Here is a 71896-nt window from a genome sequence, read left to right as displayed (position 1 = left end):
AGACTGCAGAGCTGGAGGGGACCCATACTTCCTCCTAGGATGCCCATCTTCCCCTGGGTGTGTGGGTTCCTGTTGGTCCTCTCTGCAGAAAACTGTGGGGAGAAGCTTATTTGAAGTGTGGACTTGATTATTAGTGGCAGACTTGACTTTAAATAGCTTTCAATGACATAGATCTGCTAGTCCTAGAATCCTTAGGAGTCTGAAGAGATGACCTAAAATGCACTACTCTACATTTTGATTTCTACAAAGGGGAAACCATAGGTTCTAAGGAATTTGCCTATTCAGGAGTTCCTGGAGGTCTCAGAAGGCCAAAGCTGAATCACATTTAATCCTGCAATTGTGATGTAATTATCACTATCCCCCAATAGGCGAGGATCACCAAGAAGGCCACTCAGCCTGCAAGTGGCTGAATCAAACTGAGTTCAGGTCACTGAAAAAGCCCAAATACCCTCCAGGGGAACAGATAGGAGGAAGGGCCACAGAGACGGCCCTGGAAAGCAGTAGGAGGCTCCCCAGGCCCAACCCCTTGGAAGAACTTTCTGGGAGGATGAGCCCAGAGTATCGCTAGCCTGGCTCCCTGGGGCCCTGCCCAGTGGAAATGCAGTCTTTCTGTTTCTTCCTCTCTGTCTGCCCCACCTTGCCTCGCACTCATGTGCTCACGGCTCTGGCATCTGCAGTGACAGAGTAGCGTGGGGGCCTGGTCAGGAGCACAGCCAGGTTGAGGCCTGAGGCATGATGGTTCATGACTCACCTGCTGCACGGGTATGCCTCACCTCCCCTGGCTGCAACCCGGCTTGCTTGCTCTGCCTGGGGCTCAGCAGAGCTCTGCAGAAGCCAGACAGCAGTTTATGGAGGGGAAAGAACACCTGACTGGCAGCCCGGAGCCCTGGAGCCCTGGAGACCTGGGCCCCCATCCTGGATCTGCTGCTTGCTTTTCAGCTGCTTGAACTTGGGGAGGTTGCTTCACTTGCTAGCTTCAGTTTCCCATCTCTAAAATCACAGGGTTGCTCAAGATCCTTGCTCTTCAAAATGTCCTGAGGCCTAGCAGCAGTGGTAATCACCTGCGAGCTTTTTAAAAGTGCAGAGCCTCAGTCAGGCCCTTCCCCAGACCTACTGAATCAGAGTCAGCATTTAACAAGATCCCCAAGTAATCTGCATACAGTTTGAGCTGTTCTCATAACCTTTCAGATTGAGTTCCGTGCTTGTGGCCTCTAATTCTCTGCGGTAAGGGGTCTCTGAGCATTGTTCTGGCAGCTGCTCAGTTGCACACTAAATTTTGCCCCAGAGGGCTTGCCCCCAATTTCCACATGTATTGCCTAGGTGTGCCTTCTCAGTTCTAGCCCTTAATCAGGGCTCCCAGATGGTTGATGATAAATTCCAGAAAGCCCTCCTCTGTGGACCTCCCTTTCCTTCCAGGAGACTAACGCAAGGGCCAGTAAGTAATCAGCTGGAATTGCATTCAATTCATCCCCTACTTCTATTAGCACAGATTTACTCTACACTCATTCCCCAAAGCACTGGACAGATGTCCATCCTGCAGAAGCATGCCCTGTAGTTTGGGAGACAATCCAGGAGTTGAACAAGTGCACTAGATGGAGAACCATCATACATGCATTTAAATTACAAGCTAAGAGCCAGGTGAAAGAGACAGAGAGGAAGATGTAAGTAACATGAGAAGTTCCCTGGAGTGAGCATGACGTGAGAAGTCAGAATCTGCCACTGCTGCTCTGCTAATCTCAGTTCCCCAGCCTCTCTCAGACAGAAACATATGTTTTGGGCTGAGTGCAATCCTAGTTTTTCAAGATTTGCATATTTTGAACAATGTGGCTGCTTTGAAATAAAAGCCAACTATTACATTTGGTTCTCAGCCAAAGAAACATAAACCTGTTCTATTTCTAGAATAAAAAACCCAACTGTGTTGGTCTCATGAAAAGACGTTATGTGGCCTTCAACACAGTATCTTCCTAAGGAATTGTTCCAAATGATATTGATTATATGTGACTTTTCCTTCAGTGCTAATGTTAGAACTTCTAGTAAGAGGAAATGTTTCCTTAATGTCAGGTCAGAAACACAAAGAAATGTTTAACGGGGAAAATCAATAGGATTACAAGTGAAGATGGTCAAAGAAGATTCTGAGTAGGAGGGGAATCTTTTTTCTTCTCTTTTATGATATCTCTTCAAGTTTCTGAGTCCAGCCTAACTATAAGAAGCCAGGCTGGTGGTTGAGCACAGAACTTCCAGAAGATTCCATGGTATCAGGATAACCATGTATTGTCTGTGTCACACCAGGCTCTATGCCTTCCTTCCAGGAGGTGCTGCAGCAAATGTAGAATTCCAAGATTTGCACAGAGGCAGGTTAAACTCTTGGAAAGAGGATGATAAAACTGGGAGTTTGAGAATTTTTATAAGACCATGCAGACTCAGAAACATGTTAGATCATGTTTTAACAAAAGGCCAAATTGACTTCTTTATTTAGGTAACTCTCATACCATAAAATATTGGAGGCAGCCTATAAGAAACATGTACATGTTTAGGGTGAAAAGTACAAAATTAGACCAGTGTAAATATAAATTAGTGAAGTAGGTCAAGCACAGGTGGTAAGCCTCAGCCAGTCTGATTAGCCTCTAAAGGTTGTCCCTCATTGTTTGCTGTAGTTGGGCTGCATTTGACTAGACGCAATTGAATTAAGATAAATAGAGTCCTGCTCTTAGGATCAAGAAATGAATGACACAAGGACAGCATAGCTGAGGCCACACTTGCTTGTCAGAAAAATGCCGGGAGGGTTTCAGTTGACTACAAGCTCAACGTGAGCCACCTGCACACCTGGTTGTGCAAATGGGTGGAGCTGTGTTATTATCAATAGTACTCAGTGGCCAGCACCAAAAGGAGCAGTCTCTCCCACACAGCACTGGCTGTGCATTTGCTTTTGCAACCAACACATTGAAATATGCTCCCATGTGCCAACTGGATGATACCAAGAGATGGATAAAGTGGAGCCCTCCAGGGGCTCACACAGTCTGTTCAAAGAGCCGAAGAGAGGTAGCAACAATACAGTGTGATACGTGCTCGTAGGGGATCCCGTGTAGCCTTTTATGCTTGGTTCCAATTGTTAGTTTTTAAAAGGACATTGACAAGAGGAGTAATAGGGGACAGGACTTCTCCTTTAGTGTCTAAGCCCACAGCAGGGTTGCTGCAGTAAAAACTCCAGTGAGACAACTTTAAGGCTTCGCAGGCCCTCAGAGACAGATGAGGCACCAGCAGTGGCATCAGTAGCCTGGTGCAGGGGTGCTGGACTCTTGATGGAGCCTGGAACCTTGCCGAAGTCTGGCATTTGTGGCCATTTGTGGGCATCCTAGTATCTGCTTTGAAAGCCTCTGCTTTGCAGCCTCTAGTTCTTCCTGGACACGTTAAACAGTAGGCTGCAGAGAGGGGCATCTTCTCGCTTTGATGCTTCTCGGGAAGAAGGGACCTGTGTTGAATAAATAAAGATGAAATGGATCAGCTTAAGACTTGAAAATGTCATTTCAACCCTGTGTGTAGTGAAATAAGCTTGGTTCTTGGAGTCAGCTAGACTTAGGTTTCAATTCTGGAGCTACTCCTCGACTGCACCATTTCCGTGGGCTATTTGAGACTCAGTTTCCCATCTGTAAAGTGGGGATTTGAATCCCTAACTCAAGAGGTGTGAGCATCAAATGAGAAAATATGTGATTGGCCAAATAAATACCGAGATGCTCATCAAATCTTAGTTCTCTCTCCCCACTCTTCCTTGCAGGCAAAGCTAGTATCTCTCTGTGGACTCTGGAGTCTGCCCCCCACCTCTACCTTGGACACGGCCAGACATCCCTCTGTGAGAGTTACTTCCGTGTCCGCTTTTCCTCTCTACTGGCTCCTCTCCTCCTCATAAGCATCCTGCTCAATTTTCTGTATCCCTTCCTCTGAAAACAATCATTCTTCAAAGAAGCTGTGTCATCATAGCCTTACCCCTGTCACTTCATTACCAACGATTCTGAAGATTCATCTGCACTCACTCTTTATACATCTTAGCAGCCACTAGTCTCATTTTTGTCCCCACCATTTACTGATAAAGTCTCATTGCTAAGTCCAATCACCTTTCCTCAGGGCACAACATTTTTGGTGGCTCTGAGGCTTTTGTTTTTATTTTCCATCAGTGTAATTTTTTTTATTAGTTTCAGGTGTACAAAACAATGTAATAGTTAGACATTTACACCCCTCCCAAAGTGATAACCCCTCTCCTCCAATCTGCTACCCCTCTGACATCGTATATAGCTGCTACAATTCCCTTGACTCTGAGGCTTTTAATGGTCAGTCCCTCCCACTATTGATATCATGTCCTCCTTCATCCCCTTTGCCACCTGCCTGTTTCATGCTCCCTGATTATTACTGGGAACTCTTTGGCTCTCCAGTCTGCCTTCCTTCAAACATGGTTCAGCGTTTTGACTTCGGCTTCTATAGAAAGTAACAATGTCTAGGTCAGGGGTCAGCAAACTATTTCTGTAAAAGGCCAGATAATAAGTATTTTAAGCATTGCAGGCCAAATGGGTTCCCTGGCAGTTACTCAACTCTGTCGTTATAGCACAAAGCAGCCACACATGAGTGAATGATCCTGCCTGTGTTCCAATAAAACTCCACTTACAGAAACAGGAGGAGGGCCAGCCAGCTTTGGCCCATGGGCTGTAACTTGCCAACCCCAAGTCTAATGGAAAAAGTCTGAAGAATAGGGGCAGATACACCTGGCTTCACAATCTGGCTCCATCACTCACTAGTTCCATTATGTTGGACAAGTTACCTAGTCTCTATGCTCCTTCACAGGCTTATCTGTAAAAGGGGAATGATAATGATAATAACATTTTCTTCACAGTGTTGTTAGTGGGATAACGTACAGGGCTTCTTTCAGTGAATCTCAGGGTTCCTCCTTCTACCTTCCTTCCTTCCATTCCCCACTCCCCCACACCGTGTTTGCTTCCCTTTTTTCTTGACATTCTCACCTTCTACAAACCCATCCACATTCATGTCTGCAACCCTACCTCCATCTCCATGCCTGACCTGCCTTCCGAGTTTAAAATCTGCACATTCAACGTCAATTGGTTAGTTCTGCTCATAAACACCATTTGCATCTCAAACCATTTGCATGTGTGAAGGAAAACACATCATTTTAACCAAACCTGTGCCTTCTCCCAACCTCCCTCATTCTGAGGATGGCAATGTTTTCTGAAACATTTGACACCACCATTCCCCTGTAGACCAGGACGGGATGTCTGCTGAGCCTGTCTGCCCTCCACTCACACTGTCCCCGTCCTTCTCCTCTCCTTTCTGTGGCCCTCATTTCAGTTCCATCTCTTATCACCTGCCGCCTGAGCTCTCCCTGTCTGAATGCTCTCCCTGTCTCTATGCCCATCCTCTCTCACCTGTTCTGCACACGACACCAAGTTACTCTTCCTCAAGCAAAGCCGAGTCATGTCACTGTCCAGTCCCTAAAGTTATCAAAGGCTCCTTCATGTTTTCCAAGTGTCAGAATCCTCATCTCACTTCTAACATCCTCCGGCAAACACCCATATCACCAGTCGTGTGCCTGCTCACTCTTTCTGAGACACTCTTTAATTCTTTCCATGCTGCAGCCCTTCCCTCTGGCTCTTTCCAAAGGCCATCTCTGCTGGTCATGTTCTTACCTGTGTCTCAGGACCCAGGCCAAATATCTGAAGCCACAGCTCTCTTCCCCACCCAGCTGGGAGAATCTCTTCCTCACCTCAGCTTTCAGAGCCCTGTGCGAGACGGTGCTTATCTCATGGTATGCATTTCCCATTTTCTGTGTATTTTTTGTGAGGTAGTACGTACTTGCTTCATAGCGCTCTCTAGATTACAAATTTCTCCAGGGATTAGAGAAATGTTTGGCTCTCCACACAGCCCTAGCATGCAGGCCTTTTTACCTGGCTCTCCTCTGAACTGACCTCACAGCTCCCCCGGCCCCCTCCGTGGGTAGAGAGGAGCGTCCGTGTGTAAGAAAAAGTCCATGCTGAGAAACAAGCTTCACTTTCTAGGGCTCGAGGCTGTGAGCCTTCCATGCCTTTCAGCTTTGATTGCTGGGGAGTGCTATGTTTGTGTAGGTGTGAGTTTGGTATGTGTGTGGCAGGTGGCAGGGTGTGTGTGTGTGTGTGTGTGTGTGTGTGTGTGTGTGAATAGGATGGATGTGGAGTGGGCACAATGTGAGTGCTATGTTGGTGTGGGCAAAATATGTGTGTGCAGTGGGGGACAGATGCATGTGCTGGTGTGTGGGAGGTTGATGTGCATGTCAGGTGCAGGTGAGGAGAATATGGGTGCATGGGGCGGGGGTTCTGTGCACAGAAAGTGTATGTGTTGGGTGTGATGGATATGTGTTGTGTATGGGCAATGGGAGAGGTAGGTGTGCATGTAGGTTGTGTGTGTGTGTGTGTTTATGGGAGTGTGCATGTGTTCATGAGGTATAAATGAGGGGAATATGGGTGTGTGTCCATGAGGGGAATGTATGAGGGAGGGAGTGTTGATATATGTGTATGGTGTGTGTGTGTGTGTGTGTGTGTGTGTGTGTGTGTATTTGTGGGGGAGTATAATCTTACATCCTCCTATAAAAGGACAAGAGTCCTCACCTGACTTTGCCAGGGGACCTTATCTACAAGAAATGCCCAGCAAGTGGAACACAGAGCAAACAAAGCTTCAGAAAATACAGCGACCAAGTGATAAAATCAGATGGCCTGATGTCTCACTTGATACACAGTTGGGCTATAAAAACAAGCCATTCATTCCTGAAGCTCCTGAAAGGGATCCCTTTGAGGTTTAGTGGCCAGGTGGTCTCCAGAGAAGCATGTAACCTGCAGGCCGAGGGCTGTGGGGGGCCAGGCCCTGCCCTGTCCTCACTTGAGTTCTGTACCAGACCTCCTGGCAGGGATGTGAACCCCTTATCGCTGAGGTGGGGTGTCCTAGCAAACGAGACTCTGAGACTCTGAAGGACGAGCTTGGAACAGTAACATCAGTCTCTGAATTCAAGGTGCCGTCTTTCCTTTTACTCCACTTAGAGAACCGGGGAACTGGCAGAGCCAGTTACAAACTGCCCATAAATCATGAATATGGTTGGAGATTACACCCATGCCAAAGGTCACAGAAATAGGGGACTGACACGAGTTGTTTTCAGAAATGTCTTTTAGCATCAGAACTTGTATTCACATCAAGCCTTATAAGAAAGTTCAGTAGATAAAACCCTGGAAACCCTGGCTGTTCTGGGTGCATGTGTATGTTGTGGAGTGGGTGGGGTGCTGGATTCCTGCCTCCTCGCTCTCCCCCCACTCCAGCCCCTCAGGGGCCTTCACAGAGCACAGTTTGAGACCTCTCCCGGGGACCAGATGTCTTACTCTAAAGGGAAGTAAAATGATTGCCTAGGGTCTCAGCCCACATTAATCTATCACTCTAGGTCAGTCCCAGACATTGCAGGGGATGGGCTGGTTTGGGGACTGAAAAGGTAAAGGTGACATTTGCACGATTGTATTCACCGGACACCACCGTGGGTCTCACAACTTTTGAAGTCCCTTTGAGCCTAGACAAAAGTCTGGTGTTCTGGGGCAGCTCTCCCTCTCACATCTGCTGGAAAATCTCAATGCCAGACACTGCCTTCCGATTGATCTTAATGCTTCTGGGATGTCATTCTTGGAGGACTGTCTCACCCCTCTGTAATGCCCCAGCTACCTGCATCGTGACACAGTTTATTTAAGCATCACTGGTATAGTGCTGTACACATACTAACCCACTTCATCCGGACAACATCCTTATGAGTTATGAGCTATTATCAGCATCATTTCTGAAAATGGGTTATTATTAGCGCCATCTCCATTTTGCAGATTTGGAAACGGGCATGGACAGGTGCAGTAACTTGCCCCAGGTCACATGGCTAGCACGGAACAAAACTGGATTCAAACTGGACAGTCTGGGTCTTGGCCCGTGTTCTTTACCACTGGGCTATTGACCTTCTTTCTTTCCAATGAGAACACGATGTGCCAGGGGAAGGCGCCCCACACTGGGACCTCATGTTGTTTGGGCAAGTGACTTAGCTCCCGAAATGGGCTTGAACTGGTCATCATCATCATCATCATCATCATCATCATCATCATCATCATCCCATTTATATCTCTTTAATAGCTTCTTATTGTTCTTAAAATAATGACCAAAATCCTTAAGAGGGCATTCAAGGCTCTGCCTGATCTGGCATCTGCCTACATCAGGGCCTTAACCCTCTCCTGCACTTGCCCTCTGCCCTTCAATTTCCCTGCTGTCTTTTATTCCCTGCTACCCCAGGACCTTTGCTCAGGCCATTACCTCTCCCTGAAAGACTCTACCTTCTAGGTCAGTTTCTGTATTGAATGTTCTCATGGAGAGATGTTCCTTATCTTCCTAATCTTCACCTGACTCTGTTACTGTACCTCCATTAATGAGAGTATTTGGTTAATATCTCACCTGATGGGAAACTCCCCGAGGGTAGAGACCTCATGTGTCTTATTTTTCACGTCCGCAGTGCCTTACACATCCTTGTGAATGGAGGAGCAAATTAGGGATCCCTTCTTGCTTTGGCATTTCACGATGCTAATTATAAAGTGACCTCCACCACTACCAATTTGAGGTACACCAAGGTACTCCCAGATGGGACTCTGGGTGAGTTTACTCACCCCATATTTTATGTTTAGTTACAACACTTGACATGGGTAAGAGCCACATCGTTTGCAAAGAGCCTTTACCTGACTTGGCTATTTTTGATCCTTGCAACAACAGGGACAGGTAATATTATCCTCATTTTACAGATGAGGATACTGAGGCTCAGAGCATCACGTAAACTGTCCTATGTCACCCAGTGAACAAGTGGTGCTGCTCAGAGTGGGACCCAGGTGCTCTGACTTGTCATTTCTTTTCCTTTCATCTGCCAGGGACAGGTTCACCCCTCCCCACTGAAACTGCTTCAAACTGCTGCTTTTGTCTCTCAGTTCTGAGGGTCAGATGGAATTCCCCAGAAAAGACACAATGATTTTTTTTTTTTCCTTTTTCCAACCTGGCAATGACCTTTGTTCTTACACCCAGCCCTCCAAAGGGAGTGCCCAACTGTGCCTGAATGCAGGTCCCTGTCCACCTGGGAAGCAGGGTATGACGATCACAGACCAACTGGGGCTCCCATTTCAGTCCCTTGGGGACAGCTGCCCATCTCTGATTTAGGGTGTGGGGGCCAGACCAACTCTATCTTTTTGGTTCCCTGTCCATGTGAAAAATCTTACAACTGTCTGCCTCCTTGGTTACATGTGGTTAACCAAGCCACTGGCCTGGCTGCAAAGTGCAGCTCGGTCAATAAAAACTGGTCAGCCATCGTCTCTTGACTTCGGGGTCTCCCAGGTCGGCCGCAGGAGGTGTTGACTGCAATGGAAGCGTATGTGAGGAGGGTGGAGTGGGGACACTGCTGAGAGAGGGGCCGGGTACACTAAGAGTGGACATGGAAGCCGGTCCTGACCCTTCCTGCATGTCCCATCTGGGCAAGTGAAGGGAGAAAGCTAGTGAGAAAGGCTGTTCTGGGTGGTTCTGCTCGGTTTCCTCCCATCGCAGCCCAGCTTGCATCCATGCAAGGGTACAAACAACCATTGGGGAACTTTCCGTCATCTCCCAGTGCTACCGGCTTTTCTCCCCAGCAGGGATTCTCCCCAACAGATACTCAAGAGGAGCATTTTTCTCTCAAGTTCTAAGCTGAAGGGATAACTTCCTGTTCCATGTGGCAGAACACTCCATGGAGTATCAGAAGTGGAAGGAGCTGTTGAGACCCTCTTTCTGGTTTCCAAGAGAAAAAAGGTCCTCAGGGGAGAAAATACCTGCTCCATGTTCTCCTGGCCAGCCAGAGACCAGGCTGACAGAACCCAGGCTGGGCACTACCTTATGTCGCTTGCACATTCAGCCTCTGAAGGCCCGTCCTGCCCCTGCTCACCTGAGTCTCCTCGGCCACCGCTCCAGGCAGGTCTCATGTGCACTCACCTGGTCCCTGGTGGGGCATTCTGGGCGGGAGGGGCAACATGTCCCTGCTCCTCTGACTGCCCACAGCCCCAGCTTCACAGGAAGCCTGCATTCCTCTTCCTCTGCCCACAGCCAAACTACAAGTCCAGTTTCTCAAGAGACAGCTCGATATTGAGGGAATACCAGATGATCCAGAACAGCAGGCTGAAAGCCAGGATCAGGGCCCCTGAGTAGACAAAGAAGTCCCAGTAGTCGAGCGGTGCGAAAATGCCCACCAGCAGCAGCACCAGGCCCGCGGCGTCGATCAGGAGGGCCAGGATGAGGAGGCAGGCACACCGCCCGGGGTTGCATCTTCCCCAGGGCTGCCCCAGGAGCATCGCCCCAGAGCAGCAGCAGCGTGAGGCGCCCAGCTGCACTCCCAGAGGTGATTTGCATGGGAGGGTGGTGGCCCTGCGTCCTGCTGCCTTCCCTCCCCGCTGGGTGTGAGTAAATGAGTGAGCAGACTGTCTGTAAGCACAAGGAAGTACAGGTGGATCTACCTTTACGCTCACGGCAGCCAGTGGGGCAGGATATTTCTTAACTGTTTCATGGTTCAGCAGTGATCCTGACCCAAACAGCCTGATGTCACTGTTCATGGGACTGGCCTTTGCTGGGGCCAACCAAGTTACATGGCAGAGGAGGCATCAGGCTGTCTTTGGATGGATTTGCAATAGCCCAGGGCTGGGAATGTTGAGCCTGCCTTGTTCTCTGACTCTGAACTCCTGGGCAAGTCCTGCCAGGTTTCTCAGCCACAGTTCCCTCAGCTCATGTGGTAGTGTGGGGCTTTCATTCCTCTTCTGCCCTACTCTTCTCAGTGGGGGCAGGAGATTTCTGTAAAAGGTTGGAATAGAATTTGCTGACGTAAAGAGATTTTGAAATGTGCTGTAAGGATTTGTCAGTGTTAGCAAGAGAAGTTTCGTGTGTCCACTCTAGAGACCCTCAGACCTCAGCCTCCTTCAGTAAGGCTTTTCACAGAGATGCCAAAGACTGAGGTGACAGAAGGTGGAACACGAGAGAAAGGACTTCTGGCCTCTGTGTGGTAAACTGGGCGTGGACTGAAAGGCAGCTCCAGGCCAAAGTCAAGAAATGTTTACCAGGTTCTCTGACTGTGTTTTCTAGACTGAGTAACTTCACGTTTCTCTCTGTCTTGGGGACACTGCATGCATCCCCAAGGGGTGAGGTGTAAAACAGGTGGTCTTATCATCATGGCCACTCACAGGGGGTTCCGAGTGAACAGCAACTGAGGAAAACACAGCCACAGCCTCCAGGCACTTCTGCAGGGCTACGGACAGCTGCCTCCCCCGTCCCTGAATAACTGCCTTGATCTGGGCGCCAAACCTCTCGGGGATGCAATTTCCCCACACAACTGTAAGAAATAATTTCCACTCTCTTTTGCCTTCCCCAGTGGGTAAGAAGAAATAGGTGGTTCAACATTAGTTTCCTACCTGTAAAATAAGCCAGGATGAATGAGAAACCTTCAGAAAAAAGAACTGGGGAGAGGGAGAGTTATATAAGTTTGGATTTTAACCACAAGACGTGGCTCAAGCCAGAGAGCCAATGTGGAGGCATCTCCAAGTGAGAAGTAGTCGAGGCCAATCTCCCGCTGGGTATTTGCAACCTTTTCCTAGTGTTTCCTCAGAAACGGTTAAGTTCCTGCACAGGGCACCTCCGAGTGCTGGAGAAGCCCTGGCTCTCTCGATCTATTGCCCCCCAGCTCTGACTAGGAGACAGGTTTTTGGGAAGAACAGCTGATGGACAGTGAAGCGTTTGCAGGAGCAGGTTGAGCACCCGCACTGTGGCAGTGCAGGCTGACGGGTCCAAGCCTGGCTCGCTACAGGTTCTCGGGTTCGTGTGTGTGTGTGTGTGTGTGTGTGTGTGTGTGTGTGTGAACAACAATTTTAGTGTTAACATTTTTGTGTGCCGGGAAGTCTGAGTCCTGGGCCAACTGGCATGGTTGGTCATCGTATTCCCACCTGATATCAGATGGTGAGTGAAAGAGAAGCTGGGAATAAGGAGCCTTCTCCTCCGCACCCCACTTTAGGTCTCAACACAGATCCTCAGCATCCCAGGAAAACACTGCTCCCTCAGGTGCTGCATCTCCTCAACATTTTTATTTCTACTATACACACACACACACACACACACACACACGTTTCCAGCTGAAAAAATGATGACATGTTCACCAGCAAAAGGAACAAAACGGAAACTATTCACAGTTTCAGTCTCCAGAGCTAATCAGAATCCACTCCTTGGTGTCCAGCTTCCAGAACCAAAAATATCCCCTTTCTGTCTTATGAAAACGGGCCGTAGTGTGTACTCTGTTCTGCACCTGCCTTCCCCTTCTCACAACACATGGCTGTTCCTCGGTATGGCTAACAGTGACCCCCCAAGAGACAGCCCAGGCTGGGAGGAGCCCTCCACACCTGCCCTGTGAGTCTTTCCTGCCTCTGTTTCCTGATATCCCGTCTCCTGTGTGTCAAGGCAGCCTGAGAGAGAAGGACAGGGACTGTTGATGAAAAGCCAGGTGACACTCAAGCCATGGAGTGGGACAGCCTGGAGGAGGAGTGGGTAGGAGACGAGAGCAGAAGGGAGAGTGACTAGAGGAGTGAGAAACTGAGAATGCCTGGGTGGAGGCTGGCCTAGACCAACGGCCGTCATTAGCAAGAAACACTGACTTCACTTGACTGTGCCTAGTGTGAACAAGAAGGATGCCACCACCTTCTCACCACCACAGAGAGCCTTCATGACCTACCTGTTCACTGGTCAAGTCTAGCATCCACTGTTGGAAATAAATCCATGAGGTTCCTGGGGCTGCTGTGACACAGAACCTCAAACTGGGTGGCTTGAACAACAGAAATTGATTTGTGTCCGTCCCAGTTCTGGAGTTCAGAAGTCTTAGATCACAGCGTTAGCAGTGTCGGTGCTGTTTGTTGGCTGTGAAAGAGAATGTTCCATGCCTCTCTCCTTGCTTCTGCTGGTTTGCTGGCCATCTTTGTCGTGGCTTGGCTTGTAGATGCATGACTTTCATTATGAAGGGTCATTCTCCTGGTGTGCATATCTCCATGTCCAAGCTTTTCCTTTTGATAAGGACACCAGCTATGGTACACATAAGAAGGTCCCCACCCTACTCCAGTACAACCTCATCCTCCTAATTACATCTGCCATGACCCTATTTCCAAATAAGTTCAAGGGGTTAGGATTCTGATGTACTAAGGGTTAAGATTTCAATGTGTGAATTTTGGGGACACAATGCAACCTGTCACAATAGCTAAAAGGGTTGTTTGTTTTTAGACATCCTTTAACTTTAGCTATAGTACAAATAGAAAATCAAGACTCTCAAACAAAGCTCTCAGAAACAACATAATTGCACAGTCAGCACCCCATTAAAGGTGGCCCATCACGCCGCTAGGAAGAGAGTGCTTCAGCCCCTGGGGCACTGAGACGTCCTTGGTTGTCCCTATGTCACTGGGAGACAAGCTAAAGAGGCAGGGCCTTCTCTCTGGTTGGGCTCTGGCTGGCTCCCACCTTGTTCACCAAGGCAAGGAACTCAGTGGTAACCCTGAGTGACCCCATCACGTTTAGAAGTTTGAGCCGAAGCAGGGTTTAAATTAGACCAGTATTATTGAGCACCTGGGATATATCAGGCAGCAGGAAATGGCTCACATACAGAGCCTGACATTACAGAGCTAACATTTGAAGGGGGAGACAAATTATACATAAATGATATAATTTCAGATTATATTAAATTATAGTATATAACTTCAGATTCTGTGTTTCCATAAATACAATGGAAAATATTGCAAAAACAAGGAAATGTAAGACAGTAGGCATCTGTTATGTTTTGTGAACCAGGAACATGGTGTGAAGGGCGCAGCTGGACACCCAGCCCCTGATTTGTGACTTCCAGGTTTGGTCCCTTCCAGCCCCTCTGCCCCACTACTGCTGAGACTTCTCGGGGCTGTTGGGATTGCGGCTGCCCCTGCGGCTCAGAGAGGTTTGTCCTTCTGCACCTGCCTTACGGCTCTGCCTCCTCTTGGCAACGAAGACCTTGTCACTCTCTGGGCAAAATATCATGATCTGTCCTCTCCTTGTGATGTCACAAGGATGACAGCCTCTCTGTGACCTAGATCCTTAAGGGCAAGCTGAGATTGAGACAGGTACCGGCCAGTCAGGTGCTCAGCTGACCTCGAGTCATAGGTTCCCAGGCCTGACTGTATGCATGACCAAGGCCCAGTCACCTCCCGAGTGGTCAGGCTCCGATGTTGGGCAAGTCTAGCCACACCAGCTTGTGCCACTCACTAGCTGTGTGACCTTGGGTGAGGCCCTGGCCCTCTTCGTGCCTCAATGTCCTCATTGTAAAATAATCCCTTACTTCACGGGGTTACTATGAAGATTAAGTGAGTTCATAGGTGTAAAGTTCTTAGAAGCTGCATGTCATAACATACAAGTATTACTATTGTGATTGTCACTGATATCTTTACATTCTTTCTGCCACGATGCTTCTGTAGGGAAAACCCCAGATGGGAAGCGATCTGCCACTGACTCTCCTGCACCACCATTTTCTCCCCTTTGTGAATCTTGGCTTCTCCTGGTAGCAGCTCCCTGTCCCCTTGCCTCACTCTTCTAGGTCCAGTGAGGACCTGCTGAGCCCTCTCTCTATCCTTGATGGGTACAGATCCACCCTTCATATATACAAATCCCTTTTTCTAATGAAGTGCTGTTCCAGTCCCCAATCTCTTTATCTTCATCATTCTCAAATCTTTCACTTTCCCTGTTCTCATAATCCAGTGTTTATCAAGCTTTGTCATATATATGCTACCCCCAGATTCTGCAGTCTACTTCTATAATATGTATTATATTAATGTGTTAATATTACAATGTTTTGTTCATTTGTTTCCTTAAATGGATTTTTTTTAACTTCAATTAACTATTGTCACCATCAGTAGAAAACTGATATCAATTACAATAGACAGCAAGTATTTAAGAATATACACACTGTAAACAAAACAATGGAAATAGACCAAAAGTCCGCAAACTTTTTCTGTAGGGGGGCAGATGTTAAACATTTTAGACTTTGTGGGCCACAGGTCTCAGTTACAACCATTCATTTCTGCCATGGTAACAAAGGAGCCATAGACAATGTATAAATGAATGGTTGTGTTCCAATAAAACTTTATTTACAAAGCCGGGCAGTGGGCCCATCTTGGCAACTTCTGAACTAGACATTGATGCCTACTGAAGTTGCTGAACCTAGAAGCCTGTTCTCTCTTTCTCAAATACAGATGTGAGATTCACAGTTTTCGGAGGGGATAATTTCACAGCATCAATTGGAAATTTTGTGATGGAAGTCATAGGAAAGACTGGATGAGAATTAAAATGCCTATCTATGCCTTTTAATGTGAATCCGTGTGCTGGCCAAAATCATTTCACATACCCCGAGGGGTACACTGAGAGAATTTGGAAAAACATTGACCCTGATCAATGCTCTCCAATCAGTCTTCATGTACTTCCCCACTTTTTCCCTTCCTGGGACCTAGGGTCAGTATTTTAAGAAATATATTCTCTCTTTTCTTAGGATTGCCTGACAGTTTTTCAGCTCTCTTTATTCTTCCTCTGTTAGGCTATGGGGGGGGGGGGCATTCAGGAGTTCCCCGGAGTGTCCTGCATGGGCCTCTAGAAATCATCTACCTGCATCGCAGAGGGCCCTCTATGCTGCTCAGCACACCCGTTAGCCCTCTCCCCTGGTCTTCCTTATTCCCAGCAGGGTTCGTCTGCATATTCCTTAGTCTTATCTAGACCCCGAGAGCATGGCCCTTGGCCAGCTCCCCTTGTTCACCACCTTCACTCCCATTACAGGGTAACTGCCCATTTTCCTCTTCCCCCAGCCCTCCCTGGCAACCACCATTCTACTTTCTGTCTCTTTGAATTTGACTACTCTCTAGGTACCTCATGTTAGTGGAAACATATAGTGTGTATCCTTTTGTAACTGGCTTATTTCACTTAACATAATATCCTCAAGGTTCATCCATATTGTAGCATGTGTCAGAATGTCCTTCCTTTTTAAGACTGAATAATATCCCATTGTAAATATACACCACATTTTGTTTATCCATCCCTCTATCCGTGGACACTTGGTTTGCTTGCACTTTGGGGCTATTGTGAATAATGCTGCCATGAACATGGGTATACAAATAACTGCGTATGTCCCTGCTTTGAATTCTTCTGGATATATACCCACACGTAGAATTGCAGATCATGTGGTAATTCTATGTTGAATTTTTAAGGATGGAGGTGGAGGTTGAAGCAGATTTCTCCCTGGGTCCATTGTCCCTCTGTACATGGTTGCTCATAACCTTGGCAAAGTCGCTCAGTATCTCTGTGTCTGAATGTATTCAGCTGTAAATGGGAGCAGAGTAGTTGTAAGGACAAACTGCCACCACTCATTTGTTTAACAAGCACTGTGTACCACAGAGTTCTTCAATGACAAGATGTGCTAAACGTGAAGCAGAAGGAATTAGCGAGGCCTGTGCCAGGGAGGTAATTAGAGGGTGCTTCAAGGAAGACTTCCTGGAAGAGGCGATGCTTGAGTTAAGGAGCCAGCTAGATGGAAAGGGGAATCCGAATAGTCCAGGCTGAGGAAGAAGCACGGGGAAAGTTGCAGAAGTGTGACATGGTGGGGTGTACCAAGCTGTGGTTCTGGGGTGAAGAATGAGTGGCAGGGATGTAGATGGGGCTGGGTAGGAGTGGGACTCCCCAGCGAGACCTATGTGGAATGGAGGGGTATGAGCTTCATCTTGCTATGGGACGGGAGCAGGTAACAAACGATTCAGGGCCAGGACCAGGAGTGGTGACATGATCGGAAAGGTGCTCTGGTCATGGAGAATGGATTGCAGCAGCATAAACCTGAGGCGGGGGACCCATGAGGAGGCTGGTGACCTAACCCAGGGACATTGGGGATGGAGAAAAGGGGAAGGATTATGGGACGTGTTTAGGAGACAGACTGGACATTGAGGGTGTGGAAGAGGGAGGTTAGCCCAGTGCTCTGGAGTGATTGCTGGTGTCCCCCTCCTCTAACCCTGGGGACACACAGGGGATTTGGAGAGCCAATGCTGGGAAACACAACAAATGTCCTTTGATACTGGTTGTGTGTGAGTCGAGGACCATCCAAATGGGGAAGACAGGACCACCCAGGTTGGGAGGTGCTGTCCGGAGCTCAGCACAGGTTTCAGTAGCAGCTGCTGACTAGGGGGACATGACGGAAGCTGGGGTTGGGTGTGGGCAATGGGAGTGGCTGTGGGGTGAGTGCAAAGGGGGACTCAGACCGAGGGATGGAGGGCTGAGTGGGCACAAAGAAGGAGAGGATCCTGGACAGGCCTGTGTGATGGAGGAGCAGGTAGGCTCACAGCAGGATGAGGAGGAGAGAGGCACCACCACCAAGGAAGGCTGCAGGGGGGACAGCGCGGTGTCCCCACAACGTCCCCTTCAGGGCAGGGTGGTGTGGAAGTAACACCAGAGTCGGGATGGGAGAGGGCAGGGAGAAGAGGAAAGATAACTCTCCAACACACCAGGTACTTCCCTCCTCAGGGAGGCCTCCTGCCCTTGCTTTCCCTGTCCCTCTCTGGAATGTTCTGCCCCAGAAGGGCCTCCTATGACTACCCTTTCAAGTAGCCCTCCCCATTCTCTATCCCCTCACCCTGCTTATTGATTTCACAGCCCTCATCACCCTCTGATACAATCTTGTCCAGTTGATCATGTCCTTGTTTAGGGCCTGTCTGCCCCTCCCAGAAGGAAAGCTCCAGAAAACAGTAATTGTCCATTTTGCTCACTTCCTTCTCTCCAATATAGCACTCACAAGTTGCTCAATAGCTATTTGTTGAATGAATGAATGGAACAATGTTGTCTTTCACAGCCCATCTGGGAAAGGGCGTTGTAAGCCATCCCAGGCCTTTCCCACCTGGGCCTCAGCCCCTGGCGGTCCCTCTGCTTCTGCTCAGGCATGCCTCATTCCGCAGCAGCCCGTCTGGCCACAGGGTGACCACACTCAGCCCAGCCTGTCTCTTCTCACCAGCACCCGCTTTCCCAGGTGTCGGCCTCACTCCCTTTCATCCTTATGTTGGGGTGAAACTGCAAGTGGCAGCCCTGGCCTGGACCACGGGCACACACACGTGGTGCCACTTTATTAGTCTCGTTATGCTGCACAGTCCCTGAAAGCAGCTACACCTTCTACCCCAGGCAGGCTGATGACATGGGGCTTTTCTTCCCTTTCCCGTTGAAGGGACACCAGTGGAGTGTTTGGCAGCTGCTCCCAGAATTATTCCCATGGGGTTCTTGCCTGAATTTTATGAGTTTTTTTTCCACCTGGATTCTAAGTGAAAATGTGTACATGTGAGTTAGTCAGGGCAAAGGCCCTGTAGTAACTACAATACTGCTTCAGGGAGAGTCGAGTACTCGGTTGCAAAAGTGCTGCATTTCTTTGTTTGAAATCAGATATCTAGGTCCTACCTGCCTGGAAGAGTCTATGGCGTCAAGCTATTCTAACCGAGGATTTGGGAATTCCTGTATTATGTCTGTAGCCTAAAATTCTCTTCTCCTGTGACAAACATAATAATAATATCTGTCTTTTAGTGAACACCTACTATGTTCTTTCAGCAGTTTGAACCACTACTATGAACAATTATTAGGTTGGTGCAAAAGTAATTGCTGTTTTCGCAATTTTTTTTAAAAAGCCTTTTAAACCGCCATTACTTTTGCACCAACCTAATACTATGTACTATTAGCACTTTCTATTACTTTATTTAATCCTGACAAGGACCTAATGAGGTAATTATCATTCTCACACATAAATGGAAATCTGAGAGAGAAATACAAATGCTTGTATAGTCAGATTTTGAACCCAGGTCTATTTAGTGCCAAAGCCTCTGATTTTTCCATGACTGTAACTGCTTTTAACCAAATAAATGGTCACTTTTCAAGTTGGATCTGACTTGGGCAACTATGATATAGGGTCATAAGCAGTTTGGTGGAAGGCAAAAGTGCAAGGGGGAAAAAAAAGAGAAGAGTGAGTGAGAGCGAGCCAGATAAACCAAGAGGCAGTGAGACGGAGAATGTTCCATATGGAGAGCTGAGAGCTGAGTGAAGAGCAGAGAGGAGAGGGAGCAAGGTGGGGATGAAGATCGGACAGAAGGTCAGTGGGGACTGAGCTCGCTTGCTGCTCGTGACAGCGTGGTAGGACCTGAGTCCTCATAAGGCGAGTGGGGAGCTCAGACTGTGCCAAGGGACAAATGGAAGGATGAAACTTGTTAAAACTTTGCATTTGGGACAAAGATCATGCTGGTGCAGGATGCAGAATGGATTAGAGGAGAAGAAGACAGAAGGATAAGCCAGGTCAGACATCTGGTAAAGTAATCAGCAAGATGGATTACATGGGCTCCAGTGAAAGCAGTGACAGTGCCAATGTCACTTGTATCGCTGCTATAACAAGCAAATGCCAACATTTCCGTAGCTAAACAAAGTGAAAGTCTATTTCTAGTTTATATGCCAGTCTCCTGTGGTGTCCCTGGTCTTCATGGGGCTTTCCTGACTGTCATAGTCAGCTCGGGCTGCCACAACAAAACCCCGTACTGGGTGACTTGAACAACAGACACTCATTTCTCACAGTTCTGGAGGCTGGGAAGTCCAAGATCAAGGTGCCAGCAGATTTGGTGTCTGGCGAGGACCCTCTTCCTGTGTTACAGATGGCTGTGTCCTCCCTGTGTGCTCACCTGGCCTTCCTTGGTACATGGGTGTGAAGGGGGTGGGGTGGGGGGAAACAGAGGGAGCGGAGAGAGAGAGAAAGGGAGAGAGGAAACTAGCTCTTGTGTTTCTTCCTCTTCTTACAGACAATTAACCCCATCACAGGGACTTCGCTCTCAGGACCTCACCTAAACCTGATCCCCTCCCAAAGCCCCCACCTCCAAGTACCATCACACTGATGCAGACCTAGGCTGCTGGCGCACTGCGGCTCAGCAGAGTTAGGAAAAGAGAGTGTGGAGAAGCACTTCCAACAAGGCCCAACCCAGCAGTCACATTTCACTTCTGCCCCCTTGAGTCTGTCGCATGGTCACCCTTAGATGCAAGGGGCATGTGGACCTGGTGGGACAGCAAATTCACTCTTCACTGTGGAGGGGAAATATGAATTTTGCTGAACAGCGAGCTGCCTCGGCCCCAAGAGGAATTGCCATCCTTGAAAGATGTTAGGGTGGTAGAAACTACAGGCCTTGGTACTTGATTAAATGTGATTGTGAGGCAGAGGAGAGGGAGGAGTTCAATTTGTCAGAATAATGTCATCGGCCAGTGTCAGGCTCCCATTTGCCAGAATGCACAGTGTATAGCAACTTCCGCTCCCCCGTCCACCTCCACCCCCGTTCTTTTTTTTCCTCTTAATCATCTCACACTCAGTCATAGAGATTTGCGTTCTTCCTTTATATAAAATCATTTAGGAGATTATCCGCCTCTTGCCATGACTGCCTTGTGTAGTCTCTTACATTAATAATAACTAGTGCTCGGTGCTTAATATAAAAGCCTTATGTGGATTATCCCAGCTAACGCTGAGGGGGAGGTAGGCACCTTCATTAACTCCATTTGCAGTTGTGAAGACAGAGTTATGGACAAGTGATGTAAGTTGTCTAGGGTCAAAGAGTGGTTAGGGCCCAGAGGAGATGTGAGCCCAGGTAGGCTGTCTCCAGAGTCTACATGCTCAGCCAATATAGAATACTAAATGTCCAGGAAGTTTAATTTACCTTGACGTTGACACCTGTGGCGATTGGAACCTGGGAGAAAGAGAGCTGAGCATTTAGGTGTCTCCTCCAATTACTGTATTTTGCCGTGTATAATGCACACTTTTATGCCCAAATTTGTGAGGGAAAAATAAGGATACTCATTATACATGGGTAGTTCTAATTCCATGTCTATATAAATGTTTTTAATTCTTTTATTTATGGTCATGAGTTAAAAATGTAACTCTAGAAATCAATAATGATATCTGTATGCAAAATAATACCCTGGAAGAGGATCGTTGGTTTTGTTGAACTTACGACAAACTTGCAAGATGAAGAGTTCTTGGCCTTTTATGATGTGTAAATACCATAAATTTGTTACTGCTACATAAAATTTCTTGTACCTTGGATCTGTTCTTGTGTTTTGTAATTATTTGTTACATAAAATTTCTTATACCATGATATGTTAAAAACGAAATGCTAAAATTCCTTTATAATTCAAAAAACAAGTACCTAAATGTAAACAAATAAAAATTTGAATTAAAAAATTAAAATGAAAGATTTTTTTTTCCCTGAAAGTTTGAGTCAAAAATGTGGGTATGCATTATACATGGGAGCACATTATACACAGCAAAATACAGAAATGGTGCTCGTTTTATACAATGATTCCTTTCCCACTACCTTCTCCCACCCACTTGTGCCTCAGTTCTGAGAACAGGTGAGACAACCTGACAGGTGACAGAGAAAGATGTAAACACCACTCTTTTCCCTGTCCACCACCCAGATGCCCAATCTGAGAAAGGTCTCTGATGCCTCAGAGATAGGAGGGCAAGAAGCCTGGGACCCTCATGGTCAAACTGCTCTTATCTCCCCTGGCCCCCTTTCTCTGTCCTTAGAGACTCAGGGAATGTTTTGAATTGGAGAACCAATAAATTGCACTGATTTGGAACTTATTTATGACAGCCTTTGTTCTAAGTATATCAGTTCTGGATTTAATAAAATGGTATTTGGACTTGGAAGAAGAAAATAACTTTCCCCAGACCTGTTGCCTATATAAGTAGGAATTGTATTTGGCTGCAAGTAACAAACCTCAAATAATGGTGACTTAATATAAGGTTTTATTTATATCTCCTGTAAGAGATAGGGTTAGGCAGTCCAGTGTCTCCTTGGAGGTCACCCATGCTGTCTTCTAACTCTCTGCTCTGCCATCCTTGACAATGGCTTCCATTCTCAAGATCAGTTCATGGTCCCAACCATCTAGTCTGCATTCAAAGAAGGGAAGGTAAAGGGAAAAGAGCTTCTGGCAAGCAAAGAGCTTTCCTTGCTCCCACCTAATGACTTCCATATACTTCTCATTGGTTAACTCTTGTCGTAAGGAGGCTGAGGAATATTGTAATTTAGCTGGGCATATTGCTGCCTCCAATAAAATAGAAGTGTTATTACCAGGGAAGATGGGGAAAATGATATTGGATAGGCAAGTAGTAGTCTGACATTTTCTCCAGAACACCAGATTTCTGGCTTAGGCAACTTGCTGAATGGTGGTTAATTCCCTGAGACAGATGACATAGGAGGAGAAGGAAGATGACTTCCATTTTGAGGCAGGTTGAGTTCAAGTTTCTGGAGGTCTGAAGGTGAAAGTTTTTGTGGCAGGCAGACTAATTCTCCCCCGCCCCCACTCCCACAGATGTTTGGGTCCTAAACCCTAATAGGTTACCTTACATGGCAAAAGGGAATTTGCAGGTGTGATTGAATTAAGAAGTAAATTGTATCCCCCTCACCCCCCACCCCCAAATTCATGTCGAAGTGCTAACCCTCAGTACCTCAGAATGTGACTGTATTTGGAGACAGGGTATTTAGAGATAATTAAGTTAAAATGAGGTCATTGAAATGGGTCCTGATCCAGTTCTGACGGGTGTCCTTATAAGAAGAGGAGATTAGGACACAGATATGTATCACATGAAGACACAGTGAGAAGGTGAACATCTAAAAGCCAAAGAGTGAGGCATTAGAAGATAACAACCCTGCTGACACTTTGATCTTGGAAATCCAGCTTCCAGAACTGTGAGAAAATAAATTTCTACTGTTTAAACACCCTAGTCTGTGGTGCTTTGTTATGGCAGCCCTAGCAAACAAAAACAAGGATGTTAAAATGGGGAGATTATTTTGTATTATTCAGGTGGGCCCAATATGACCACAAGTGTCCTTATAAGTGAAATAGGAAAGCAGAGAAGGAGATATGATGACAGAAGTAGAGGTCAGACTGATGTGATTGCTGGCTTTGAAGATGGAGGAAGGGGCCGCAAGCCAAGAATGTAGCAACCTCTAGAGGCTGGGTAAAGCAAGGAAATTTTCCCCTAGAGCTTCCAGAAGGAATGCAGCTCGATTTGAGTCCTGTGAGATCTATTTTAATCTTCTGAATTCCAGAATGTTAAGATAATAAATTAAACTACTAAATTTTAAAAACCATTTAAAAAATTTATTTTTTTATCATTTCTGGTCAAGATGTTGGAGGAGGTAAAGGCTGTGCTTGCCTCCTCTCAGGACCACATCAAAATTACAACTAAAGTACAGAACAACCATCATTGAGAATTACATGAAATCTAGCTAGACAGAAGTCCTACAACTAAGGCCATACAGAAGAAGCCACCTCCAGACCTGGCAGGAAGGGCAGAGACACAGAATGGACTAGTTGCCATATCCACATGTGGCGATTAAAAATTAGGAGGGATATCTCGGCTGCAGAGTTCGCCCTGGAGGAGCGAGGGGTCCCAGCCCCACACCAGGCTCCCAAGCCCAGGGTCCAGTGCTGGGAAGGGAAGTCCCCCGCAACTTCTGGCTGTGAAAACCAGCAGAGGTTGTGGTTGAGTGAGACAAAGGGCTGTTGCAGTCTCAGGCTATCCTCTTAAAGGGCCCATGTACAGACTTGCTCTCTGAAGATTTACTCACTCTGAGCTCCGGCACTGGGGCAGCAGCTCGAAAGGTACCAGGGACATACAGAGAGGAACTGAATTGTCTGGCTTCAGGATAGACACTGGAGGAGCAGCTTTCTCCTAGACAGAGTGCTGATAGAATCTGTTCATTCTTTGTTGAGCATGCAGAGGCAGGTGGCCATTATATCTGAATCTCCATCAACCTGGCTAATACCATTCCTTCACCCTGCCCTGGTATTTCCCTGAGACCCTTCCCCACCCAACTGTGAACACACTCAAGCCACTGTCAGTGGCTTTTCCATGCAAACAACTTGTTTTGCCTCATGTTGCAGAATTTTCTAAAATTTCTCAAAGTTTCACAAAATCCAAACAAGCAGCATCTGTCATAAGCATGCCCTTTACTTGCTGCTAAGCAGCCCCAAGCCCAGTTCTAGTGGCAGCCAGCCTTGATTCTTAGCTTAGCCTCTCCCAGGAATCTCCAAGCCCAGCATGGATGACTGCCATCGGCAAATTTCTTTGTGGCTCATTCCAGGTGGCTCACAGGATGTGGCTGAACTGGGCCTGTGGCAGGGTCACTCCCAAGAGGAGTGGGGCTGGCATGCCCAAAGCCTGGCTTCAGACAAAGCCAAAGAACCACCCAGCTTCCACCAAGGACAACACACCCAACAGGCAGACACCAGAGCCCTGTTAAAATGAATTCTGCTCCATAGGGTCAGTCCCTGCACAACAGCTCCTCCACTGCAATCAGGACAAGTCCTCACAACTAATCAACTTGAGGGTCAATTCCTCCCATTGACATGCAAAGAGCAACCGAGGCTCAACTATAACAGGAGAGCACACATAACCCACACAAGGGACACACCTGGAGCACCGGGATCCAGTGACCAGGGAGACTATACCACTGGGCCCCACAGGACACCTACTGCATAAGGCCACTCTACTAAGACCAGGAGGCATAGCTTCAGGGTAGGGCATAGCAGCCCTACCTCAGACATAGAAACAAACAGAGAGACACAGCCAAAATGGGAAGGCAAAGAATCACTTCCCAAATGAAAGAAGAGAACAGAGCTCCAGAAAAAGAACTGAAGAAAATAGAGACAAGCAAAATGGAGACCAGACGCAGAATTCAAAACACTGGTTACAAGGATGCTTAGTGAACTTAAGGAAGAGTAGATGAACCCAGTGAAAACTTTAACAGAAAACATAAAAATGGAGATAGAAAACACATAAAAGAACCAGTAAGAAATGAAGGGTACAATAACTGAAATTATGAATACATTAGAGGGACTCAACCACAGATTAGATGAAATAGAGGATCGAATCGTGATTTGGAAGATACAGTAGCATAAAACACTCAATCAGAACAGAAAAAAAAAATCCAAATAAATGAGGATATTTTAAGGGGCTTCTGGGACAACATCAAGCATGTCAATACTCACCTCATTAGAGTACCAAAAGGAGAAGAGAGAAAGCAAGGAATTGAAAACTTATTTGAAGAAATAATGACAGAAAACTTCCCTAACCTGGTGAAGCAAACAGACAAGCCCAGAAAGCACAGAGAATCCCAAACAAGATGAACCCAAAGAGGCCCACACCAAGACACATCATAGTTAAAATGGCAAAGGTTAAAGACAAAGAATCGTAAAAGCAGCAAGAGAAAAGCAATTAATTAGTTACAAAGGACCTCCCATAAGACTGTCAGCTGATTTATTGAAAGAAACTTTGCAGGCCAAATGGGATTGGCAGGAAATATTCAAAGTGATGAAAAGCAAGGACCTAAACCAAGATTGCTCTACTCAGCCAGCTATTATTTAGAATTGAAGGACAGATAAAGAGCTTTACAGACAAGAAAAAGCTGAAGGAGTTTGTCAACACCAAACCAGTATTACAAGGAATATTAGAGGGACTTCTTTAAGATGAAAAAGAAGAAAAAAAATATGAATAATAAAATGACAATAACCACATATCTATCAATTACTTTAATTGTAGATGGATTAAATGTTCCAGTCAAAAGAGTAGCAGAATGGATAAGAAAACAAGACCCTTACATATGCTGCCTGCAAGAGACTCACTTCAGATCAAAGGGTACACACTGACTGAAAGTGAAGGGATGGAAAAAGATATTCCATTAAAAAACAAACAAACAAACAAAAAAGATATTTTATGAAAATGGAAACAAACAAACAAAAATGCTAGGGTATGAATACTTATACCAGACAAAATAGACTTCAAAACAAAAGCTATAACAAGAGACAAACAAGGACGGACTTTGGGAACTTGAGGCATCAAGAAGAGACAAAGAAGGACCCAGTAATCCCATTTCTGGGCATTTGTTTGAAGAAACCCAAAACGTTATTTCAAAGGGACATGTGCATCCACATATTTATTGCAGCATTGTTACAATAGGCAAGATATGGAGGCAACCTGAATGTTTATCAATGGATGAATGAATATATATATATATATATATATATATATATATATATATATATATATATATATAATATTTTAATTATATATTCCATATACACAATGGAATATAACTCAGCCATAAAAAAAAGAGCAAAATCTTACCATCTGCAACAACATGGATGGACCTGGAGGGTACTATGCTGAGTGGAGTAAGTCAGACAGAAAAAGACAAATGCCATATGATTTCACTTATATGTGGAATGTGAAGAACAAAGCAAACAAGCAAAACAAAAACAAACTCATAGACACAGAGAACATTTTGATTGTTGACTGCTGGGGCGGGGGTGGGTTAGAAGGGTTGGTTAAAAAGGGGGAAATGATTAAGAAGTACAAATTGGTGTTACAAAATAGTCATGGGAATGTAAAGTATAACATAAGGAATGCAGTCAATAATATTATAATAAAAATGCATGGTGTCAGGTGGGTACTAGATTTATCAGGGTGATCACCTAGTAAGTTATACAGATATCTAATCACTATGTTTATACCTGAAACTAATACAATAGTGTATGTGAATTGTAATTGAAAAACAAAACAATTATTAAAAACTTAAAAATAAATTATTTTTCAATTTAAACTACTGATTTTTTTTTTTTTTTTTTTTTTTACAGCAGCAATAGGAAGTTAACACATTGTCCAATAGGGAAAACCCTTCAGGGAGATAACACTCCAGGAAAGAATAGACTCATACTGCCCTTTCTTGATGGCAGGGTCTCAGGACAGAAATATAGTCAGGTAGAGGAAGTGATCCCCGCAGCATATTCTTCAAAAGTGGCAACTTTACACCACATTTGGAGGCTATGGTAGACAGCTTTCAGAGGAGACAGAGAAAAACAAGACCCTGAAATAAAGTAGTGAATGTAATCAAAGGGGGTGGTCACTCCCAATCCTCTCTTGCCCTGTCTGGCCTCAGGCTCTTCCCTCCCATCCCTGATATGAAAACCTGGCATAGTGATATTACAGAAGGCTGGAGGTGGGTTGCGGCCCGACTGGCTTGTGCCCATCCTCTGTCCTCCCACGGAGCCCCTGCTTCCCTCCATCTCTGACACACTGCATCATAATTGATGATTTCCTTGGCTCTGTCCTCTAGGGACTAGACTGATTGCTTCCTGAGGTCAGAGCACATGTCTTCATCACCATATCCCCAGTTTGCTTGTTGGTGTCTGGTCAGAGCTCCTGGGATTGAAATGCCAGGCGAATGGCCAGTCTGAGGGGTGGATCTGGAGATCATGTCTGAGAAAGAGAGATCAGAGAAAGGGAAGTCCTGGGGGTAGAAGCCTTGCAAATGAGCTGGGCAACTGTTACCGTAAGAGTCAGGCTTCCCTTTTTTCTTGGGTCTATTTCCCATGCAACCCCACAGGAAGATGGTCATTATTTACGTCCACATTTCTTTATTGATCAAAGATGAGTCCAACTTGGTCTACAGAATTATCAGAGGGCCTGTGGCAACTGCTCCTCCAATGCTGTGCATTTTCCTTTGATGGTTTTGCCAGGGGACCCTGCTGGGCAGTGGGAGATGGTCTTCATTCTGGGGGTGACCCTTGCCAAGCCTTCTTTCTCTTTGGTATAGGAAAGCTGGACGGGGAGATGGCCTGGGATCCTCCCTTCCTGCCCCTGCAGTCCATAAGAGAAGGGAGTACAGTCCCTCTGGAACAGCAGGCCCCCACGGAAGACTTGACGGAGCCTACCGCACAGTGTCAGGGCCTGGTTTGGCAGGCGTGGACCCTAGAGTTGTGTGCAGCCTGCAGACATGGAAACTTCAGACAGGAAACGGCACTATCTGTGGGTGCTAAGAGCACAGGCTCAAGGCTCCAGGTAGGGCAGGAGGCAGGACCTGGAAGGGTGACTACCCGGTTTAGCAGGCCCAAGGATCATCAGTGACTCCTCTCCAGGCTGAAATGAGGCAGGGAGGGTCTTTTGAGAAATGTAGAGCAGAGCAAATGGCCCTCAGCACCTCTCCCTGTAGGAAGGCTTGGCATTCAGCAGCTCCGTGCCCTGGAGAAGTGGTACTGGATCCTGACTGCTGCTCTGGTTCCAAGCACTCCTGTGGGAGGTGACCTTGAACTTTGGAGCAGGTTATGAACTTGGCCTACGATGTGATGTGAAGTCATAATAGCCAGTGTCAGGCAGTTCCAGATTCTCCTGCTAGTCAGCAGGAGAGCCTGGCCTATGGGACAAAGGCTGGATGGACCAAGGCCACCCTGCTCTGACAGTGTCACTTGTGCTGGCGGTCAGAGATCCCCCATTCTTGCCTCTGAGCACTCACATGGCATAAAACCAGGAGTTCAGGGGGTGAGACGGCATGGGCTCTGGAGGCAGCTTTGGGCCTAAATCTTTGATCCATTGCTTATGGGCTCTGAGGCCTGGGACAAGTTATTTACTTTTCTGAGCCATGTTTGTTTCTTTGTAAAATGTACTAAAGGATTAGATGGGGGGTGGGGGTGGAGGGGAGAAAAGCAAAAACTACACGAATGCTGCTAGCGTGGTGCTGGCACATAGGAGTTGTTCAGAATTCTGGGTTCTTTTCTGGCTGCTGGCTCCTTTTGTTCTCTCCCTCGGCTCCTGGCCACTTTCCTATGTGGTGTTTTGGGCCCCTGCTTGGTGTGTCCTCCCTACCTGTCTCCCGACCCCAGTTCCCCTCCTGCTTGTTCCGCCATGCAAGCCAGAACCCACCACAGCCACCCTAGTGACTTCTGCTGCCCCTCAGGCCTTTGGAGAACTGAATGGGGTGTGGCCTCTGGAGCCAGGCCACCTGGTTTTCAATCCCGGCTTGGTGTTATCCTAGTTTGGTGTCCCCGTGCCTCACTCATCTCACCTGTAAAGTGGGGATGATGATGACAATAGTACCCCAGAAAAGGGTTTTTTGAAAGGACTAAGTGAGTTAATGCATGGAGTACTTAGATCAGTCCCTGGCATGTAGTACACACCCAAGGAATGTTCATCATTTTCAGCCTGGGCCCTTCTTCTGCTCTTGAAACACCACTCCAGAATGTCCTTGCCAAATGCCACTTCTCTCTCCTCTTGCTCCCTTCTAACGGCCCTCTCCCAGCATCCCAAGCTCCTGTGGCACCCAGTTGGTGTTGCTCAGAAGCATCACCGTGCTCGGGCAGTTCCCTTGAACATATTTACTCTCAGACACATTTGGGGCTCTGGGTTTTAGTTTTCCAGGGACATCTGACCTCTGAGAGCTGGAGATGGTGACAAAGTGATGGATATGGCGGGCAGGAGGGGTGGGGTGTCATGACAATGCTGCAGAAATGGAAGGAGACATAAAATACTGCTTGCTTATCCAGACCCAGCACCATCCTCTTTCTGTTTCCTCTAAGGACAGAGCAAGTTAGATCAAGCAGAAAGTCAAGGACGTGGTGAGTCTGGTGAGTCTGGTCCCTTGGGTGGGGGAAAGGGGAGGACAGGTTGATGGGGGTGCAGTTTAGAGGAATTAATTAGTGGATACAGTCTTGGAGGTTCTGATGGAACAAAATGAATACACAGCAGACACCATTAAGCAGCGTAAGTAGAATTCAGTGTTAAGTAGAACGTTGAATACAATTCAACATTACAACAATTCCTTGAAGGCCTCAGATTAAATCGAACTCTTGCAAACAGAATAGCTATGGGTAGAATCCCGTTAGCCAAACACATGGATGCCCGTCCTGTCCTCTGACCCACAGGCATGAAAGGAGTCCTGATGGTGATGCTTTTTCCCAGACATGTGGCATCTGACCTGGGCAGCAGCCACAAAACAGACACACCCACACCCCAGGCTTCCATGTGGTGATGGTCTTTCATCATGTTCCCCCTCGCCCCCAGCATGACGCTGGCATGTTCCCAGGCCCACACTCCTATGGGGGATCTCAGTGGGGTTGAATGATGCTTGGAGGTCTTTCTTCAGCGCTCTTTCCTTACTTTTCTTGCTGAGAAACTAGCTTGAGGAGCAGGGAATGTGAGCAAGTACTGCGGCAGACTGTAACTAGAGATGTAGCAAGGCTGGACCAGGAAAAAAGATGAGCTTGGGAGGAAGAAGGAGACCCCAGAGGGAACTGAACTATCACTCCTTCTTGTGCTGTTCTCCTGAGTTCATGGCGACATTGACAGGCTGAACCTGGGATAGCCGCCTGCCTCACCTGGAGCCACTGAGTCCAGAAGAGTGTGAGTCCAGAACACATAGAACCATGGCTGTCTCCAAACTTCCTCCCACTAAGACATAGGCGGTAGCAGCATTCTCCTCCCACAGCAGTGCCCAGACTATAAGCTTGTGGGCAGATGAATTGAGACACAGGATGTGCTGATTCCGACTGAGCTAGCTGGGAGCCCACCCTGTTTGCTCCCATGTAAGAAAACATCAAGGACTGCAGGAGTAATATTACAGGGCCGATATTGAATCTGCCTTCATGTCAGAGAAAGGATATGATCTGCAAGCCTGGTCACTAGAAGCACTGGGACTACAACTCATGACAAAGCACTTGCAACACTCCCAGGATTGATCCTGACCACCTGTGTACAGGGGACAGATGGGCTAAAGGACCCAGCCACACTGGATGAATGAGAGACAAGGCCATTCTGGGTAAAGCTCAAAGGCCACAGGCTACCCCTAACTCTGGCTCCTTAGGTAGGAGGGGCAGGAGGTGTCCCCATGTGACAGGTACCTGCCTCCATGGAATTCCCACAATGCAGAGGGAACAAGGTGAGTTTCTGACTTTGTGTATGGAACCACCATGAAGGATGGAGCTACATGGAGGCCTGTTAGTGAGCAGTTACCATATTGACCAGGAGGCCAGAAGGCTGGGGAGTGAAGGGAGTCAGCTCAAGCCAATGGTGATCACAGTGGAGGACACCTCCCTCTCAGAGCTTGTTATCAAATGCTCTCCACTGGGCCTAGGCCTGGCCTAAGGCAGATGGTGGCTAGCTTTCACATAGCTACCCCTCCTGGTCTGTCACCTAAGGGCCTCTGGCTACTACTACAGGAAGACCCAGGTTCTGGGAGCTGCTTGATAGGCCTTCTGTAAACCCCTTTTCAGTATTTCCCTGTACACCCCAGGAAGCCCTCAATACGCCCCTGGAGAAGCTCCACTGAGGCACTTGGGGAAGCAGGTAAGGAGGCTACAAGAGAGGAGGAAAGGGGACCTTTGGGAGGTTAGGAAAATTGTATATAGTTTCCTAATTTTATCATGTTCCCCTTCACCCTACCCAGCTTTTGCACAGGCAGTTCCTGCTGTCCCAAATGGTTTCTCCTTTCCCCTCTTTGAGAGCTCAACCCTTCCCTTTTTTTTTAAGTTTGGGTGACACAGCAATCTATCTATCCTCTCCCAAGTCTGGGTTAGATGCCCTGTCTGGGTTCCCACACTCATCCACATTTCCCCAGTTAAGTACTCGGCACAGGGTATTCCAATTTCCTGTTGGCTTGGCTGTATCTCTCACTTTGGAAACAAGATGAGAGCAGGGGCCTGGCCCAAAGCCGGGTACTCAATAAATGTTTGCTTGTTTGGTGGGTGGGGTCAGGAAGAGCAGGAGTTGGGATTTTCAAACGTGAATTCCATCTCTGGAAACCTACAGACTATTCAGATGTGGAATTTGAGCTTCTTGGTTTTGATTCTTGGAGGTAAAGGAGAGAACAATCTTACCGAATCCTTCTACAGCTCTCCATCTTGCTGTTCTAGAATCAAGGATACAGGTAAGAGGAACTTAGAGCAACATGCACTTGTCCTTGGCTAGTTGTCAAGTTCAGAGGGAAGAGTAATGAAGGAGCAGGAGTTAGAAGGTCAAGGGGAAACTGTGACACCATCTGGCCCACCCACTGCCTCTGGTGTAAATACTACACAGCAGAGAATTGAACTTCCTTGACTGGCTGACTCCCAAGGCCGTGTCCAGGGCAATGTGACTTCTCAGAAAGTGTCTTTCCTGACCCCTTCACTATTCACTCTTTGGAATGGTCTATTGAAATGCAAGTCAGTATCTTGCCCACAAAGGGAGCTGGGCTGGCAAACCCAGTGGGTCAGAAGTCAGCCCTCCCTACCCCATCTAAAGGACCTCTGTTGGTCAGTTTGGTTCTAGAAGATTGCAAATGTGGACTCCAGCTCAGGCACTCAGATGTGTAAACATGAGGTTCTCCTTGGGGCATAGCCCACCCCAAGGAATTTCCCAACATGCACAGCACTTGGCAGAGAGAGTTAGATGAGTGATGCCTAGATGCATGACAGGGAATGAGAGCCATGAAAGGGGATGGTTGCGGCCAGGATCTAAGGGAAGCATCAGTAATAACAGAGACTAAATGAGATACATCCAGCAATGCACTCCAGCTGCGTGGAGGGTGGAGCCCTGAGCTCTCTCTTTCCCCCAGGTCCAGGAAGAGGGTTTGCCTGGGTCGTTTCTATGGCCAAGCCCACCACCAAGGAGACACGGTGTTGGATGTTGGTCATCAGATCTCCTTTTCCCGGTTGAGGCAGCAGGGTGTTGGGAAGACAAAAGGTGAGGCTGCCATCAGCGATTTAAGAAGAAAGACTTTAGGCTCTGGAAGAACATTGACTTCTGTCTCTGCTTCTGTTTCTTTTTGATGATGGGTACCCACACCAGCCCGCACACCAGCATCATGAGTCCCAGGGAGAGGAAGGCAGGCCCTGTCATCTTCAGGATCTTAATCCTCTCTTTACCCAGTTTCATGATGTAGGCCATGCAGGTGATGGCCACACCGAAGAGGAGGATGGCACTGCCCACGGACATGATGATAATGGGCTTGCGGTAGATTTCCCAGTTACTCTTGGAAGTGGTGGTCCAGACAGACTCACTCCGAGAGCTGATGCACAGGGAGCTGGCCGTCTGGCTGGGCAGCAGGTCCTTGGATTCTGGAGACTTCTCATCGACCTCCTTCTCGTCGACCTCCAGAGCTGCGGGGAGAGCCTCCATCATCACAGCTCCTCGGGACAGGTCACCTGGTACCCACAATAGTTGGAAGCAAGGGTGAAGCCAAAGGAATTCTCACACACCCTTCCTGTTCTCAGCATCCGTCTCCAGCCTGGCTCTCAGTGGAGGGTAATACAGGGTTTTTGTGCTGAAGCCAAAAGGAAAATCAGATGAGATCCACATAAATAAAAAACCACTCAAGCTTGTATGTTTTTTTTTTTTTTCTTATAAGAGATAAATATATCATTCTAGTCAACTGCTTTTAGTATTTAAAACAGGGAACAGTGGTGCCCTGATTTAAACGAAGTGACAGTTTATTGACTGGCATCTTATATTCAGACTCAATCACCTTTTAGCTGTGTGATTTTGAGTGAGTTAATGTCTCTGTGCCTCAGTTTTCTTATCTGTAAAAATGGGCTACTACTACTACTTATAGGGTTTTCAAAAGGGTTAAGGGTTAAAGAGTTAAGACACGTATGCATTGGAACAATGTCTAACATACTTCAAGCACTCTATAAATGGTATCATTTGCTCATTAGAATAGTGATACTCATACATAAACGTGTGTGTGTGTGTGTGTGTGTGTGTGTGTGTGTGTGTGTGTGTAGTGTCTCTTATGTGCCAGGCACTACACTAAGCATTTCCTTCATCAAATTGAAACCTCACAATATCTCTGTGAATTAAGCACTAGTCCTGTTTTACAGATGAGACAGCTAAGGCTCAGAGAGGTGAAGCAATTTACCACAAGGAACTGCCAGAGGTTGCATTTGAACCCTGTCTGCTCTTCTTTTAAAACACCAGGCTACATATAGGCTGGAGAACATCTTTGAGTGCAGCCTGGGATGTTTTGTACTTTGTTAGCACAGGTCAATGACACTTCAGGTTCAGGGTGTGACCGTCTAAGATCTAAATGCCCCCTTTCCCCACCCCCCACGTGAAGTAGATCCAGTTCTTAGGCCTTGAGGCTATGGGATCGAGCCCAACAGCCTATTGCACTTTCTCATCAGAGTCTTTCTGTGTACATCTCAGTCACCAGAGCTCTCTCATCCCCTGGTCCCTATACAGGGGAGACAGATGGTTGTCACCTGTGCAGAGCAATTTCAGAGCTGCTGGGAGGCACCACTCACCTGTCAAATACTCCATCAGAGCCATGCTGGCTTAAATGCCTTTAAGGTGGGATTAATACCTTTCATTCCAGAATCAGAAATGTGGGTTCAAGTGCGAATGCCTATATATTTGTAATACGGCAATAAGAGATGAATGACTGATTTTAGATACTCTCATGATATTAGATATTTTCTGTATGTGGGAGGAAGGGGAGGTGGTGAGAGCCCAGGTAACTTCCCTGGAGGTTGTCACCAAGTCGTGACCCTGACTCATCTTTGAGTTATCTCCAAAGGGTCTAGGAGCGCGCTCTGTGACCTAGAGATTCCGTATAGCTTTAATTGAATGAGGAAGTGAATGAATAACTTTTTCTGCTGTCTCTCTCCCACTTCACCCTGCCCTCTTTCCTCCTTTCCCTCCCTCCCTCCTCCTTTCCTTCCGCTGGTCACTAACAACAAATCCAGCCTCTTTACAACACTGCTTATATAAACTCTGTTCTTCCTAGTGGGAGCCTGGTTCCTCCCCTGTGTAACCTCAGGTGGTCACTGCTCTACAGGGCCATGCTGGCCACTCTCTCCTCCTGTATCCTGAACCCACAAACTCTCTCACTTTCCTCTCCAGGCCCCTGCCTGCCTGGGATGGCTTTTCTCAAACCGCGCTCTCTCAAGCTTCTGTTCTTTCTCCCTCCTCTGATTAACAGACTTTGGTCCTTGGCTTCCCCTCCTTTCCCTCCTCCAGGTTTCTCAGGTTCTTCTGACCCCTTCTTTCATGTTTTCTGCCAGGCTACCTCAGATCCCATTCAAGTTAGCATTTACTAATATCCCTCTTGTGAGTGGGACGGGAGAGATTCCTTTCCACAGCAAAAAGTTCCCTGGGGAAGAAGTAGGTGATTCTTCCCAGTCACAGTGGATCCCCGCTTACCCACCCCAAAATAGGGTGAAAGCCAGACCCAATTATGGAGGGGGTGGTACAGCTTTGGAAACCATGGTGCCAGCCCTGGGTGAAAGAGAGCTTGGGATAAAGGAGATGGTGTCTGGAGCTGGTGGCTCCCAAACCCCAACCTTCTAAAACTCGCTGTTTCTTTTTTGCCAAGGCACTTCCACATGTCAGAGGGTCCTTTAGTGAATGGTTTCTATCTCAAGACTTCCTACAACTGTTAATTTCAAACTAACCCCCTCAGTCCCCATGCCCCTCCATATATCTCAGGCCTGAACCACTGGTCTCGTGTTCCCACCCTCTCCGAAGCACAATGCTGCCACTTTCTAGAATACCAGTTACAGAGGGGAAGGAATGCCAGTTCCTTCCCCTTTGACAGGGAGGAAATCACAATCGTAATATTGCCATGCTTTCAGAATAGAGATATTCACATTCATATCCAGCATCTAGAGAGAGGCCATTAGGATATCTGCTTCTAAAGACTGAAAAATCCGGTAGATGTGCTTTGTAAGGACAGGCACCAGGTGTTCACTTCCCTTTCCGTCCAGCAGTGTATTTGCATAAGCTAAGCAGTGATTTTAAAGTGACCTTTTCCCTTGTGGGCTGGGGACAAGGGAGGGATCATAATGAATGTTATGCAATCCTAGCCGGCAAGTTTCTGTTATTATTGAAATCTGGTTTCTTAGGTAGACGTTCTGACATCTTCCCTAGGATATTCTCCCAGGGTAGCCATTTCCACCACTTTGTGATGAAGACCCAGGCCAGAAGGGTTTGTGGCCCTCAGATGCGGCAGATGTTTTGATGGAGAAGTAGGAACGCAGTGGTTCTCAGTAATGCCAGAGCTGGATGGGGAAGAACCTCCTGCCGGGAGAGCTGCCCTCTGGGTGTGAGGTGGCCAGCCTGTCATGAGCAGGAAGTGTGCAACTGGAGGCGGGCCACTGCCAGGGATAATGGATTCCTGGACTCAGGGAGAGGGACGTGGGACTAACTGGGCCTTGCTGGAAGCATCTCACACATGCTCTCTGGCCCTGAGAGGATGTCATTCATTTATTCCCATTTTCAAGGGCAAAGAGTGGGGCCCAGGGAGATTTAGGAGGATGACTAAAGCACCCCGACTTTTCATGCAGCTGTGCTGGGATTCAGGCCTAGGTCTCCGGGCTCAAAGCTCCTTGCACTAAACCACACCAGTCCAGATGAGTCCTGCGGGTCTTTCAACTATGAGAATGTCTGGGTTTTTCACTTTGGGGCTTCGTTCTGCAGCAAACTAACCTCTTAATGAGTGCGCCATTATGTAGATACGTAATTGTATTGTGACTCACTATACAATAGAGAAATAAGAACACTGTTGTAAGTTTTTCATAATGTGACATTTATTTAAAGGACTGTTTTTACTCTGGGATTATGGCCTTCCTTCCTTGTTTGGCATTGGAATACTCTTCATTTTAGGAAACGACTGTGATGGAAGACGATCAATAGTGTTGTTAGTATCTGTTCTTGCCAAGACCAAAGGTTGGCTGTCTTTGGTAGATGTCTGTCTGTCTTCTATCTATCTATCTATCTATCTATCTATCTATCTATCTATCTATCTATCTATCTATCTATCTATCATCTATCTATCTATCTATCTATCTATCTATCTATCTATCTATCTATCTATCTATCATCTATCTACCTATTTATCTATCTATCATCTAAAATCTAAATTGTAATGGGCCATGAAGTTCCAAAGAATGGTAACCTTTAATTTAATTGATTTACTTAGGAACGGGGGTGGGTCCTTGGGATAGTGAATGGCCAGGCAGGGTCAGGCCGTGGAATGAACACCTACTGGAAAGAATCACTCTTTCACAGTTCCAGGAAGTCAGTAAACTTACTTGCAGTGTCTGCATGTGACAGAAAGATCCAGGTCTTGGACATCAGAGGGACTGCTGTTTGAACCCAGTTTGCCTTCTCTAAGCTCTTGACCTTGAGTAGATTACTTAACCACCCCTCCCTCCCCTCCCTGCCCCATGAGACTTACTAGCTCCATTCGGATAATAGAATATCTGCTCACAGGGTTGTGGTGACCATCAAATTTCACAAAACACTACTGCATGTGTGACACATTACAGGTGTTCAAGAAATGGCCCTGGTTGCTATAATAATTTTTTTTTTTTGGGTCCCATTTTGTCATCTGCAGAATGAAGAAGTTGGATTAAAATGGCTTCTAAAGCTATTTTAGATAGGTCCATAGGTGGTAAATCAAACTTGAATTCTGAGAATCCAGGCTTCCTGAAAATCACCAACTCAGGGGCAGTATGAGTTTTATAACATTTTATTGAAGTCCTAAAAGATTCTATTCTTTTTTCAATACCAGGGTTTCTCAACAGTGGCACTACTGGCGTTTTGGGCCTGATAACTCTTTGTTATAGGGGGCTGCCCTGTGCATTGGAGGATATTTAGTAACATTCCTGGCCTCTATCCACTAGATACCAGTTGCATTTTCCACTTTCTATTCACGATAATAAAAAATATCTCCAGACACTGACAAATGTCCCCTGGGGGGGCAAAATCAATCTGGTAGAGAACCACACTGTCTGTTGGCCTTTCCCTCCCTCCTAAGTTGCAAACTGCCCCAGGGCCAAGGCTGAGTTTACTCACCCTCCGCCCCACAACAGTGTCCCACAGTTCACCACCTGGCACTCAGCAAGTGATCAAAGGATTTGGTCCCGGTGCCACAGCTCTCTGAGGGACCTGGAAACACCTGGGGAGCTGGTCCAGTGAGAAGAACCACACTTTCAGGTTTGGGTTAAGTTTCTGGGGGGTTGATTTGAATGTCTCAGAATGTTTGTTTCTCACCCCTTGCAGTGGGTTGAATTGTCTACCCAGTACCTCCGAATGTGACCTTATTTGGAATAAGGGTCTTTGCAGATATAATTAAGGTAAGGATCTCCAGGTGACAGACAGTGGGCCTCTTGGACTAACTAAGCACAGATTTGAATGTTGGCTCAGGGCAGCAATTTGAGAAGGAGTATAGGTCATTCTCACCTAGTCACCACATTTGGAGCGTCAGAAGGCAGCTTTAGTGAGTGGAACTTATTTCTAGCATACAATTAGGAATGGGCAGGCTGCAGGTTGGCACCCTGGTCTGGGACTATGCAGCAATGAGAAGGAAAGAATGACAACCCCACACATGAAAACATTCATGAATCTTCAAACAGGATGTTGACCAAGAGAAGTCAGACATACTTCTATTTACATAAAATTTTATTTACATAAAATTCAAAAACCTATAAGATGATGCTATTAGAGGTTAGGATAATGGTTACCTCTGGTGGGTGGGGGTAGTGTCTGAAAGCAGGAGACTTTTGGGGTGCTGGTAATGTTCTGACTCTTGATCTGGCTGCAGATGGTGACATGGGTGTGTACTATTTGAGCTGTAGACTTATCACTCTTGATATGATATGACTACTTTCCTGTGCGTATGTTAAAGATCAATAAAATGTTTAAACAAAGATGATTAAAAGATATAACTAAATGCAATATGTTCCTTTCTTTGGATTCTGACTAGAACAAACCAATTGTACAAAGACATTCTGGGATACTTTTAGGGAACTTTGAATATGGATTGGGTATTAGGTGACATTAAGGATTTAAAATTTGTATTCAGCGTAATAATGATATTGTGGACACATAAGAAAACATCTTTATAGATACTGAGATGCATCGTGAAATGACACACAGGGATGAAATATTGTGATGCCGTGCTCACATGAAAACATCAGACTTTAAATCAAATATGACAAAATAAAAATTATTAAATCTAGATGATGGATGTATGGAAGTTCATTATATTACTATCTCTACGTTTATGTATGTTTGCAAATGTTTATAATAAATGAGAGGCTGAATACACAAATGGACAATGACCTAACCAGATATAAAAATAAAACTCTGACCCACAATCTGCAGCAACCAGCCCAGGAAACCAACCCCTTCTCTATAGTTACCAGAGCAGGAAGCCAGGCTATTATGTAAGTCAGACTTGTAGGAAGTCTGACTGTTATCTCTAGCAACCAGCCCAGCCAGCCAAACAATTACCAAGGGCAATTGATTTTTGACAAATGCACCAAAGTAATTCAACGAAAAAGGAAAGTCATTTCAACATGTGGTGCTATAACAAATAGATATTCACATGGGAAAAAAAAAAAAAGAGACTTGACCCCTCCTCATACCATCAACAAATATTAATTCAAGATAATCATGGATGTAACTTGAATATAAATGCTAAAACTATAAAGCTTTTAGAAGAAAATATAGGAGAGCATCTTGTGACTTAGAGGCAGGCAAAATTTCTTAGGACAGAGAAGGCAATAACCAAAACATTTAAAAAATCAATAAGTTAGATTTCATCATAATGGAAAACTTATGCTTATTAAAAACTAAGAAGAAAATGAGTAGGCAAGTTATGCACTGCGAGAAAAATTTTGCAAAATGTTTATTTGTCAAAGGATTTGTATCTGGAATATATAAGGACGACTACATTTGATTCATGAAAACACAAATAGCCCAATTTCAACAATGGGTAAAAGATTTGGAAAGACTTGTTTCAAAGGAAGACAAATAAATGAACAAGAAACCCACGAAAAAGTGTTTGACACTGATATTCAACAGAAAGATGCAAATTAAAACTACAATGAGATGCAGCCACACATTCACTAGAATGGTTAAAATTGTAAAATCTCACAATACCAGATGTTGGTGAGATATGGAACAACCAGAGCTCTCAAATACTTTCATGGAGTTTGCTCCAACTTTATTCTTTAAGACAGTTTACTATTCCTGACTCTTTGTATTTTCATACCCATTTCAGAAACCACTTCAGTCTCTGTACCCCCCAAAGTCTCAAAAGTTTGATTGATATTTCATGGAATCTATGTCAATTTGGGGAGAATTTACATCTGTGTAAGGTTGAGTCACCCAATCCATGAACATTATACTGTATCTCATTTATGTAGGTTTTATTTCTCTCAATATTTTATAGTTTTCTATAGTTTTATATCAAGTCCTTCAAAATCTTTCACATGATTTATTCCTAGGCTTTTGATATGTTATGTTATTATAAATGGCATTGTTATAAATGGCAATTAACTTTTAATTTCCTAATTGTTTGTTACAGGTATACAGAAACACAGTTGATTTTTGTAACTTGATCTTGTATCTAAATTCACTTACTATTTCTAAGAGTTTATCTGTAGATATTTTTCAGATTGTGTACGTGGACAATCCTGTTGTGTGAATAATTTGAAAGTTTTCTTTCTTCGTTTTCAATCTTTATGCGTTTCATTTCCTTTTCTTGTGTCATTGCCCTAGCTAGAACCTCCAGTACAAAGCCGAATAGAATTGGTAATGGCAAGTATTGTCTCATTCTTAATCTCAGGGGGATCATTAAATGTGAGGTTGGCTGTAGGTTTTAATACAGATAATCTTTATCAGACCAAAAAAAAAAAAAAAATACTTTCATGGGAATATACAATGGCATAGTCACTTTGGAAAAAGGTTTGATAGATTCTTACAAAGTTAAGCATACACCTACCCTTTAATTCAGCAGTGCCACTCTTGGATATATATATTTTTTTGTCTAAGAGAAATGAAAGCCTACATCCTCGAAAGGCTTGTTTAAGAATATTCATAATAGCCCAAACCAGAAAACAACCCAAATGTCCATGAGCAGAAGGAAAGATAAACAGCACAAGAGAATACTACCAAGAAACAAAAAGGAACTAACTTCTGACACACACATTGCATGTATGAGTCTCATAGATACGATGGGTGGAAGATGTCAGACAGAAAAGAGTACGTATATTGTATGTTTCCATTTATACAGCATTCTAGAAACTTCTAAGAAGTAATCTAAGATGACAAAACTCAAAACAGTGGTTGTAAGTGTGAGGAGGAACTCACTGGGATTTTCTGGGATGGATGAAGATGGTCTGTGTCATGGCATCGATGTGGGATACATGGGGGATCCATTTGTCAATACAGTGCAGTAAAATTTGTACATTTCCATGTGTGTAAATTAAACCCTAGGAAAAGTCAATAATAGGGTGGGTGAGGGTGGCGAGCAGGTAGAAGCATGGCTAAACCTAGAATAGCAGAATGTTGATACTGGTTGAAGTCAAAGATGAAACATGGGGATCCAGGTAGAGGTAGGGGCAGGAAACAATTTACCTCAGAACAAGAAAAGTAAGGGTGTGAGTAGGGACAGAGTGACCCCAGAATAGGGTAGAGACATTAGAGGGAGATCTACGAGGTGAGGAGTCACCTGGCTCTTGTGGGAAAGACCGTGTAACTGATTCTGAGGAGAGGAGATCCTGAAAGGAGGAGAAAGTGCTTCTTGGAGAAATTGGGAATCGGGGCCAGGAGATGGAGATGGAGAGAGGGAGAGAGGGAGGAAGGAGAGGCAAGAATAAGAAGAATTTCACCTTTTCCAAGTTGTCTCTGGAAAGATACCATTCCTTGAAGGGAAACACAGGCTTTCAGGGAGCCAGGGGGGTCCTGGGCAGAGCAAAGACGGGTTTGGTTGGGGAAGGAACACATCCAAAGGGAGGGACCCTTGGGACTGTCTCTTAATCTTGTTAGCACTGGCCTACTACTCTACCAGGTATTTGTGATTGCCCACTTCATTGGAAACACTGCCTACATATCGTTTCAATGTCTGACTGTTGGCCTTGTATCCCCCAAGTTGCTAATCAGCCCTCCACTGACAGCACTCCCCAACACTGCAACAAACGCTTTCAAGCAACTCCCGTGTGCCATCCTCCACTAGACACCGAGTTATAGATGACTCAGACAACGTCCCTCTCCACAGAGGAGCGCGACACATGCACACTTCCTTGCTTAGTGGCATCTCTGAGAAATGAGGTGAAGAGATGTCTCAAATAAAGGGGAGAGAACTGGCAGGGAAATTTTGGCTTTTTTTCACACACTCATATGTATTCATCCCTTAACATAGGGTTTGGTGGTGTGTGTGGAGTCTGCAAGCTGGTGAGCCACAAGGAGTGTCCGAGATAATAAGGACCAAATACTTTTCTCTCCATCGATTCTTGAGTATCTGAAATGCATCACTTAAAGGGAATGGCAGTTGAAAGTGAAGGAAGTGAATTATTGCCCAGGAGGTGAACAGATATGTGTCTCTACTCACAGGACCAGGAGCTCATAATTCCCTCCCAGGTTCCTTGAGGGGCTGGGTTGGGCTTGAACTTCCTGTGCTCTCAAACAAGTAGCTCAGCACTTTGCTGAGGATACGGATTCAGCAATAAAAAGGGAATTCAATAAATAGGGAAGCTATGGCAAGAGGAGTTCTGACTGGACCTGTCACATCACCTTTCCTGTTCCTTCCCACCAAATTGTTGTCAACAATACCCTTTGTTCTTGGTGTGAGGGTGGTGGGATGGGACAGCTAACAAGGGGGCAGGAGAGGCAGTTGTGAGGAGCCAGGCAGGACCACTGACCAGTCCCTCCTCCTGCCCTCCTTGGCCTCCTGCCTTCTGGCTGACATTCTTCAAGTCTTGAAGGCACCCAAGCAGCTTCACCAAAGCAGAAGTGTGTGTTGGGAAGGCTCAACACTTCATAGAACAACCTAACTGCCATGGACCGGACTCTTACCATATGCTGGGAACCATGCTGCCTGCTTTTTCTGCATCGCCTTGTCTAATCTTACAGACCAGGTGCCAAGGAAGAGATGAGTAGTACCCCGTTTTGCAGGTGAGGAAACTGAGGATCAGAGTGGTTCAGTGACTAGCCCAAAGTGACTCAGCAGGTGAGTAGCCAGCCAGGATCTGAAGGGGAGTTTTGGAGTCTGTCTACTCCAGTCTATCCTGCTCCCCTTTGGGACAGTTCTGATTTTCTTTTCAAACTGAGGAAACAGTGAGTAGAGAGGACACTTGAAAGGGGGCAGTGAACAGAACTGCGGTGGTGACTGCCTTGGGGAGGAGTTTGGCTTAGAACTGCTGGGTGGAGCTGCAGGGTAGTGCGGCTGAAGCTGGGGGCCCCGGAACCAGCACCAATAGAGCAGAAAAGGCCTGTGACAGAGTGGCCACAAGTCACCACCACCATCATCCAGCGGAGCCCAAAACGCCTGGTACGTGCAGCCTTCTTCATGTGGAGCATCTCTTTTAATCCTCATAGCTCTAAGAGGGTGGTACTCTTACTATCATCCCCATTTTACAGATAAGGAAACTGAGGCTCAAAGCTGCTGGACCCCAAATCCTGGCCTTTTATGTACCGTACCTACCACACTTTCTCAAGAATGGACCCCTGCCTTTTTCTCTCTCTTTTCCTTCATTATCCTTTTTCCTAGTGTCCCACCACCTCTCTACTGACACATCTTTCCCTCAGCTCTCATTCCCCACCCCTTCCCTGCCCCATCCTCCCTTGATGTGACGAAACAACATCAGTATGGATAAGTTGCCAGATTTAGCCAATCAAATGACAAAATGCCCAGTTAAATTTGCATTTCAGATAAATAATGAATGTTTTTTTCATATAAGAATGTTCCAAATACTGCATGGGACATACTTATATTAAAAACATATCTGTTGTTTATGAGAAATTTGAATTTAACTGGCATCCTTGTATTGTATCTCGCAACCCTGATATAACAAGAGGCCCTGCTGTGCTTGGGCCTGGCGTTATCTACCCCTTCCCAAGCTTCTCCTCCCCAGTAGGAGCTGGACTATTCTGGGAATTGCAAGGACCAAAAGCAGAGGAGAGAGAGGGCACACACTGCCTCAAAGTGAGAAGGCTGGGCCCTAGAGAGCCAGGTCAGCTGGTGGGAGAAGAGGGGAGGGCAGGTCGCAAAATGCAAGTGGCAGAAATAAGATGATTTATTCCTGAGAAAGACCCAGGGTGGTTTTTTAAAAAAAAAATTCCTGAGATGTGGAGGGTCTTGCTGTTTCCTCAGTGGAGTCTCCGCGTGCCTCACCCAGCTGTCAATGCTAGTCACTGCCCTCCCCTCAACAGGACATCCAGTTGGTGACCGCTACCCTCTGATAAGGTCAGTGAGGCCCAGTGCCTGAGCTGATAAAGTAGAAGCCAGAGTGTTTCTGAATACGCTGCTGCTGTCACCATGGCACAGCCACCATCTGTCACCTGCTCACAGAGCTTCTAGGAAAGGAATTTCTCGAAAGGTCATACTCAACCTAGACAGTGCCACTTACCTCCTACTTTATGCCACACAGCCGGCGCCCAGGTTCTGCCGGCTCAGGTGACAGTCTGCCTTTACCCGGATGTATGGTACATGTTGGCCGTACATATTCTTAACATGTTTATGTGTGCCTGCCTTGTGTCTCCTTTCTAAGATGAAGACTGCCCCAGTCGGTGTGTACCTGGTCTTCCCAGCACCTGCTCTGGGCGCCTGTCACACCTGAAGCAGGGAAGGATGGGCAGACACTGAGGTCTGATATGGGACTTTCGGGAGGAAGGCCTGGGTCTGAGGACCCGCCCATGCACTCTGGCATCCCAGCGTGGCTTGCACTTTGCTGTCTGGCTATTTTGCTCCTGCCTCTGCCCAGGTTTGGGCGTGTGGTCCTTGCCCTGCCCTTCCCCGCAATGGCTGCCAAGGGTGAAGGCTGGATGCTACACACACAGCTTCCCCTCTCACCGGGGGTTCTTACTGGGCAGCCCTCTCCTGCCTGCTGCCAGCTGGTTACCCCCTCCCAAGGCACGGGCCCCTCTCCTTTCCCTGTCATTCACGTTTGCTTTTCAACTCCAGTTCAAAGACTCAACACATTCTAAAGCAAAGTTAAAACCAGCTCATTCCTCCAGGGAAATGGAAGGAAGGGCAGAGGGGACGGATCCCCTCCTTACTTACTGTCCCGATGTCCTGGGGGAGGATGAGGGATCTGGGAATCACACACAGCTTGCAGTGAGTTTCTGTTCAAGTTCTTCATCCCAGTCAGAGCAAGCCTCCCTGGCCCCATCCAGGAGCCAGGAGCCGGTGTGCAGTGAATCCCAGCCACTGAGCAGGCTGCAGCCGGGATGAGCTCACCAGGATATGGGGTAATGGGTTAACCCTTTGCAGGCTGCTGGCACAGGCACTCGTAATGTGGCTTTATCTCAGCTCTGCTCAGCCAGTAGTAGATGAATCTTGTGAAAAATTAATGAAGCTTCTCTGCAGTCTGTCTTAAAGTTTGGGAGGAATGTGCATTAGGTTGGTGCATGGGCAGGACTGCTTTTCCTGACCCAGGCTCAGAAAGCAAGAGACCCAGAGTTTCTGGGTTGGTGGAGTGTGTGATGGTGATGGGTTACCAAAGGGTGGATTATTCAGAGGCTATGCTAGCTCTGTCCAGTGCAGACCTGGGCGCTCTGTTTGTTCTGGATATTGGAGAGGGCATGTGTAGATTTATTTAACATCCTCAGTTCCAAGATGGCAACCTCTGGGAACTTCCTGGAATGCCTACAGGTGGGCACCGTATGTGACAAAATGCCAGCAGAAGGTAAGATGAGCACACAAGGTGCCACCCCACCCAGGCCCATATATCTCTGAACTGAAGGGAAAGCACTATGTTCATACTTGCTTCTCCCATCTTTCCTGATTATACCCCATGGCTTTTCATATTATGGTGATAAGAACAGAATAATGGAAATCACTGCACTGGTGGGGAAGGGGTTTCCATCTCTATAAACGGTTATCAAATTATGCTTGTGGAAGCTGGGTGTGTGGTGTTGAGTTGCCCATTCTCCAGATGCTGAGGGGGACCCTGAAGCCAACAAAATGACCCAAGATCTGGAAAGCCACCCTGGGCCTGCCTTTCTCCACGCTCACCGGTTGTTAGCACGGGGTGAGGGAGGTCCTGGCTGCTGGGCACAGTACCCTGCGGGCTCCCTCTGTGGTCTACAAGGGAGGCTCTCCCAGGAGTGATTGGGGAAGCAGTAGGCCAAGGAGGGAGTGAGCCTCTTTCATCTCTGGCATCTTGATTTCCATCCCTGTGAAATGAACAGGAAATTTCCAAACTGGGAAGGCTCTGCAGAGCTTACTGTGTGACAAATGGGTAGAGAAGCAGACAGCTAAGACAGCTGCCAGCAGGGGGTCAGGCTGAGTGGCCTGTCCTCTGTGAAATCTGAGCATTCTCTCTCAGGGGACTCTAGTCCCAGGGAACTTGACTGGAAGGCTTTCGGGGATGTTGCTTGCTCTGCTGTAGCTGCCTCCGCCTTCATGCTCAATCTGTTTATTGAATCCAATGGGCTGGCTTGTGAAGGAACCGCAGGGTGACTTATTTTGCAATGCAAATAATCAAATCATTTATTTTTTCCTCTAGTTCAGACTCAGGTGCTCTCCCCACCCTCTGCAGGGCATGGCAGTGTGGTGTCCAAATAGCCATCAGGAAGGCAAACCCTCCTGTAGCACGTCCTCCTTATCAGGCACTAGTCTAACACTTTATATGCACAATACCTCATCATTTATTCCTCCAAATAACCTTAGGAGGTAGGTATGTGAGGTAGATTGCTATCCTTATATTTGGCTTTAAACAAATTAACTTCTCTGAGCTTTAATTTCTTCTTCATTTATTGATAATTGCTAACAATGATCATATCCACTTAATAAATGAAGAGTTTTTATGAGGATTGAACAATAAAAGGCACATACGTATAATACAGTCAGTCCTCTGTGTCCTCAGGCTTTGCATTTGCAAAGTTAGCCAACCATGGATCAAAAAGCTTCCAAAGAAAAGTTATGTGGAGTTAGGCCTACAGTGGCTGCAGGTGGTTACTCTGTACTGAACATGTACAGACTCTTGTTCTTGTCATTATTCCTTAAACAATACAGAATGACAACTATTTACATAGGCTTTCCATTGTACTATATATTATGTAAGTAACCTAGAGATGGTTTACAGTACATGGCAGGATGTGCATGAGTTATAAACACTACGCCATTTTATATACGGGACTTGCTCATCTTTGGGTTTTGGTATCTGTGGGTCCTGCAACCAATCCACCAAGGATACTGAGGGACAGCTGTAAATATAGTATATGTATGTATATAATATACATGTACATATGTAAATACATATGCAAATTAGGGGGAAGTTGGGTCCAGGAGGAAGTGTCAGGAAAGCTGTGGTGTCTGCAGGCTCCTCCCCAGCAGGACAGAGCAGGTGTGAGAAGCCAGCTGGGTCCCTGGGTGGTGGACTCTAAATGTCCTGGGAGAAAGGGCTGCTGCTGCAGTTGTGACATCAAACGGGCAGCAAACAGGCATGGGGACTGCCTGGGGAGGCTTTGGCCCTCCTATTCAGAGTGTCCCAATTCCCCATCCTGGAGTCACAGCTGCTCTGGCTCAGCTCTACTCCCCTTACCCAGCTAGCCCCATGTTCCATGCCCTGATGGTACGACAGGGTGACCAAACACCCAGGTTAGCCCAAGGCTGGCAGGTTTCCTGGGACATGACATGGGACCTTCAGTGCTAAAACCAGGCCAGTTCCAAGCAAACCAGGATGAATTGGTTACTTTCACACGTGGAGCCTCCAGGCCTGTGCACAAAAGCTCTCTCCACCTGGCATGCCCTTTCCACTGGTCTTCAGTTAGCTAAACCTCCCAGTCTGGCCTTACTCTCTACAATGGCCCCTGAGTCCCAGATGGGTTCAGAGCTCTTCTTCTGGGCGGTCATGTTGCTCTTCTGCTCTATTGCACTTTCTGATGATTGTCTGTCCCCCGAAAACAAATTATTTCATGAACCCTCATGTATCCCCAGTCCAGCTTCAACAATTATCGATGCTCATTCTTTTTCATTTGTCTCCCTCCTACTTTTTTTTTGGTTGGTATTTTAAAGCAAATCCCAGACATCTCATCTTTCATTAATTCTTACAAGTGGAGATGTGTCTCTCTAACAGAAGGATTCGTTCGTTCCTTTCTTCCTCTTTTCAAAAACAATAGCATCTACCAATCATACATGAAATTTAAACATTCTTTAATGTTAGTACCCATTCCACAAGTCCCTCACTGTCTCAAAAACACCTTTTTATGGTCAGGTTTCCATAAAGCAGGATCCTAGCAAGTTCCAGCGCTCCTTTGCCACGTCTCCCAAGCCTCGTTTCACCCTTGGTAGCCACGCCCTGCTCTGCTCACACCATTTAGTTATTAACGATAACCAGGTTGTCTGCCTTAGAGAACACCCACATTCTGGACTTGGCTGGTGCTTGCTCATGGACCATGTAACCTTTTCCTCTATTCTGCAAGGGCCTCGACTTGTCTCAGTGTCACTGTCACCTGGGGTCCGGTACCATGCTTTGACCCAGATGATGCGCCCAGTCAATGTGGAATAAATGGCCAGCAAACATTCATCGAGTACCTTACAACTGATAGGAGCCTTTTGCCTGCATGCCGTTTGGTCCTCACTGGAGCCCCATGACACAGGCAGGGCCACCTTTTGTATTTGCTTCTCAGTTGCGCTGCTGGGACAGGTCACCAAGACTGAAGACTCAGAAGGCAGTGACCCTGTCCACCCTCCCCTCTCTGCCTCTCACACCAAGTCATGGGAATTCACAAACAGGGACTCAGGTGAACTACAGGTCTCTGAGTCCTCTTCAGAGGAGGTCTCCCTGAGTGGGAGCTTTCCCCAGTCCTGGGTATCCCCTGCCAAGGCCAGTCCTGAAGGGCAGTAGGTTCTAATTACGGGGAGGGAGCCTGGGCTCAGTCCCAGCAAGGGAGGGCTGTGGGTAGGGGCCACACCATTGGCTGTGGGGCTACACATCTAATGAAGGAAGAGGTGTCTGTACCCTTGTCTTTCACGCTGTTTGCGCCAATGTCTTCTCGTCATGGCCTAAAAACCATCACAGCAGCTCATTATCTTAAAACAACAACAACAACGACAACAACCAAACCAAAATAAAATAAAAACCACAACTTTCTCCCCCTCCCTCAACACCAACACTCCTGGAGAATATGTTCAGAGCGAGTCCTTGCTTCCACCCCAGTGGCACTTCTGTCCCAGCCTGTGCCCAAGGGCAGAGCAAGACACAGAGACAGAGGAAGTAAGGGGAGAAGCAGGCTTGGAGGGAGGGGATCCAGCTCCTGTGGATTCAGGTGGATGTGGGAAAGAGGAGGTTCCCTTGGTCCATAGGCCCTAGGCTCCTTCTAAGGCAGATGAGAAGCCTTTGTTTTCCTGGGCCCGGGAGAGTCATGCAAAGCAATTACTCAAATCAGGTGGCCCCAGGGATGTGGCATCACCTTCCATCGCTCCCTTCCCATCCACGTTAGTCTTTGTCTCCTTTCCTTTCCCATCAGGGGTGCCAAGACCAAGGAGATGGGACTCTCTGGCCCTAAGTGTCTCCTGGTCTGTCCCCTTGGTCTCCTTGGCCCCTCGGTTAAGTAAAAGTATCTTCCTAACCGGTCTCTCTGGCCGGGTCAAGCCTCTCCTCTCTAAGATACACGGCGCCAAGAGCTACGTCCTGAAGGTCATTTCCTCTGGCCACCCTCATCGTTGCTTTCTCTTTTTTCTTGTCTGTTCTGATGGTCTCTTTCCTTGTCTCTGTCTGTCCATCTTCCTCCTGGTCTGCTTCTGCCTCACATACATGAGCGTTCTCAAGATGTCCTGATTTCCTTGGGGAACACTCAAGGAGATAATGCCCCTTTCTTTCGCTGTAGATATTAATTGAGCAGATGGTGTGGGGATGGCAGCAGGGCTGGGTCCTGTGTGGGGAATGGAGTGGTACATAGGCAATTTTATTATGTGGGGGTGGGGATGAGGGAACTGGGGACATGAAGGACGAAGGGACTGGTACAGTTTTACAACAAGTGACAGTGGAGTGGGGAAGGAAGGAACATCTTTTTTAGAGAGTGGTTGCCAGGGTGAGCAGTAGCTGCCAGGACCCGCCCTCCTCTTCAGGTGGTCTGAATCCCTCAGAGGAGCTGGACTGGGCGGGGTGAGCTGGTGGCCTTCAGTCCAGGTCCTGGGCTGACGGGTCAGAGGGCGGAGGCGGCCTGCTCCTTGGATGCGGCTGCCATCTAGTGGTGAATTTTAGGTATAGGGGTGCTATATGAAGTTCAATTATTTCTTGGCATTCCTTGCCCAGTAATCAGTCTCCCGCCTGGTAATTAACGTTGGACTCAAGTTGGAAAAGTCAACTTCACAGTGTTTGCTGATAAACACAATCTCACAAAAACAGTCACCACAATTTCAAAATTTCAAAGAATTAAGACTATCTTTTGAATGATTTAAAAGATGTAGTATGTATTCATCACTTCATCAAATATTTACTGTGGCTCCATTATATGCCAGGCCCTGCTTAGCCGAGGCACTGGGAGAAGAGATGACCTTGATGAACTATACGACTTAGGTGACACATGAAAGACAACTGCATTAACAATTTCCAACCAGAAGGAAAACTCTTCAATATAGATATGTCTGTGCTATGCGTTGAGGAAACAAAGGAGGCTCATTTTAAAGCAGATTGATCTAAAGTGGTAACTGGGGTGGACAGAGAGGCTTCCTGAAGGGAGGTTATGGCAAACATGAGCCTTGAAGGGCATAGAGGAGCATGGGAAAAAGTGATGGAGGGGATAGAGGTTTTGGTGGTGGAGGTGGTGATGCACGTGGACGTGATGGGGGTGGGGGGTGATGCTGGTTCCAGAGGCAGAGCTGGTGGTGTTGGTGTTGATCAGGAGACAGAAGGAAACAGACTGTAGGAAAGCATACACTTTTCAGTTTCTCCTTTTATGAATCCCCGAGTGCTCAGTTGTGAATATAAGGAATTCAATCTAAAATTTGTAGTGTGTGTTCTAACCAAGTGTTCTATTTATAATATTGTAGAATTTTAGCACTGGAAAGGATTCCGAAGAAATTATATCTCATGTGTTTAAGTAATTCTTCTGTTAATATTTACACTGGGTCCCGGTTTCTCTTACTAAAAATGGCGGTATCTTCCTGTGTCTTGGGCAATTAGGATGGAGCTTTCATGAAGTCTAGCGTGGATTTGTGTAATAGCCTGCTTAAGGGTCTCCCTGCCTTGGTGCCCTCATCTGACCTCATTACTGCAGGAAGAATCAGATGTATCTGTTTCCTTCTTTCTTCTTTCCTTCCTTTTTTTTTTTCCTTCCTTCCTTCCTTCCTTCCTTCCTTCCTTCCTTCCTTCCTTCCTTCCTTCCTTCCTTCTTTCCTTCCTTTTTGTTTTTTTAATTCAGCAAACCATTGCGACTACCTGCTATGTGCCAGGCTGGGCATATTGGTGATTCAAATGTGAATACTATGCTGTTCCTGCCCTCAGGGAGTTGACAGTATAGTGGGGGAGATAGACAGGTAAATAGGTGTAAAAACTGTCAATACACAACCCCTTCCCAGGCATCAGAAGGATCTAGTCCCTTTCCCTCCTCTTTCAGGTGTCACCTCTAGAATATTTGGGGAGGGGGTTCCCAAGCTAGCCAGTCCTCTGTGCACCTTGGCTGTTCACTGGCTCCACGTCCTTTGTCCCAGGTCCATCTCAGGTCTCTAACCTGCTGCTGGTCACCCCCAAAGCTCCACCAACACAGGGTGTGTGTGTGCCTTATAGATAACTGCTCCAAGTTTGAGGGAGCAAAGGATTTCCTGGCAGGGAAACACTTAACATTTTTTTTTTTTTTTTCTGATTCAAAATGCTTTTACTGAACATAAGTTAGGCTGACATAGAAGGATAACCCCTTGCCAGGGATGTCTGCATTAAAAAAAAGATTATATGATAAAATTCATTGTTTTTTCTTTTGCTATACAGGTCTGTGACTTTTAACACATGTATAAATTTGTTTAACCACGATCATAATCAGGATAAAGAACAATCTCTTCACCTCAAGGTGTCCCCTGGTGCAATCACTCTACAGTTACTTTCTTTCCCCTGGCAATCCCTGATTTATTTTCCTTTTCTATAGTATTGTCTTTACAAGCATGTCATGTAAATGGAATTATACAGTATGTAAATTTTTGATACTGGCTTCATTCACTCAGTAGGACTTCATGATCCATCAGAGTTGTTGCATGTATCAACAGTTTTGTCCTTTCTATTGCTGAGTAATAGATACATGTAGCGGTTTGTTTATCCACTCACCTGATCAAGGGCGTTTCAGTTGTTTCCAGTGTTTGGCACTTGTGTAGAGCTGCTGGAAATAGTACCGTGTCATTTTTCATGTTAATTTTTTTTCTCTAAGAGTAGGACGTCTGGGTCATATGGTAAATGTGTAATTAACTATACATGGTAAGCTGTTTCCAGGGCAGCTATACCATTTGCACCCCCACCAGCAGTGTATAACATTTCCCATTGATAACATCAGCAACTTGGTGTTATCAGCTTTGTGTGTGTGTGTTTTATATTTTAGCCAATCTAACAGGTGCGTCATGTTTTTGTTTTACATTCCTTTATGGCTAATGATGTTGAATGTCTTTTATGTGTGTTTTTTTGCCATCCCTATATCCTCTTTGGTGAAGTGTCTGCTGATATAGCTCACCAATTTCTAAATTGGATGGTTTCGCTTCTCATTGTTGAGTTTTGAGGTTCCTTTATGTATTCTGGATACAATCTTTGCTCGATATGTGATTTGCAGACATTTTCTTTCAGTCTGTAGTTAATCATTTTCCTCTCTCAAGGAAGTATTTGTTCTTAAGTCACGGACAGTGGCCCTCAGTGATTTTCCATTTTTGACTGACTAACGGTCACCTCCCATGGTGAGGTTTCAAGGACTGTCTGTGACCTGCACCTAATCCACTGGCCTGGGCTTGGGTCTCAGGCCACTCACAGAAGCCAGAACTATCACCATCCTTTTACTTATTTTGTAAATAACAATTTGATTTCTATTTTGAGCCATCATTGTGTTTGGGTAACAGAAACTTAATTTCAGTCAATTTGGCTTTTCTTTTCACTTTTTTTCTGGGGCTTCCCTGAGTTTGGGGAATGCCAGGACCTGAGGGGGCATCTGAACATCAAGTCGTCCACATCTGCTGCTCCCAAGCAGGTCACTGCTGAGCCTCTGCTGGTTTCACCTTGATGACCTTTTCAGGTTTGAGAAGCTCGTCTACTTCTGCTCCACTCTTGGGTCCTCAGAAATCCTATTGCCTCCACACTACCTTGGGGCACCAAGAGTTACCCATCAGCCATTTGAGGTGATACTTCTCTAGTTATACAGTCACCTCTCATTATCATCTAGTCACCTCCCTGCCCCTTTTCTGGAACTCTCCATGGTAGAAGGACTTCAGTCTCCCTTGCTGTATTTCTTCCCAAATATATTAGGTTGGTGCAAAAGTTATTGCGGTTTTTGCAATTATTTTCAACCTTTTAAACCACAATTACTTTTGCACCAACCTAATAGCTGAGTTCTTCATCAATATGGACCTCAAGCTGGGCAGCGGCGTGCAGAGTCCTCATTGCTAGAAATCATCAATGTCCATGTTTTCTTCCCTTATCCCCTGTTATAGACCGAGTTGAACCCCCCCAAGTTCATGTGTTGAAACCTTAACCTCCAATGTCACTGTATGTGGAGCTAGAGCCATTAAGGAGGTAATAAGGGTTAAATGAGGTCATGAGGGTGGGGCCTAATTCATTAGGATTGGTTCTCTTATAAGAAGAGGAAGAGACACCAGGATTACACGTGCACAAAGGAAAGAACATGTGAGGATACTGAGAGAAGGCAGCCATCTGCAAGCCAAAAAGAGACGTTTCCAGAAGAAACCATCCCTGCCAACACCTTGATCTTGGACACCCAGCCTCCAGAACTGTGAGAAAATAAGTGTCTGTTGTTGAAGCCACCCAGGCATGGTCGTCTGTTCTCAACGCAGGGAATCCTTTTCCATTGTTGAGTGGTGGATTATAGAGAAGCCTTTCTCCTCTCCAGACTTTTTCCTGAATTCTGTCATTCATGTGGTATGCCCTTTTGTTATGACCTATGCTTACACCAGTCCAACCTGGCTTTTCAGTAGGCAGGGCCCAAGAACATCAGCCAAAATGGGTTCTGACCAAGAATAACAGTGAACACACCACATGGAAGGGGTCACATCAGTAGCGGGGGTACTCCAATGACTCTTGATCCTTGTTGGTCTGAGATTAACGCAGGATTCACACCTGGGGCATTGTGGGCATTACATTTGCAAAGGGAAGAGTGTTAGTCTCTTTCACAAAAGTAAAACTATGGACCAGGATCTTAGCTGTGGAAAGATCTTAGGCCTTGGTAACTCTTCAAAGTGCCATGTCAGTGACCACAGAAGGAGATTGGTCAAGGAAGAAGTGATACCCAGTGCTATGGGCAGAGCCCACAGAGTTACAGAGAAAAGGAGTGGGAGGCAGATCATACTGGCCTGGAGCCAACTTACCTTTGGATTTCTTGTGTGAGATAATCCATGTCTTTACTGTTTAAGCCACTCAAAAGGTCATTACTGTAACTTACAGTTAAAAAGTATATGTGCCAAAAAAAAAGAAAAAAGAAAAAAAAAGAAAGAACAACAACAACAAAAAAGTATATGTGCCCACCTTTCCCCAGAATGCTGAATACTGTAGTATAGTAGCAGGACAGGCTTCATTGAAACACCAAACAATGCCAAAATATTCTGTTAAGTTATTCCCTATTTCCTTTCTAAGTATATATCACTTCCTTTTACATTCTATTGGATAGCACTTGGTCACATGGCTACATCTAACTGTAACAGAGGGTGGGAAATGTCAGTTAGCCATGTGTTCAGAGGAGTAATAAATAGATTTTGGTAGAACATTAGCAGTCTCTGCCACAGTCTCTGACCAAAATCTATATTTCATAGTCTCCCTCTATATTGGTTTTCTATTGCTGTGTGACAAAGTATCTCCTAAATTTAGCAGATTAGCGCAGTAAAAAGTTATTATCTCACACAGTTTCTATGAGTCAAGAATTTGGGAAGAGTTTAGCTGGATGTTTGTGGCTCAGGGCCACTCATGAAGTTGTGGTCAAGATGTCAACAAGTCTTTTAAAGGCTTGCCCAAGGCTGCAGGACATGCTTCCAGAATGGCTCACTTCTAGCTCCAAAGGATCTGGGAAATTAATGCTGGTTGGTGGCCGGAGGCCTCAGTTCCTCCACACATGCACCTCTCCTTAGGGCTGCTTACATGTCCTCACAACATGACTGCTTTCTTCCTCCAGAACAAGTGATCCCAGAGAGAAGCTATGATGCCACTGATGACCTAGTCTCAGAAATCACGCATTGCCATTTCTGCTACATTCTATTTATTAGAAGCAAATCCCGAAGTACAGTGCATACTCAAGGGAAGAGAAATGAGGCTCCACTTCTCAAAAGGAGATTTATCCAAGAATTTGTAAACATGCAGCGTGTCTTTGAATAACGTCATTTCATTCAACATCATTTCATTATAACATTGATGAGGTGCCATAGGAACTTAACTCTTGCTCATATCAACTAGCCTATGATAAATCTGGTTTTGTTATACATCATTTTGCTTAAAGTTACAGAACCCAGCAGCAACATTAAGTGAGGAGTTACTGTATTTTAAAATGACTGCAATCTTAAAGAAAGGTGTTGTCATGAGACATAGTTCAGGAAAATGAAATATGGAGGAGACATGGGGGTGGGGCTTCCAGGAGCTCTTATGAAAAGGGTGGGCACACTTGGCCTGTTTGCCCTTTCACCTTCCGCTTTATGACTGTCTGGACTCTGAGTGAGACTGTTATTGCTGCCATGGCCATCTGGGGGCAGTGAAGAAGTCTTAAGGATGGAACCAAGCAGTAAAAAGATTGGAACAGAAACAAAAAGAGCTCAGACATTGATGGTATTGTGGAGACACTACAACAGCCCTGGACTTCCTACTTCTGAACTAAACAATGGAAGAAAGCGAATCATTATCTGATTTAAACCAGTGTATTTTGTGTGTGTGGGAGGGTGCCAGTGGGGATCTCTGTTAGAACTAAATTCCTAATTGATGCAACTTATATGTTCCAGGTACTATCCTAAGCACTGGAGAAACAAATTAGAACAAGAAAGAGTCCCTGTCCTCAAGTCCAATAGGGATAAATGCTGGTAGCTTATGACAGAAAAGGGACAGTTCCTCATGCAAACAAACAACATTCAAACAAGGTTGTAGAAGAAACTCACCAAATGGAATGTAATCCCCATGGAGCCATGATCTGGTCTATTATCTTTATTGCTTTATCTCTTGTACTTAGAACAGGACCAAAGGTATTCAAATAATAATCTATTCAATGAATAAAACGGAAATAGAGCATGTCTTCAAATGAAAAGAAAATATCTCCTGTGGGGAGAAGATGATAATGAAGGACATTTTGGATTTCTAGTTGGGTTGGAAGACAAAGCCAACGGAGCAGGGCACTTAGGAGATAGGCTCACATAGGGACCCTCGGGAGGTGCAGGCCAACTGGGCGGCACAGCCTATGCACTTACCTTTGCGATCACTTTCAAAGAATGCAGGGCTTATTGTGGCGTTGATTACTGGAGGCTCTGAGTGCTCAATTTGGCTTGAAAATGCCTCTCCTGAAAGTCAGAATAGCAATTAAGGAAGGCATGGGGAGAGTATTAACCCATATAATTAATGAGGTCATTTGTTTTGCTGAGAATTTCACTAAGGCTTTTGAAGAGGACTGTTGCAATGGATTACACCCCCAAAGGATGGACATTTTCTGTTTTGCCTGTAAAGCCCCCATCCTGTCCTGCAAAGCCAATTGCTGGTTTTAATTGACATTCACTTGTCCTTTTGCACTAGTTTCTCTGTGGACCTGTTTGGCTCCAGCTGTCCTCCCTGGTGAGTTTCTCAAAATGGATTACACAATTTCAGCCAGTGTTGGTAACATCCTGGACCCCTGTCCTAAGAATAATGATGAAATTAAACAGCTATAATGTCCTGATTTTTTCCCCCTAAAGTTGCAGAGGACACTACCTTGGACGCTGACCCCTGCATTTGCCAAGCCAGTGATTGTCACACACTGTCTCTTTCCATCAGTCCAGACAGGTAGACTCAGCATTGTGGACGCGTGCCCAGAGCCTTCCCCTGCATCAGGGCCCTGCAAGGTTCACCAGGGCCTGCAGAAATAGGTGCGGTTTTAAAAAAGGTTTCCACACACAGAAAGAAAATATTAATTAAATCTTTTCTAAGGTAACATTAAGTTTTTGAGTTTACTAAAACACAACTCAACACTTACATTGCCATATATACATATATATGTGTGTGTGTGAATATATATATATATATATATATATATATATATCACATATATAATATGCATATAGAATATGTATGTATACTATATACACTATATATTCAATGTGGACATATTTTAATAAGTTTAATATGATGTAAGATTGGGAGCCTCTAAACATGAAGGATCTTTGAAAGTCCTGAAATGGTCTTGGGTCGCCTTGCTTCTTGAAATCCAGGTAAGATTATTCAAGAAATCTGTGGAAATCCAAAGCCCTCCCTATGATTTCCGCTATTTTCTGTGTTTCTGCTTGGGCATGGCTTTTAATTTCAAGGTTGCCCCTGGCTCCAGGGACTGTCTTGGCTGAACTAATGTGCTTTGGTGCTTGTCTCCCACGTATTTTCTCTGATCCTTCCTGCACCAACTCAGCTGTGAAACTCAGCTCTCCCCTCAATTTCCACAAATCTCCCACCTAAGGGATATGTTTGGAGAAGCAGAGGACAGACCTGACGTAACAGCCGTGTCAGTGACTTTGTATAGACTCCAACAATGCCAATGAGTTCGACCCTTCTTACAAGTTCTTTAGCTGCTGTGACAGTGTCCTATAACTTACCTTCAAACACTTTTGAAGTAGTAGGTGATGTAGATATGCATATAAATTAATTAACCTGGAATAACGTGAATTAAAATTAACATTTGAGGCACACCCTCTGAGGTGTTTTCCAACACCAATTCTCCAGTTCTCTGGACACCCAACTAGGTGTCCAACATTCAATTCAATTCTGACACTAACCAGCTGGAGTGAGTGTCTGCTTCACGGATTTAAATGTTCAGTCCCATGAGAGTCCTTTCTGCCACTTCAGATGCCTGTCATAAGTCTTGAGCCACCCATGCTTCTGACCAACGAGTTATAAATCGGGGTGCCCACAACTCCTTACTCAGGTTCAATAATTTGTTAGAGTGGGTCACAGAACTCACAGAAACACTTTCCTTTCATTTATCAATGTATTATAAAGAACACAATTTAGGCTAGATGGAAGAGGACAATGTATAGTGATGGTGGTGGAGGATGTGGGCATAGAGCTCCCATGCCTTCTCCGGGTGCACCATTCTCCCAGCTCCCCAATGTGTTCACTCTGACATTCTCTTGGCCACCGTCATAGGGTGGTGATAATGGGCCGTCTGCCATCTTGCCCCCACAGGGCAAAAGCAAACATGGTTACCAGGCTACATAACCAGTGAAGATAGCTTGCTGTTTTCATTTTTTCTAGCTCAGCTCTTTATTTTTCTAAAATATATATTTTTTTATTTTTCAGTTACAGTTGACATACCATATTATATTAGTTTCAGGTATATAACACAGTGATTAGACATTTATATAACATATGAAGTGATCACCCTGATAAATCCAGTACCCATCTGACACCATACACAGTTATCACAATACTGCTGACTATTCCTTATGCTATGCTCTACATCCTCATGACTGTATTGTAACTACCAATGTGTACCTCTTAATTCCCTCCCCCTTCACTGATCCCCCCACTCCCCTTCGCTGGGCTTGGGGCTGTTTAGGAAGAGGTAAGCTGAAGCCAGATGCCGCTTGTTTGGGATTTGTGAAACTCTGAGATATTTTAAAGTCCACAGCATTAACAAAGAGTGGCTGTTTGTATGGGAAAGACAGTGGAAGAGGCTTGGGTGGGCTCACAAGTTGGGTGGGTCAGGGTCTCAGGGAATCACCAAGCTGGGGCCAATGGTGTTATATTAGTTAGGTTGATGGCGACTCAGATATAGTGGCAGAGAAGAGGGAAGGCTCAACAAAGGAACTATGGCTTCTGCCAGCATTTCAGTCTGGGAGAAAGCTGTCCCTTCTGCCCTCGTCCTGAAGTCAGACAATTCAGTTCCTCCCCGTGTGTCCCAGGCATTTTTCGAGCTGCTGGCCCAGCACTGGAGCTCAGAACAAATGTACCTATCAGTGAGTAAGTCCATGCATGGACCTTTTACAAGGAATGCTGGGACTGCCACTGCCCTCCATCTCACTCAGCCACAATCTTTGCTGGTTTTTACAGACAGAATTTGTGGGGATTTCTCTTCCCGGCACTGGAACCCTGGGTTTGGGAGCCCTGTGTGGGGTTGGGACCCCTCGCTCCTCAGAGGGGATCTCCATAGCTAAGATATTCTTTCTGATTTTTAACCACAACATATGGGTGAGGGACAGCCTGTTCCGGATTTCCACCCCTCCTACCAGTCTCGAGGTGGCTTCTTCTGTATATCCTTAGTTATAGGACTTCTGTTCAGCTAGGTTTTAGGTGATTCTCAATGATGGTTGTTCTGTAATTTAGTTGTAACTTTGATGTGGTCCTGAGAGGAGGTGAGCACAGTGTTTATCTACTCCTCCATCTTGTTCAGAACTCTTGAAAGCCTGCCATTTTCAAGCAGCCTGCCTTTCTGTGCAAGTCCACTTTGTCCCCAGCTTATACAAGCAGAAAAGTGCCAGCCCCTGAGTCAGTTCAGAGGACCTTTCTTTCCTCTGTGTTGCCTCCCTTGTGCTTGAACACAAGCTCAATAAAATTTGTCTGGAAAATTTTCTGGGGTTTCCTCTCCATTTCTACCTTGGGGAACCCAAGAACCCTGATGCCAATAACACAAGACCACATGTGTGTAGCAAGAGCTGTGTTGGATCAGTGTTCTCAAGTCTTAGCAAGAACCGGAATCACTGGAAGGCTTGTTAGAACACAGGTTTCTGGTGTCCAGAGTTTCTGATTCAGTTGGTCTGGGGCGGGAGTCGATAATCTGCATTTCTTTCTCTTTTTTTAAATCTATTGGGGTGACAATTGTTAGTAAAATTACATAGATTTCAGGTGTACAATTCTGTATTACATCATTTATAAATCCCATTGTGTGTTCACCACCCAGAGTCAGTTCTCCTTCCATCACCATATATTTGATCCCCTTACCCTCATCTCCCACCCCACCCCCCTTACCCTCTGGTAACCACTAAACTATTGTCTGTGTCTATGATTTTTTGTTTCTCATTTGTTTGTCTTGTTCTTTTGTTGTTTTTGGTTTATATACCACATATTAGTGAAATCATATGGTTCTCTGCTTTTTCTGTCTGACTTATTTCGCTTAGCATTATACTCTCAAGATCCATCCATGTTGTCACAAATGTTCCTATATCACCTTTTCTTACCGCCGAATAGTATTCCATTGTATATATATACAACAACTTCTTTATCCATTCATCTATCGAAGGACATTTTGGTTGTTTTGGGTTTTTTTGTCTTGGTCACCATAAACAAAGCTGCAATGAACGTTGGAGCACACGTGTCTTTATGTATAAATGTTTTTAGATTTTTTTTTTGGGAGATACCTAGGAGAGGGATTTCTGGGTCATATGGTAATTCTGTTCGTAATTTTTTGAGGAACCTCCACACTGCCTTCCATAACAGCTGCACCAGTCTGCATTCCCACCGCCAGTGTATGAGGGGAGGGTTCCTTTTTCTCCACAGCCTCTCCAACACTTGTTACTATTTGTCTTGTTGATGATAGCCATTCTGACTGGGGTGAGGTGATATCTCATTGTGGTTTTTATTTGCATTTCTCTGATGATTAGTGATGTTGAGCATTTTTTCATATGTCTATTTGCCATTTGTATGTCCTCTTTGGAGAAATGTCTCTTCAAGTCCTCTGCCCATTTTTCAATTGGGTTGTTTGATTTTTTGTTGTTGAGTTTCATGAGTTCCTTGTATATTTTGGATATTAGCCCCTTATTGGAGGCACTGTTTGCAAAAATCTTCTCCCATTCAGTTAGTTGCCTCTTTATTTTGTCGATGGTTTCTTTTGCTGTGCAGAAGCTTTTAAGTTTCATATAGTCCCATTCGTTTATTTTCGCTTTTACTTCCATTGCCTTTGGAGTCAAATTCATAAAATGCTCTTTGAACCCAAGGTCCATAAGTTTTGTACCTATGTTTTCTTCTATGCAGTTTATTGTGTCAGGTCTTATGCTTAAGTCTTTGATCCATTTTGAATTACTTTTGGTACATGGTGACAGATAGCAGTCCAGTTTCATTCTTTTGCACGTGGCTATCCAATTCTCCCAGCACCATTTATTGAAGAGGCTGTCTTTCCTCCATTGTATGTTTTTAGCTTCTTTGTCAAAAATTATCTGTCCATATTTACGTGGTTTTATTTCTGGGTTCTCAATTCTATTCCATTGGTCTATGTGTCTGTTTTTCTGCCAATACCATGCTGTTTTGATTATTGTAGCCCTGTAGTACAAGCTAAAGTCAGGGAGTGTGATACCTCCAGTATTGTTCTTTTTTCTTAAGATTGCTTTGGCTATTTGGGTTCTTTTGTTGTTCCAAACAAATCTGATGATTTTTTGTTCTATTTCTTTAAAAAATGCTATTGGGATTTTGATGGGGATTGCATTAAATCTGTATATTGCTTTGGGTAATACGGCCATTTTAACTATGTTGATTCTTCTAATCCATGAGCATGGAATGTCTTTCCATTTCTTTGTGTCTTCTTCAATTTCTTTCAAAAATGACTTATAGTTTTCAGCATATAGGTCTTTCACATCCTTGGTTAAGTTTATTCCTAGGTATTTTATTCTTTTTGCTGCAATTGCAAAAGGAATTGTTTTTGTATTTCTTTTTCTGAGACTTCATTGTTAGTATATAGGAATGCAATGGACTTTTGTACATTGATTTTGTAGCCAGCAACTTTACTGTATTCGTTGATTGTTTCTAACAGCTTTTTAGTGGAGTCTTTAGGGTTTTCTATATATAGCATCATGTCATCTGCAAAGAGTGATAGTTTAACTTTTTCATTCCCAATTTGGATGCCTTTTATTTCTTTCTCTTGCTTGATTGCTCTGGCAAGGACTTCCAACACAATGCTGAAAAGCAGAGGTGATAGGGGACAGCCCTGTCGTGTTCCTGAACATAGAGCAAAGGGCTTCAGTTTTTCACCATTAATTATGAGATTAGCTGAGGGCTTGTCATCTATGGCCTTTATTATGTTAAGGTATTTTCCTTCTATACCTATTTTATTAAGTGTTTTAATCATAAATGGATGTTGTATCTTGTCAAATGCTTTTTCTGCATCAATTGATATGATCATATGATTTTTGTCCTTTATTTTGTTTATGTGATGTATCACTTGATGGATTTACGGATGTTGAACCATCCTTGTGCCCCGGGGATGAACCCCACTTGGTCGTGATGAATAATCTTTTTAATGCATTGTTGTATTCGATTTGCTAGAATTTTGTTTATGATTTTTGCATTTGTATTCATCAGAGATATTGGTCTGTAGTTTTCTTTTTTTGTGTTGTCCTTCCCAGGTTTTGGTATCAGGGTAATGTTGGCCTCATAAAATGAGTTAGGGAGTGCTGTCTCTTCTTCAATTTTTTGGAAGAGTTTGAGCAGGATTGGTATTAGATCCTCTTTGAAGGTTTGGTAGAATTCACTAGTGAAGCCATCTGGTCCCGGACTTTTGCTTTTGGGAAGGTTTTGGATGGCTGATTCAATTTCATTACTGGTGATCAGTCTGTTTAGATTTTCCAGTTCTTCATGGCTCAGCCTTGGAAGGCTATATGTTTCTAAGAATTTGTCCATTTCTTCTAGGTTATTGAATTTGGTGGCATATAGCCCTTCATAGTATTCGTGGATGATCCTTTTTATTTCTGTGGTGTCCGTGATAACTTCCCCTTTTCCATTTCTGATTTTGTTAATTAGTGTCTTCTCTCTTTTTATCTTAGTGAGTCTAGCCAAGGGTTTGTCAATTTTGTTAATCTTTTCAAAGAACCAGCTTTTTGTCACATTAATTTTTTTCTATTGTCTTTTTGTTCTCTATTTCATTTAGTTCTGCTCTGATTTTTGTTATTTCCTTTCTTCTGCTGACCTTGGGTTTCATTTGTTCTTCTTTTTCTAGTTCTTTAAGGTGTAACATGAGGTTATTTATTTGGGATTTTTCTTGTTTCTTGAGATAGGCCTGCAATGATATAAATTTCCCTCTTAAAACTGCTTTCGCTGCATCCCAAAAATTTTGGTAGGATGTATTTTCATTGTCATTTGTTTCTATGTATCTTTTGATCTCCCTCTAATTTCTTCTTTGACGCAGTTGTTCTTTAAAAGTACGTTGTTTAATCTCCATGTATTTGCGTTTTTTCCTGCTTTCTTTTTGCAGTTGATATCGAATTTCAAAGCCTTGTGATCAGAGAATATGCTTGGTATGATTTCAATCTTCTTAAATTTGCTGAGGCTGATTTTATGTCCCAATATATGGTCTATCCTTGAGAATGTTCCATGTACACTAGAAAAGAATGTGTAGTCTGATGTTTTAGGATGAAGTGCTCTATAAATGTCAATGATGTCCATTTCGTCTAATGTGTCATTTAGGGCTGCTGTTTCGTTATTTATTTTCTATTTGGATGATCTATCCATAGCTGTCAATGATGTATTTAAGTCCCCTAGTATAATTGTGTTTTGGTCAATTTCTCCCTTTAGTTCTGTTAGTAGTTGCTTGGTGTATTTCGGTGCTCCCTGATTGGGGGCATAAATATTGATGACTGTTATGTCTTCTTGTTGTATAGTCCCCTTTACCATTATGAAATGTCCATCTTTGTCTCTTGTTATCTTTTTCGCCCTGAAGTCTGTTTCATCTGATATCAATATGGCTACACCTGATTTTCTCTGGGTACCATTTGCTTGGAGTGTCAATTTCCACCCTTTCACTTTGAGTCTATGCTTGTCCTTGTAGCTGAGATGTGTCTCTTGGAGACAGCATATGGTTGGGTTTAGTTTTTTGATCCAATCTGCTACTCTGTGCCTTTTTATTGGTGAGTTCAGTCCATTTACATTTAGGGTGATTATTGATATGTGAGGATTTCCTATCATTCTGTCTTTAGTTTTCCGGTAAGGCTGTGACTCCATTGTTTCTTTGCCTTTTTGTTGTTGTCTGTTATTTCTGTGTGGTGGTATTCTATGATGTTTCCCTCTGTTTCTTCTTTTATTATAGTATATATTTCAGTTCTGGATTTTTTTTGAGTGGTTACCCTTAAGTTTATGTAAAAGAAAGTTTGATATTTAGAGTATTCCATTTTCTTCAGTACGCTTACTTTCTCCATTCCCATATTCCGGTTCAGGCCTTTATTCTCCCCCTTTTTATGGTTTGGTTGCCACAAATTGTCCCTGTTGATGGTGGTCGAATACCCTACTTTAGTATTTCTTGTAGTGCAGGTCGTGTATTAGAAAATTCCCTCAGTTTCTGTATGTCTGGAAAGGTCTTTATTCCTCCTTCATATCTAAAGAATATCTTTGATGGATATATTATTTTTGGCTCATAATTTCTCTCTTTCAATAGTTTGACTATTTGGTTCCACTCCCTCCTGGCTTGTAGAGTTTCTGCTGAAAAATCTGATGATAATCTAATGGGCTTTCCTTTGTAGGTTACCGTCTTCTTTTCCTGGGCTGCCTTAACAATTCTTTCTTTGTCGTTGATTTTAGACAGCTTCAATAAAATGTGCCTTGAAGAAGACCTTTTGGGATTGAGGTAATTAGGTGTTCTATTTGCTTCTTGGATTCGAGGATCCAGTTCTGTCCACAAGTTTGGAAAGTTCTCATCAACAATTTGTTTGAATATATTCTCTGTTCCCTTCTCTCTTTCTTCTCCTTCTGGTATGCCCATTATTCTTATATTGCTCTTTCTTATGGAGCCAGAAAGTTCTTGTAGAGTTCTTTTCTTTCTTTTAAGTCTCAAGTCTCTTTCTTCTTCCCTCTGTGTAATTTCCAGGTTTCTATCTTTGATGTCACTGATTCTTTCCTCCATCTAGTCAACTCTACTACCTAAGCTGGTTATTTCATTCTTAATTTCTTCTATTGAGGTCTTAATCTCCAGAAATTCTATTTGGTTCTTTTTAAAATTTCAATCTCTTTCATAAAATGCTCATGTTGTTCTTTGATCGTGCTTCTGAGTTCATTAAACTGCCTTTCTGTGTTTTCTTGCATCTCGTTGAGTTTTTTCAGAACTGCGATCTTGAATTCTCTGTCATTTAAGTCACATATTTCCATATCTTTAAGTTCCTTTTCTGGAGACTTTTCACTTTCTTTCTGAGCTGTCTTGTTGCCTTGGTTATTCATGGAAATTACTGATTTATTATTTCTCTTCCTAGACATCTATAGGAGTGGCTTCTGCAACAGGTTGATAGGAAGAGGTCTTTCTCTTGTTTTCCAGTACTTGTTGGTAGACTGTTTTATTTTCTCTCTGACTGCAGCCTTTTTTTTCTCTCTCACATGGCAGTGCTATGTTTTCTCTGCACTATTCCAGCTTCTCACACAATGGGGGGATTCCCTGGGAGATGGGCTTCTCCTCTGTTAATAGTTCGCCTGGGTCACAGGGCGCAGTGTCCGTGTGGGTATGTGGAAAGCTTCTGAAGTTCCAAAGCTCTTCCTGCAGCAGATTCAGAGCCCGTATGTTTCAGCAGTTCTGTTTACTCCTGCAGAGATCCGCCCAGATAGGTGGGGCCAGGGGCGGGCTGAGTTGTGCGAGGTGGCTCAATGCTGATCCTGCTTTCACAGCTCCCTCCCCTTTCCTGGAACTAGTTGGGCTGCGAATCTGTGTCTGCAGTCCACAGTTCTCAGAACAGCAAATACTCTGTTCTTTTGATCTGACACTGCTACTGTTCCGCTTCTAGTACCGGGCAGGTGGGGGCGGGGCGAGCTCTGGGAGGCTAGAGAGGGGGCGGCTAGTCTCAGTGCCTAAGGCTTCCGTTCTCTGCTCGGCAGTGAGGGCTTAAACCCCCGTTTTCAGCCTCTGTCTTTTCTCTGAAGTCTCTGTTGTGAGCGTTGGGTTCAGCCATGTTATATGCTGCCCCCTCATCCCTGTGGGCCATAAGCAGAGCCCTAGCAGTCCGAGTTCTTCCCTCTCCCGCAGCTGTGGTAGTTCCAGGATGCAGTGAGCTCGGAGCACTGAGCTAGGTCTGTGTCCTGGGCCCACGCGGCTCTCTCCGCACTTCTCCCTTCCCTCCTCCCCCGCTCACAGGATTCGCCCACCTTTAGGTGAATTCAGTAGTGGGCCTCTTCATCTTGCCTGTCTGCTGTGCAGGGAGTCGTTTGTGGAGTTATTGTTGTTCGATTAGTTGTAAATTCCAGGGGAGCTTTACAGAGGCTCACCTCATGCTGCTATTTCGATGACGTCGATAATCTGTATTTCTAACAAACTCCCAGGTGCTGCTGGTACTGCTGGTCCCAGGAAACCCCCTGGGTAATGATTCTTTGGAAGACCCCCTCCTGACCCTCCTCCATCTGTGCCCCTCTCCACAGGGGAAGATTCTATGGGGCCAAGGGCCCACCCTCCTTTGTCCTAGACTGTACTCTAGGTACACAGGATTTCAGAATTTCTTGTCCAACAGCCTTCAGCTGGCTTCCAGGGCCCGCATGGGGTCTATTCATGAGGAATGGAAAAGATGAATGGATGGAGTTGAATGTATAGGCTGGGGTGTCCACTCATTGTCTAAGGTTCCTCCAGTTCAGGATAAAGCCAGAGTTGGGAAGGATGCGGGGCTGGGACCAGAGCCCAAATAGTCCATCCCCAAAGGAGTGGGTGAAATTGTTTCCTCCATTTGATGCCATCCTGATTAGGGACAAGGGCCCTGAGCAATAAGGAACATGGGTTCCAGAGTTAGGGATACAGTAGTCTCCTCTTTTCTACGATTTCTCTTTCTGAGGTTGCAGTTACTCATGATCAATTGTGGTCTGAAATTATTGAATGAAAAATTCCAGAAATAAACAATTCGTAAGTTTAAATTGCATGCCATTCTGAGTAGAATGATGAAAACTCATGCTGTCCTGTTCCATCCTGACCAGAGCATGACTCATCCCTTTGTCCAGCATCTCCATGGGTCCAGCATTCCCACCCATTAGTCACGTAGTAGCTGTCTTGCTTATCAGATTCACTGTTGAGGTATCACAACGCTTGTGTTCAAGTAACCTTTATTTTACTTGATAATGGCCCCCAAACACAAGAGTAGTGATGCCAGCAATCTGGATATGTCAAAGAGAAGCTGTAAAGTGCTTCATTTAAATGAAATGGTGAGTACAGTAAAATAAGATATTTTGAGAGAGAGAAAAAGACTGTATTCACATAACTTTTATTACAGTACATTGTTAGTTCTAATTGTGAGATTTTATTATTAGCTATTGCTGTTAATCTCTTACTGTGCCTAATTTATAAATTAAACTTTATCGTAGGTATGTATATGAAAGGGTGGACAATTAAGTTCACGAACTTTCCACCGTGTAAGCACACAGTGGAAAGTTCACGAACTTAACCGTCTGACCTTTCTTCATATATAGGTAAAAACAGTATATTTAGGGCTCGGTGCTATCTGAGGTTTCAGGCATCCACTGGAGATCTTGGAATGTATCTCCCCTTGGATAGGAGGGAACTTCTTCACTTAAATTTGACCCTTGACTCGATACTTATTTATTGAGTGACCTCAGGCAAGTTACTTAACCTCCCTGAGCCTAGTCTCTGCATCTGTAAAATTGGAATAATGCCAAATACCTACTTCATAATGCAGTAAGGTATACAAAGCATTTAGTGTAAGTCTTGACACATAACAGATGTTGGATATGATTGTTCTTGATGTGCTTGTCAGTTACTGTTTTATTAAGTCCTTGGGGGCTACATGTTATTCATGACTGTCCTTTCCATGCATCACACCAGAGCTCGTGAGGCACCTCTGAGCAGGGGTCCAACTGCAGCAGCTCTCCCAGAGTTATTCCGCATTCCCTCTTGCTCACAGCCTTGAGTCCCAGTCTAACAGGACACCAGTAAAGGATATTAGAATCCAGAAGATGGCATGGCTTTTTATAAATGGCTATTCTGTACCAGTAATTTTAGAGGAAAATAGTCCTCATATTTTTTTCTTGCCACTGTAATTAGAAAGTTCATGAGGCTATCTATTTGTGGCCTAGACAATTGCATTTGTTGAAAACAGTGTACTCATATTTATTTGACCCTTGTCCCTATTTTTCAAGAGTTTAATTATGTTTTTATTGTTTTTGTGACTACTTTAGAGGCAGTGGTGAAATATGAGTACTTAGGCAGGCCTATACTCTGATGTACAGTGGCAATAACAATATGATTTATTATTCATTTGTACTACGCTTTATTATTGAGCACCTGGCTGTCACTAGAACTTTCTATGATAATTGAAATGTCTTCTGTGTATGCTGTCCAATACATAGCCAGTAGCTCCTGTGGTTGTGAGAACTTGAAACTTAGCTAATGTGACTAAAGAACTGAATTTTTCATTTTGCTTCATTTTAATTAATTTCAATTTAAAGAGCCACTTAACCCAAGTGGTTACTGCCCTGGAAAATGTAGGTTAAGAAGGTATTTGCCTATTTGATCTTCACAACTTTTTGAGAGAGGAATGGAGAAACGTATCATTTTATGGATGATGAACCAGCCTACCAGATGCTCACCTATGTAGGTGAAGCAGGTGTTTATCACATCATGTGATTTAAAATATGTATTATACAGCGCACTCCCCATATTTTCTCAAAATAGTTTTGCAAGCGGGCTCCCTCAGGGGATGTAATTTTCAGCAATTTGAATGAAGAAACTAGCAAGAATATGTGTTTTTCTACTAAAACACTGGTCTACCCTGTATTCCCAAATGGCTGATAGTTCTATGGGTAAAAAGTAACATTGTTAAATAGAGATTTCGTTCTTACCTTTAGAAGAAACTATTAACCTTCTGACTAACGTACTATTAAGTGGAAGGCAGATTGTCCAAAAGAGGGCACTGTATATGGTAGGCAAAGAGTTAAAATGTTTCATGTGTACAAAGTTCTCATCAATTACTGTGGGAAGGCCAAGCAAGTCACCTGCTGGATACTGTGCCTTCATTTGAGAATGCCTGTCACACTTAAAGCCCCTTTCTACGGTGTTCTAGTTTACTGTTCTCTAAGCCAATGGGGGGGGTTTTATCCCTAGGGGACAATTAGCAATTTCAGGAGATATTTTAGTTGTCACAGCTTGGGGTGGAGGTGCTACTGGCATCCAGTGGGTACAAGTCAGGGTTGCTGCCAAACATCCTACAAGAGACAGGACCATTCCCTGCAATAAAGAAGTACCTGGCCCCAAATGTTATATTGCTGAGGTGGGAAACCCTGCTCTAAACCCTCGCCACTCAAAGTGAGGGTCCTGGACCAATACTGCAGGCATTGCCTGGGAACCTGTAAGAACTGTAGGCTCTCAGGCCCTAGCCCAGACCTACTCAATCAGATCCTGCATCTTAACAAGATACCTTGATGACTTGTATGGGCTTTATCATTTGAGAAGCCCTGGTCTATACCATGAGCCCTTTGCACTGGTCACAGCTGATTGCTTCGGGGCCGTCAATCTAACGTCGGATCTAACGTCTCCAATAGGGATACTCATGAGTTAATAAGGCACTTTGCCCTGAGAGTACAGGTGCAAAACTCATAGAGAAACTTAGTAGATATAGTGGGAAGACAGAAGTAAGGAAAAGCCATGAGGAAGCTAGAACTAGGTGTAGCAAATGCTTAAGGTACAGAGAACCTGGTTGTATCAGAGAGTTGCTGAGTCTCAACCATGGTGATATATGACACTGCAATTACTGGAACCCTACAGTTAAGGAAAGGACATTGGATTTACCTTGCATTTTGAACTATCTGGTGATTTCTTTTCCTCCATAGATCCAACTCTTTGCTTGCTCCTGTGCTTCTTCTTAGCCTATCACTAGAGGTGACTGCACCTTTGGAACCCGGGAAAGCCTACTTAATTCATGAATCAATATGAAAAAGATAAACACTCTAATAGAAAAAAAACAACAACTGAGAGGACAAAAGAGCAGCATGAAAAAATTTAAAAGTGTTCTGATATGCTAGGAGTCACCAATTAGAAAATGTCAGACTCTCAACATGAAGAAAAGCTATAAAATTGTTCAGAAGGACATGAAGAAAGGCATGAATAAGCAGAGACATGCTGTGTTCCTGGTGGGAAATCCCAATACTATTAATAGGTCAATTCTATACAAATTAATCTATAAATACAAAGAGATTCCAATGAGAGCCCTCAGGATTTTTCATGGAATTTTTCAAAGTGAATAAAAAAATGCATCTGAAATAGAAAGTGTAGAAGAACAGCCTGGAAATTTAAAAATTAGAACTGGGGGTTTGGAGGGATGGAGAAATATATACCAAAGTTATAAAAATGAAAACAATATGGGATTAGTGTATAAATAGCTTGAGGGATGAACGGAATAGAACAAACCCAGGCATATGTGGGATGTGATCACAGAAGTGTACCAGGTCAGTGGAAAAGATGGATGTTCAGCCCCATGCTCTGTATTACAGTGAAAATTTGAAACAAATGTCCCACAATGGGAAGTCAATGAAATGCATTTTAAGACTATGTATTCACTCAATGACAAAATAAACATTGGTACAGAGAGAGAGATTTATGATATACTGTTAAAAGAAAAACATAACAGTTTACAAAACAGCAAAAAATGTAGAATGATCCACATCTGCTAAATATGTACACATATGTGTATGTTTATATTTACAAAAGTCACAAATGCAAATGTTTATCCTGTTCTATTTTTTAAAATCAACTTAACATACCATCAGTAGCTTAGCTCCTCCACCTGGCTTGATGTAGAATGAAGCTTTACCTCCCAAGCGGGGCTTCATTGTGTAGAGTAGAAGGCGGGGCTCCCACGTGACCCCCTGAATCACCATTGAACTTGAGCACAGTCCCAAACCACATGGCTTCAGGGAAAAGCCCCACAGTCACAGCTCCTCCCCATGATTTCCCTTCTTTCCTTCCTCCATCCTGTTAGGTCCTCCCCTCTAGTCTAGCACTCATAAGTCAGAGAAGTTCACAATCCATTAGATTCCACTCTCATGCTAAGCAAAACTGAGTGGCTCCATCAGAAAAGTAGGGCCATGTAAAACTCTACAAAAGTAACAGGGGAAGAAATATTAACTATGAACCCATGTTCCCATCTCATAAGTGAAGAGTCCAGAAAACTCCTCCCAAGCCAAGCAAATCATTCATCCTTTTTATCCTCTCTGCAAAATTTCTGGAGCTGAGCACGAGGTACCTACATCACGTGAACAAACACTGTGCTTGGCACACCGAGCCTTTCATTCAGAGCCGGTCCCCACCTGGGCCAATTCCGCCCACTGCTGTCTCGTTCTAGTGGACCCAAACCATGAGCCAACAAGGACATATCATTCCGTTTCCTGATCACCCTCCAACCCACTCTGCCTCAAAGTTTCAGGGAAATGAGGTTAGAGACACAAGGAGCTGAGACTCTGTGGTAGCTGGATATATTCTAGCAGAATTTCTTTAAATTGCTTCTGAAGAGTTTCCCAGCCTGGTGACTGCGGGAGTAAGAATTAAGTGGCAGTGAAGGAGCCAAATTACTACCTATTGCTTCACCCCTATAATTAGGTTAATAATTAAAACATAACTAGCAGGGGCCTCATCCACGAGGAGTCATTAACTGCTTCGCTTTCAAACCATTGTCACAAAACATGAAAACTACATTGCATAAGGTGAGTG

At 44.9% G+C, this 71896-nt stretch overlaps 2 protein-coding genes across 3 annotated transcripts in view; both read right to left on the bottom strand.

Moving 5' to 3' along the window:
• The window catches only part of TMEM238L (transmembrane protein 238 like), an 11344-nt gene extending 784 nt beyond the window's left edge, over positions 1-10560 (bottom strand). The window contains exons 1-2 of one of the 2 annotated variants that reach the window (XM_074320043.2): positions 9998-10560; positions 1-3469 (exon numbers count right to left, since the gene is read on the bottom strand). The exon at positions 1-3469 is cut by the window's left edge and continues 784 nt beyond it. In XM_074320043.2, the coding sequence (XP_074176144.1) occupies positions 10161-10400 (240 nt within the window). In that variant the 5' untranslated portion in view covers positions 10401-10560 and the 3' untranslated portion in view covers positions 1-3469; positions 9998-10160. The remainder of the gene's footprint in view (positions 3470-9997) is intronic. The other variant, XM_074320042.2, reaches the window with a different exon arrangement.
• Positions 10561-29719: 19159 nt separating this feature from the next.
• On the bottom strand, positions 29720-45147 carry PIRT (phosphoinositide interacting regulator of transient receptor potential channels). The gene is made up of 2 exons (XM_019755212.3): positions 45009-45147; positions 29720-33263 (listed from the first exon to the last, which is right to left on the bottom strand). Exon 2 carries the CDS (start codon positions 33119-33121, stop codon positions 32696-32698), a length of 426 nt encoding a protein of 141 aa, XP_019610771.1. The 5' UTR covers positions 33122-33263; positions 45009-45147; the 3' UTR covers positions 29720-32695.
• Positions 45148-71896: the final 26749 nt, after the last annotated feature.

Source organism: Rhinolophus sinicus, chromosome 12 (genome assembly GCF_057876585.1).
Source record: "Rhinolophus sinicus isolate RSI-liver-muscle chromosome 12, RSI-T2T, whole genome shotgun sequence".
Taxonomy (NCBI): Eukaryota; Metazoa; Chordata; class Mammalia; order Chiroptera; family Rhinolophidae; genus Rhinolophus; species Rhinolophus sinicus.
This window is presented reverse-complemented; position numbering and strand designations above follow the sequence as displayed.

What these genes read in the sequence shown, in the direction of transcription:
- PIRT (XM_019755212.3), bottom strand. Translation starts at nt 33,121, where the DNA reads ATGATGGAGGCTCTCCCCGCAGCTCTGGAGGTCGACGAGAAGGAGGTC.